Source organism: Lycium barbarum, chromosome 8 (assembly GCF_019175385.1).
Source record: "Lycium barbarum isolate Lr01 chromosome 8, ASM1917538v2, whole genome shotgun sequence".
In the NCBI taxonomy this organism is placed as follows: Eukaryota; Viridiplantae; Streptophyta; class Magnoliopsida; order Solanales; family Solanaceae; genus Lycium; species Lycium barbarum.
In genome coordinates this window covers 23,368,902-23,440,990 of record NC_083344.1, presented here as the reverse complement: position 1 = coordinate 23,440,990, position 72,089 = coordinate 23,368,902, and the positions used below count along the sequence as shown (strand labels likewise).

Genomic DNA, 72,089 nt, shown 5'->3' with positions numbered 1-72,089 from the left:
GTGACTACGAGCCTCTAAGAAGAGTAAAACATATCACATGAGCGGGACAGGACCCCGCTATGCCCATAATTATATACACAAAAGAATAAGTACCCAAAAGCTATGGCTCCGAAGGAAATGGAGCTCCGCTATGTAATCTCTAAATACGCAGCTATGGATCAAGTCTGTCTCCCTGTGCACCTGCGGGCATGACGCAACGTCCACAAATAAAAGGACGTCAGTACGAAGAATGTACTAAGTATGTAAAGCATGATCAACATCAATATAGAACAATCATAGACAATATATGAAGTGGCATAGGAGGGAAGACAATAATATCATCATCATGGCACTTACCTGCCTTTCATAGGGACGTTCCATTTCTCATGCGTATTTCATAATAGTGTTCATATTCGTATACATGCCCCTATTCGCATTCATATATATAGTCTTTTCACATTCATATTCATATTATATACATAGCCATATACTTACATAGCGTACCCGACCATAAGGTTCGGTGTTTCATACATACTTGGCCAACCAAGGCTCAATGTTATATCTACCTGGCCCTACCAAGGCTTTAGGGTTATCCGTACCATTTGCAGATGTGTGCGCGCGTTACGTAAAAATATACATGCATATATATACATCCTTATACATATATTCTACCTGGCATTATAAGCTCGGGGTTCATTATAGCCCTGTATAGGCACACATACGTATAATAGCCCATAGGCACCTTTAGCATCATCATTATTATTGTCATCATTACTATCCTCTTCATTATCATTACATCTAGATCATCGGCCTACTCGTCATACGAGGAGCGTAGTGCAATCGTAGTATGTATCAAGGATCGTGAGCTTACAAGCTCGAAAAATTTATCAATTGAAGGCAACATACGCGTATAGAGGATTTAGAGAATTGGCCAAAGAACCATGCCTTATGAAAGAAGGGTTAGCCTTACATACCTTTTCGTCGGACTATTCTACACTTGCACGTCCCCTTCCAATGTTAGCGTTTCTACCTTCATTAGTATCATAACAATGGCCATTGGTCATTCACATTATCTACATTATCTAGATTTCTCAATTTGTTTCTAATTCACCCATGTTCAAGGTCATAACACCCAACTTCGTCCATTCGCCTAAAGTTTCTAGTTCATGATATTAATACCATTTATAACATATTCATATCACAACACAACTACATTCATGATTCAATTCAAACTATTCCTCAAAATGTCACTATTCATCATTCATAACCCATCTTACCATATTTTCTACAATCCATGTATTTTAATTCTCCAATACCTTAAAAATCATGTAATAATCATGAATCTTACCTTAGAAGTTGTAGGAACAAGCTTTAGTTGATAATACCCCACTTTGAGCAAAACCCTAGTTTTTCTCCATTTGGATTTCTTGACTTGGATGACCTTTGATGATGTTCTTACTCTTGATTCACTTTGTCTTATGTTGTTGATGACTTATGATCCTTGAAAACTTGGATAATAAATGTAGAGAGAGGTTTTAGAGAGATGGTGTGTAATGTGGAAATGAAATAAAACAAGTGTTGGTCCCTTTATTTAATGAATTGCAAAATCTGTGCTGCGGTGAACAGTGGTCGTAAACTAAGTTTACGACCACGTATTCCTTTTTACGGTTCGTCCCTCGCGGTCGTCTTTAACCTTTTTAAAAACCAGAAACTTTGGCTGCTTGCATGGTGATTTACGACCATGATTTACGGGTCGTAAATCACTTTACGGTCCGTAAACCAGGTCGTATTTTACCATTTCCTCGACTGGCAGAAAGTTGAAGTCTTGCATACAAGTTTAAGACTGCAAGTTTACGGACCGTATACCAATTTACGGTCTGTATTTTCACTTTACGACCACTGGGCAGATTTCGAATCTGCAATTTTTCATATTTCTTAGACTTCTCCTTCTAATCGTCCATATCCATTTGCATGCATTACTAGTTCATTTACTTGCGTGATCCCACTAGGACTTATTCTCGGCTTGTAATGTAGGCTTAGGGATGGGTAGGATACTTATTTAGGAATTAGTGACTCACCCTCCTTAACCACTACACTTTTCTTTTACTTTGATTTGCCTCTTATTTGTTTTCACATGTTCGACCTCGATGTGGTTTGCTATTAATGAAACTACTTTATTTTTATGCCGCACTTTTTCTGATTTTCTTCTTCTTCTTTTTTCTTATTATTTTTTTAATTTTACTTACACTGTTTTTTTTTTCTAACAACCACATCGAATCATGAACAGATAACTCACTTCACCCCTAACTTTAGGCTTTTATCCTCTTCTTCACAATTCTGTCACCCCTAACTTAGGCGTTTCACCTCTTCTCTCTAATAGTGTCAAGGAGGGAATGGGTCCAAAGATGGATTTATTTAAAACGGGTACGGGTTTGTTAACGGCTAGTCAAGAAAAAGGTCAAAGGATCAAACGGGGAAACTAGGGATTAATTGCATCACAGGGTATGGCTTATATGGCAATAGTGATTGAATTCCAAAGAAATCCTACGATCACTTCACAACCAAACTATCCTAGGCATTTAAGCATGAAAAACCAGGCAAGTTCTAGATTGCAAAAGCTGAGTATGAACACAACTAATGCACTCACACGCACAATGACATAAGGATCAATTTAATTACCACCCAAGTAAAATTCGACATACATAATACCCCAATATTCCAACTGTCATAAACAGAAGAATGCATGTCAATACACAACATATCCCGAGTATCTACATCATTTTTCAGAGAGGGGTCATTTTTTTATCATACATTTTCAAAATCAACATGCATAGCTTTTAAGTTCATTAACCACTACCATCTAAGTCATAGCTATTCTATCTTATCTATACAACCTAAACATGCCAGTTTCAACAGAAATAAAACCCCTCGGGAAAAGAACTCTGGCAAAGAAAAGCCGAGAGGGTTCCTAAACACATATATACATTACAATGAAATCAAGTAGTCCCACCCCCAACTAAAAAATTATGCACTTTCCCCAGTGCATCAATTTAAGCATAAAAGACAAAGGGTTAGGACTACCTGAGACGCTTTAGGCACGGTGCTCATCCTGATGTGCACCCACCATATCAGTACCGGCGGGTGCTGGATCAATAGTGCTGCTAGGAGGATCTGATTGACTATATGGGAGTGGTCCTCTGTGAGGACAGTAGCCACGGCCTCCTCAGGTACCACAATGGGCACCGTTTGCTGAACAAGGGGAGCTATGCTGCTCGATGCCCCCGTGAAATGGTAGTCAACAAGGGACTATCATATGGCTCTCTTCAGGTAGTGCTTCTCTAATTCACTTAGGCCCAACCCTTCACTATCATCCCAGATCTCGGCCTATTGCCTCTATCTTGGGCTGAGGGCTCCTCTCTTGACAGTCGCACCACTAGCACCAAATACGCCAAATCTATTGGTATTGCTGGTTGAGGAGGGTCTGTAAACACTACCCCTTCCTTCACCTGAAGCGCAAGGACCTCATCCTTCCGTTGTGCAATATCCTTCTTCACCATTTTCATGTTAGTCACTCATGACACCTTCTCTAACTCAAGGACCCTCCTCTCAAGACTATCAATTCTGGAGTGAATCTGACTGTGTGATTGGGTGAGGGACTGCTGTAGTGGCTCCATCTCCTTCCAGACTACCCGCGCTATTACCCCTTCCAACTCCTCCAACAAGCTAGCAATCTGTCGATCAACTATGTCCGCTTTTACATAGGAGTCGTGGAAGTTTTGCCTGTTAAATGGAATAATGAAACCCCTAGAAATTTTTGTAGATGTGGGGGTGACCCTAGGAGAAGGCATCGCAGTCGTGGTAACAAACTCAATAGTAGTCTCCGGGGCTGCTGAAAAGGCGGGACCCGAAGAGGGTGCCGGGACATCTATAGGAGCCGGTGCTGCCATGGTGGCAATCTCAAGACCGTCATATGTCTCCTTAAGTGTAGTGCCCTTCTCCTCATTCTGGTTAGAATCATACTGCATATGTGCTGGTGTTGCCACACCGCCTCAAGCTGCCAACAATGTAGCCTTAACATCCTTATCCTTGCTCTTGGTGAAGCTATAGAAATGCTTTGCCTCAAGTATGTGGATCCATTAGGAGAAATTTGAACCCCTTCCTTCAAATAAAGACAAGTAATCAAGCATGAGAAAACCAAAGAAAGCCCAGGCTGGGTCACCTGTGTACGAATCTCATCTGCTCTGAACTTCCCTATATCCACTGCATAGCGGGATATGATGGAAGCCACTAGGATTTCCCGATCAATAGTGAGCTGATTATCTGGCTGAGTAGGGAAGATTCTGTTTATCAAGACGCTCCACCAGAACTTGGCTTCAACTGAGAGATCGTTTTTTTTAATCTGCACACTAGAGTTGGTACGCCACCCGGGGTTATCTCGTGCAATCACTGAAGCTACCCATGGCAACTCATTCAACATATCAGGTCTGTTTCCCCCCATTATGTAGTCCAACTCATCAGTGTTTGTTGGCGGCTCATAGTCGTCCCCAAAGTAAAACCGGTTGATAGCTTTACTGGGGAAATCAATCTTCAATCCCCTGACAGTCACTTTTGAAAGACGTATGACTATCCTAGCTTGTTGGACTGGCCTGTGCTGGTTGTTTAACTCTACGACATAATTGGCATAAAAATCTCAGACAATAGTCGGTATATATATGCTAGGTGGTTGGATAAGGAAACCTCATCCATGGTGATCAATGACAACCTGAATGTTGGGGGAAATGTTCCACCCCATCAAAACTGATCCGCCTCTCCTCATAGATGCTTCGATGGAAACTATGTCCTCTTTCCTTGGGCTCCAGCCCTTTCTCGTATATCTCCTTTGACCCCTGCACTAAGAACCGAACAGCATTCTCAGACCTCTCTTTCATTCTATTTTCTTTTTGTCTTGCCACTTCCTCAGCATCAGACTCCTCCAGCATGTTACTCGCCTCCTCCTGAGTGGCCAATTCTGGAGAGTTAGAGGATTGCTCTCTATCACTGTTCGAGCAGGTGTTCCTTGATGAGGACCCCTCTTCAGATGGGGGGTTTGCCGGGATTCGGGCTGTTCTACGCTGCCTCGCGAGTTGTGCTATAGGGGCCTGATCCTCTTCATTCGAAGGGTCAGAAGATTGATCACAGAGTCTTGTTTTGATTTGTGTCTGACCTCGTCCCCTGCCCTGTCCTGTGGCATGGGTACGACCGCTTCTAATAATATTCTTCGGAGCCATACCCGTGGAGTACACATTAGTATATACAATAATGAAGGTACAAACAAGGATATCATTGCACAAATACAAAAATAAAACTTTTTTTTCATTTTATTTTACGGAACGTAAAAGAAATACGGTCTATAAAAGCAACTGTAAACTAGCAATAGTGATGTATTGGTGTAGCCAGGGTATTTTACGATAGAGTTTTACGGTCTGTAAAAATTCTACGGTCCATAAAAACTACCGTAAATTGGTCACAGTAACTTGGGAACTGGGGAAACTATTTTACGATACAAGTTACGGTCTGTAAAGTTTTTACGGTCCATAAGTTGTATCGTAAAATAGGAACAATTAGCTTTGCTATATAGTAGAGCATTTTACGACACAAATTTACGGTCCGTAAATCCATCCGTAAAATGCCCTCTATATAATAGTTAAGCACAATTACCAAGTGACTTCCCTTTAGTGCCTAGCAGTCAACAATGAATTATTCTTCATTAAACCCCCATTTTTATGCTCGCATCATGTCGGGGTTACTCAGACTTCACCCCAATTCATACTTTTCTTCGTTCAAGAATTTTATCGAACAGTTGGTGGGCATAAGGAATTGTGATATCAACTTTGACATTGACAATCGAAATTCCCACCAACTCAATGGGGGTTTCAAACACTCGTTCCCCATGAGTCCAATGTTTATGCACAACTCAAACAAATCCCCGCCCCAACTAAATTCATGAATCTATCCCCCATAAGATGAAAACAAAAGAATTTGCAAGCATGGTCATTGAAAAACGAATAAGTGTTCATCCATCTCGCTATTATGCATTAATATGTCATATCTAGGGCATGAAAGAATCAACAAACCTTGAAGAGACGTTGTTGATCAGATAAACAAGAAAAGTACAATTCCAAATTTTTTTGCTTCCTTTGCTTCAACTCAAATGGGTAAGTGTAGTTGTTGTGGTGTGGTGATTGTGAGGGTGAGTAGTGGTGATTATATGTGGGAAAAGAATATGTATGTAATGGTGGGATTGTGGGGAGTGAAAAGTGAAGAGATTTAAGGGATGTGATTAAGAGGTCTTTTAGTTGGAAAAGGAGAGGGAGTTTTGAATTTGAGTTGGAAGGGGAATGGAAAAGTGAAGGGTTGGGTTCTTAAGTTACCCTAGCCGCCTTATGTTTAAGCAATTACCTGGGGTTATTTTATGCCAACAAATTTATGCGGGCCAGTTCTACGACATTTACCTGGGCATTTTAAATGACGTAGCTTTAGATAGGAATTCTTGATCTACGCTTTCATTTACGGTTCGTAAATTTTGTACGGACCATGAATTATGGCGTAAATCTTAGAACAGTGAAATCATCTAACGATCCTTGGTTTAAGCTTCCATCTATGGCCCGTAAAAATTGTACGGTTCATAAGTGTTGGCTTAAATCAAGAACGGAAAGATCCTTTCCCTTGCCCATAATTTACGCTTCTATCTAGGGTCCGTAAATGTTTTACGGGTCGTAGATTCTTGCGTAAATCACAAACAATGAATCCATCTTTTTGCTACCTCCATCTATGCTTCCATCTACAGACCGCAAAATTCTTACGGGTCATAGCTTATGGCGTAGATTAACTCCAATTTCTCCACTTTAGCTTTTCTGCACCATTCATCCTGCACCAAAACAAACGTTACCCTATACACACACCATCTAAGTTACAAAAATTTAAAAACAACAAAAATTAAACATGGGTTGCCTCCCAAGAAGGGCTTGATTTAACGTCGTAGCACAATGGTGTCACCAATTTACTCCTGGTCAGGATTTATCGGGTCAACATTTGTTCCCAGATGCTTCAACCGGTACCGATCAACAATTCTATCCCCATCAATGGAACTATGGTAGTGCTTCACCCTCTGCCTATTCACCTTAAATGTTCGAGTTCCATCTCCGAACTTTAATTCAATCGCCCCATAGGGTGAAACACTAATCACCTCAAAAGGACCGGACCACCTTGATTTTAGCTTGCTTGGTAGCAGCTTCAACCGAGAGTTAAACAGCAGGACAGAATCACCCTTATAGAATTCTCGCTTCAGGATCTTCTTATCATGATACTGCTTCATCCACTCTTTATACAGTGTTGCACTCTTGTAAACCTAGTATCGGAATTCATCTATCTCATTGAGTTGAAACAACCTGAATTTGGTTGCCTCTTCCTAATCCATGTTCAATTTCTTCAAGGCCCACATAGCCTAATGTTCAAGTTCAACTGGCAGGTGACAAGCTTTGCCAAACACTAGCTTGAAAGGCGAAGTCCCAATCGGAATCTTGAAAGCCGTCCGGTAAGCCCATAGAGCATCATCGAGATTGCGAGCCCAATCAGTTATGTTTGCATTCACCGTTTTAGCTAAAATAATCTTGATCTCCCGATTGGAGACTTCAACTTTCTCACTTGTCTGAGGATGATAAGGTGTAGCCATCCTATGTTTGACTCCATACTTCTCCATCAATCCTACGAAGGCTTTACTGCAGAAGTGAGAACCACCATCACTGATTATAGCCGTCGGGGTACCAAACTGAGTAAATATGTTTTTCTTTAGGAACCCCATGACACTCTTGGCGTCATTATTAGGTAAGGCCACCGCTTCTACCCATTTTGACACATAAGCCACAACCACCAAGATATACTTCATTCCACAAGAGCTCACAAAGGACCCCATAAAATCATTACCCCAGACATCGAACACCTCCACTTCCATTACAAAGTTCATAGGCATCTCTTGTCTCCTACCTGTAGTCCCTTGTCTTTGACACTGATCACAATAGCGCACCAACAGATTTGCATCATGAAAGAGAGTAAGCCAGTAATAACCGCATTCAAGAACTTTAGCAGCAGTTCAGTTAACACTATGATGACCCCCAACTGGAGAGTCATGGCATGCATTCAGAATCCCCATCACTTCACCTTCAGGAACACTACGCCGAATGATGTTATCAGCGCATGTTTTGAACAAGTATGGCTCGTCCCAATAGTATTGATGAGAATCCCGCAAGAACTTCTACTTTTGGTATGACTTGATTTCCTCTGGAATTATGCCTGTTAGCAAGTAGTTGGGAATATCTGCATACCAAGGTGCCACCTCCATTGACATCGCCAACACCCGTTCATCTGGAAATGTGTCATCTATATCTAGCTCATTGAAGGTCTCCTAGCTTTTTCAAACTGAGAGAAATGGTCAGCAACTTGATTCTCAGTTCCCTTGCGGTCTTTCATCTCGAAATCGATTTCTTGCAACAAAAGCACCCATCGGATCAATCGCGGCTTAGCTTCCTTCTTCGCCATCAGTTACCTCAATGCAGCATGATCAGTGTATACCACAATTTTGGACCCGGACAGATAGGCCCGAAATTTCTCAAAAGCAAAAACTATAGCAAACAACTCTTGCTCCGTCACTGTGTAATTCATCTGAGCCAAATTCAATGTTCTACTGGCATAATAGATAGGGTGCATGGTTTTATTATATCTCTAGCCAAGCACAACACTGATAGCAAAATCGCTCGCATCACACATCAACTCGAACGGCAGAGACCAGTTCGGAGAAACAATAATAGGAGTTGTGGTCAAACGCTCCTTCAAATCATCAAATGCCTTGCGACACTTCTCCTCAAATTTGAACTTAGCCTCTTTTTCAAGAAGCTTACACATCGGGTTAGCAATTTTTGAGAAATCCTTAATGAAACGCCTATAGAAACTAGCATGTCCCAAGAAGCTCCGGACACCCTTAACTGAGATAGGTGGAGGAAGCTTTGAAATTACATTAATCTTCACCTGATTGACCTAAATCCTTTTTTCAGAGATTTTATGCCCGAGGAAGATCCCTCCCTTCACCATGAAGTGGCACTTCTCCCAATTCAGCACCAGATTGGTCTTCTCATAGCGTATAAGCACTCGACTCAGATGGTCCAGACAGTCATTAAAGGAATCACCAAGAACCGAGAAGTCATCCATAAAGACCTCAAGAAAGTTTTCCACCAAATCAGAAAATGTCAACATCATGCACCGCTGGAATATAGCAAGTGCATTGTAAAGATCGAAGGGCATCCTGCTCAAAGCGAATGTCCCATAAGGACAAGTAAATGTCAACTTCTCCTGATCCTCAAGGTCGATATTGATCTGATTGTAGCCCGAATAACCATCAAGGAAGCAAAAGTAAAACCGCCCTGCTAGCCGATCAAGCATTTGATCAATAAAAGGCATAGGGAAGTGATCCTTGCAAGTAGCAGTGTTAAGCTTGTGATAGTCCAGGCAAACCCTCCAACCTGTCACAGTCCTCGTCGGAATCAGCTCATTCTTTGCATTGGGCACCACTGTGATGCCGCCCTTTTTCGAAACACATTGAACAGGGCTTACCCATTTACTGTTAGTAATAGGGTAAACTACTCCAGCGTCCAACCACTTGTTGATTTATTTCTTGACAACTTCTTGCATATTCTCATTCAGTCTCCTTTTATGTTCCACACTTGGCTTGTTGTCCTTCTCTAACTGGATTTTATGCTCACAGATCCCAAAAGGAATCCCCCGAATGTCTGCTATGGTCCAACTAATAGCACGCCTATACTCACGCAATATCTCCACAAGCCTCTCAATCTGCTCCTCAGTCAGCAATGCTTCAAATGGTGACGTGATAGGGTTAATAAGTTACCAGTGAAATAATCACTGGTAACGTATTATTTGGACCAAGGAACTTATACTTCAAATGTATTGAGAGCTACTTAAGCTCAAGCTTCTGGGGCTCAACGATAAAAGGCTTTGCTGGAGGAGTTGTTCTATTTTTCAGCTCAAGAATAAGCTTCTTTGGGTGGTAAGAATATGAGCCCAACCCAGCAAGAAAATTAAGCGTCTCCACATAACCCTCCATGTCTTCAGCATCAAAATTTACAAGAATCGCAGCAAGAGCTTCTTCTAAACTTTCCTCTTCCATCTTGAATTCCACAGCTTCATCAACAACATCAAAAGAATCAATCACCGAAATGCTCTCATAAGCACTTGGTAACTTCATCCCCTTACTCGCCTCAAAAGTAACTTCCTCATCATTGACTCGGAATTTTATTTCATTCTTTTCCTAATCCATCAGAGCTCTTCCTGTAGAAAGGAAAGGTCTCCCCAGAATAATAGGAATGTCCCGATCAATAGCAAAGTCAAGAATCACAAAATCAGCGGGCAATATAAATTTACCAACCTGCACAAGAACATCATCAACCATGCCAACCGGCCGCTTAATAGATATTAGGCATCGGTAATCTCATAGTAGTCAGCCTTGGCATCCCCAAACCTGATTGCTTGTACATAGCAAATGGCATCAAATTTATACTCACCCCATTATCACATAGAGCACGAGAAAAATCATGATACCCAACAAAACAAGGAATGGTGAGTGCCTCAGGATCTCCCTTGTTCTGGACAGTAGTTGTTGAAATAATGGAACTCACAGTGTGAGTTAAACTCACGGTTTCATGTTGCACTGTCTTCTTCTTGGTCTTTCGAGTACTTAGCAAAATCGGGCATCTCCTTGACAGCATTCAAGAATGGAAAGTTCAGAGATAACTGCTTCAGCTGATCATAATTTTTTTTGAACTTAGCATCTTCCTTTTTCTTCACCAACCTGTGAGGAAAGGGACGTTTAGAGTTGAAAAGCTGAGTCAAAGGGCGGAGAGCCCCTTTTACAGTCTGCTGGCTCTTGTCATCAGCCACCCTCGAACTTTCTGGAATATCAGCAACTTTCTTTTTACTAGGAAGCTCATCATCAATAATTTGTGTGTCAGACTGCACCTCTTCCTCGTCATTAATTGGCTCGAGATCAACAACCTTATTTTTAGTACTTTGGAGTATGTTACCACTCTGGGTACTAATAGCAATCACACGGCCAACACCACCTCCCCCATTCTTTGGATTCGGAATAGTGTCACTAGGGAGTCCTCCCTTTTTAGGAGGGTGCTGCTCTCTAGAAATATCATGCATCTGCGACTCAAGCTTTTGAATAGCAGCTATATGAGATCCAACTATCTCTGTTAACCCAGATAATGTCTTATCAGACTTGATATGATTTGCTAGAACCTTCTCAAGCATTGCCTAACCCTCGAACTACTTTGATTATTTGACTGCCCTTTTGGTGGGTTATATGGATTGTAACTCTTATTTCTAAAATTGTTGTTGTTGTTGTTGTTGTTGTTCCCTTGGTTCGCACTACCATAATTATTATTATTATAGTTCCCCCGCCTGTTGTTCTAAGTATCTTGGCCCTGCTGAGGTCTCCATTGATTTTGATTCTGGTAACCCTCTTGGAAATTTTTCCTTTGATAACCCCCTTGAGATTTGTTCACATAGTTAGCATCTTAAACATGCATAGGAGGTTCCTCGTGATATGGACCCTCTTGGACTTGGTACATCCCCTTCGGCATACCTGAAGCATCTTTGCAAATATTTACCTTCTTGATCTGGTGCTCATTAAACTTCTTGGTCAGTAAAGAGATATTTGTTGCAAGTTGAAGCAATGTCTGCTGAGTATCCTGATTCTCCTTCACCATATTTTGGATCATAGCCTTCCCGTAGGGTACACTATTAGCATTATTCGAGTGCCAAGCCTGATTGTGCGTAGTCAATTTGTTAAGTATTTTGGTAACTCGAGTATAAGGTTTATCCATAAAACAACCATCAACTGCATTGTTCGCAATTGACTGTGTTACAAGATCCAGCCCTCGGTAGAACTTCTCCATTAATATGTTATTCGAAAAACCATGAGTTGGAAACTTCTGCAGATATTCTTTAAAGCTCTCGTAAGCTCCATATAATTGTTCCCCCGATTTCTGTTGAATTCATAGATTTTGTCACGGATCTCAGCCTTCTTACTAGGAGGATACCTCTTCTTGAGAAAGACAGGTACCATCTCTGCCCATGAAGTAATAGAATTACAGGGCAGCTTCTCAAACCACGTTCTTGCTTCTCCAGCTAGGGAATATTTGAAGAGCCTTAGCTGAATAGCATCTTGTGACATATTATTTTGGATGGGATGAGCACATACATCCACAAGTTCTGCAAATGTTGTTGAGGATCATTCTCGGTAGAGTTCCGAAAGTTGCCGTCAAGCTTCAACAACTGGTAGAGAGAGGAGTCAATTTTCCAACTAGTAGCTCCAACCCGAGGATGAACAATAGCAGATGCATAGTCCTCCTCTGGTACAAGATCAGCGAAGACATTCTCGTTATCCGTTTCATTCGCGTGATCATTCAATTGAACACCCTGGTTTCCAACTGCTGCACGTTGGTTTCACTGATTCTGATTCTTGTTCACCTAATTCACAAGGAATTGCAAACAAGGTGTGATGGAATAAGAAACAGACTTCAATCAAAGTAAACACTATTTAGTAATTTCAAAACCGTATTCCCCGGCAACGGCGCCAAAATTTGATACGCTCGAATTACCCCTTTAATTAGTGTAAAGCGGACGATGTCAAATATCGTAACCCAATGAGGTTGGGATTGAATCCCCCAGGGAATATGGTGTTAAAAGGTTACTAAAATCGTAGAATTCTTAATTTAGGTCTAATGTCTTAATCCGATGATTTTTGTAGAAAGTTGATTGTTTATGACTAATTGTTAACTAATTTCTTTGGATTGTAATGTATGGTAAAGGAAAACAAGGTTGTGTCCCCATTAGAAAATATGTATGATCATGGGTATTGATCTTGTTATACTTCAAATGGATCGTTATATGAATGAACTTAACCTCTATGTGAATCTCTACTATTTCCAAATAAATAAAAATTAATTCTTTCTATGATTTTTCCAAATATAAGAAAGTTGATATGAAGAACGGTTAATTATGCCAAGTAAATTCTTCTTATTCCTAAGTGAATTTATTAAACAAAGTTTAAAGCTTTGAGTTCTTGTTATCTATTCTTACCCAACCCTAAGTGCTTTTCTAAGTCAAATAAAGTTGACGGCTTTAACTAAAGTTTGCAACTATTAATTATGAATGAAGAACAAAGAGTAGATAAACCCTAGCAATCCATTGTGCATATATAAATCCCAATTCCCAATCACATAACACCCATCTTTGGGTTCACAACCTCAGTCAAGAATTTAGCTACTCATAGAAGAAGAAGAATAATAATAGATAATTGAGATCATAATGCTTACGAATGATTGATTGGAATTGAAGAGAAAATAATTGCAATTGTTAGTAATCCCAAAAAGACTTCAAAAACTATGAGTATTTAATGCTTAAGGAAATTAAGACTGAAATATGGTGAATTGTAGTGTACAAAAACCCTACATAAGGTATTTATAATGGTCTAAGTTGTGAAAACTAAGTTGACAAAATTGCCCTCGTCGGATCAACATACGGACCGTAAATATTATACGGCCCGTAAAATCTTTAGTTCCTATCCGTAAAATCTCATCCTGCTGCCAATCTACACTCCCTTTTGACGGACCGTAAATATTTTACGGTCTGTAGAACTGGTCCGTAAATTTTTCCTTCAATGTGAAACTTCCTGTAATTGATCTATGGTGGGATTTACGGATCGTAAATAATATACAGTCCGTACTTTCTGCCGTGAATTTCCTCTCAATGTGAGACTTCTCTATCACTAATCTACAGTGGAATTGATGGCCCGTAAATATTATATGGTCCTTCTTTTTGCTCCGTAAAATCCCAGCTTCAGTTACTTCTCTTTCTTGAACATCTGTTTAAGCCATTTTCCAGACTTTCACCATAAACAAGATATATACCTGTAACATAACAAAAACACATCAAAAGACCCAAACTGTCCTGAAAAACAAGTAAAACTCGCTGCAAAAAAGAATCAAATGTGCCGGAATTTCCCAACACATCAAAGATTTTCTCTAGGTGTTAACTTTTTAGAAAGAACCCGCTCAGATACCAATTGTTGCAGGCTGTGTGCTCACCAAACAGTATATAAGGGACATGGTTCTGTACCAGTTCCCTTATGCAATGCAGTACGAGACTCAACACAACATTTTTATGTGCTCATGGGACTAAAAATCACGACCTACCCCGGTAGGATTTCAACTCCACCAACCGAGAAACTCTGGTTACAAATCTATCGTAAGCTAGGAATTAACTCCCATAATCTCTCACCCTTACAATAACGCTTATGCAACCCTCACCCTTGACTACCCCTAGCTAAGCACACTAATACACCTAGACTTGCCCCAGCCTAGTGTACTGCTTAAAGGAACCCCTTGAGAATTCACCACAGTGACTAACTCTAGCCACACACTAATACAACAAAGCTAACTCTAGCCTAGTGTACCACTCAAGAGCTTGTGGAAGCAACCTTGAGAATTTTGGACACCTACAAATAGGTTCTTTTCGCAGAAGAGTAGGTTTACAGTTTAAGCACAAAAGAACAAAGACTCAACAACCTAAGAACCTAAAACATCTTCAGTTCTGGACCTAGTCCTTCAGGTTGCTGTGGCTTTGTTCTTGAGGAACACCTTGAAAGATGGAGACTTGTACTTTGGATGGAGCAATAATTGGATTGTGCAAGAATGAGTCTTCTCGTGGAAGATGATGTCTTTATATGCGCGGAGAGAGACAGAGAGAGAGAGAGTAGAGATGACCACTAATTCAATTTGGTCCGTTAATCAATCGGCCTTGATGAGGTACTGTTGTACAGATGCATTGTACTTTTCAGCAGCTCACTTTATAGCTGTGGATTTAGACTTTCAGCTTCAGTGACCAGAACCTTTATATGGAGGAAATGGTTCCTCATTTGTTCTTCGAACACATTGTAAGTACTGGATAAACTGTCTGTGCTCTACAACTGCATTGTTGGCTTAGCAGGTTAGAGACCTGATCCCATGTGGTCCTTCTGAATCAACATATCTGGTCTCTCATATATGAGCAATTCCTGCAGATATCTGTTCCTTCAAGGAGCATGTTAAACAAGCAGCATATGAGATATTATAAGGTTAACTAAGTTCCGAAAGATGAACCTAATTATATCTGGTTCCTTAGGGTTTGTCATGTCATCAAAACATATCATTCCTTATCAATTTATCGCTTTTTAATGATGACAAAGCGACATCCTTTGTATTTCCCCTAAAGACCAGATCCTTACCCAGATACCTCATTTGTTCCCCCTGAGACTCAAGCCTCGAGATACATAGTAGTATTCTGGTTCTTTGAGTACGGTTTGTCAAATCATCAAAACATGTCATGACATATCAATTTTCCCCTTTTTGATGATGATAAACTCATAGAAAAAGTTCTGCCTGAGAACCAGATTCTCACTCGTTCCCCCTGCGGATCAGTCCTTCTCTTGCCTAGCTTGTTGTCCTCTTTCCCCTTTTCACGGTTCCCTTTATCTTTCGCATATGTCTCTCTAACATATATAAATTATATTCTTAAGACTGTGAGATGTATGGAGATGCCATATTAAGGACCAGGTTTCTCACTCTATCTGGTTTCACCATGTTTGACAATCATCTAAACATACATATAGTAATTTTCCCCTTTTTGATGATGACAGACTGTCTCTCTCACATCATTCTTCCTCTCTTTCCCACCCCTTTTGTTTTCTTCCCTCTTTTGGCGTTATTGAAAAGACTGACAAATGAAGAATAAGCCAAAAAGAAGTTTAGTAGCATTAACTCATGCCCACTAGGGAAACATAGCATAAGTAAGAATAGTAACAACAAATATTAAGGTCATTGCACAAATCAGAGTAATTGCCTTGATTAGATTAAGCATATCAAACATAGTAGTCTTAATCAGTAAAAAATATGATGCTTAAACTGCCATGAGTGCCATAGTCATCAAGTGATGGAATACAAAGGGTCAGATATTCAGGGGGACTAGGAGAGGCTCAAGAACTAAGGATTAGTGGGTCTAGACAAAGATGTTTAGTCTTTAGCTAAGAGTCAGCTTCCTTAGCAGCACCACTTAGCTGCACCACTAAGACCTAGTCCCTTTGCCTTCTTGAGAATTTTCATTTCTCCATGATTTCCACACCATCCTCAATGTAATATCGTGCACAACGAGCAACCAAATGTGCATAATAGGCTGGTGGATTCATGGAGACCGATTGTGTGCGCCTTGCATATGTAGCATAGCCAGTTTGTCCCTGCGCTGGATCCATTCTCATCAACCACTACATGGTAATGAGATGGATGGCTAGTACCTCGGATTTAACGTGGCTATACTAGTAAACATTAGGCTCCATAAGGTGGCACATCTTGGTATCCATCACATTACCTGGCAAAGTGTTTCCATCTTTGTCTGTCATGTTAGGATCTTTGTGATTCGCAGGGAGCAGATGTGCATGATGTCTCTTCTACACTACCACAAGGATTACTCGTGACAGATACCTTTCTTCCAATGGATTGCATGCCTTGTGGATTGCATCCATTTCTTCCCTAATAGATTTGTTATCCTTCATCCGTTTCGTCATCATATCCTTCTGAGTTCCTTCATCACTTTCTTTTGCTTTCAAGGACTTTTCAAAACCCTTAACAATTTCAGTTCCACTTTCCATGATATTAGATCTGTTTCGCTCCCCCATTTAGAGTCATCGAGGAGAAGGTCTACATATGTCACGACCTAACCCGAGGGGCCGTGACTAGTGCCCGAGTTAGACACTCGTATACAAACCTGTTAGAGATAATCAGACTGATAATAAGGACAATATGGAAATCTGTAAAAGCATGCAGTGGACTCAAATGACATATATCATAATGGACCTGTCTCTTGAGGAGTCACGGTTAACCATACATAACAAAATACGCAAGCCGACAAGGCTGCCACTATACATGGGAATATCCAAAACGAACTACATCTGTATAACTGACTAAACCATATATTTACAACCCACACATGTCTACAGACCTCTAAGAGTATGGCAAAGTTTATGTAAAATAGTTCAAGCTTCGGGACAATGGAGCTCTCCAAGCAGCTAGGCAGAAATCCTAAGTGGGAGGATAACCAAGCTGAGCGTCTGTACCTGCGGACGTGAAACGCAGCCCCCGAAGAAAGTGGGTTAGTACGAATAGTGTACTGAGTATGTAAGGCATGAAATCAACATATACATAAAATCCTGGAAAACATTTAAGACATGTCAATGAATGGGCAAAATAAATGCATCAGTACAACTATATCAAAGAAACACATATATCCATAGAAATATCACAACATAGGCCATAGCGTCACCCCCTGTCAACTGTGCCATACATATACGTTTCACAACAAAGGCCATAACGTCACCACTTGTCAACTGTGCCATACATATACAAATCACAACAAAGGCCACAGCGTCACTGTCACGACCCAACCCCGTAGGCCGTGACTAGTCTCCGTGCTGGACACCCAAACGTACTCAATACCCCAAACCAGCATATTAGCAGAAGATTTAAATGAAAGTTAGTTGGCGCTACTAAATATCACAGATGAACAGATTTTGTACGTGGAAGCCGATAAGGCCATCACAGATCATAAAAACCCAAAACATATACAGAACCCACATGTATGTCTACAGACCTCTACAAAACATAACAGAATCATAAGACGGGACAGGGCCCCGTCGTACCCCTGAATAGCGTACATAAATACAACAGCAGCAGACTGTACCAAGTATAGGCTCTGGACAAAAGAGCGCTCCTGAATAGCAGAATAGATGTACTAGGCAGGTGGGTCAGCAAATCTGTCGTTAGTACCTGCGCGGCATGAAAACTCAGCCCCCGAAGAAAGGGGGTCAGTACGGAATATGTACTGAGTATGTAAAGCACGGAACGTAGTAAACAAAGTCATAATCGAAGCAGAAGATACAGAAAATGAACGGAATATCCGGAATAGCAAAATGCTGATCATAAAGCATAAATAGTATTTGCAGAAAACGTATGTCATACCTGGTCCCATTACGCAACAAAATCATAACTGAAACAGAACATATAGAAAAGTGAGTGTGATATCCAGAGTATCATATGCATATTTTCAAAACATAAGGAGTGTGTACAGAAACATATGCCATACCATGACCGGCCCCTGCCAAGGGACTCGGCAGATAGAACGTGGTCACCCCCCGACACTGGTGCCACAACACATAAGGAATCAGAAAAGGGGAATAACCCCGTAACATAACATATCATATCAGATGGCCATATCAGATCATATCATATCATATCATATCAGAATAGTGTACATGGCACAACATACTCCACAACCCATGTACATGTATACCTGCCCCCTCACATCGAGGCACGGCGAACAATGCAGTGAAAGACGCTTGAGAACATATCCTGGCCCAGGCTCAGTGTGGGAAACATTGAGGCATCCACGAATGGAGTAGTGAGAAACTAAATGCAATAAAAATAACATATATATTTCCAGAGACTCAATGAAGCATATCGAGTGACAGATCAAATCAATGAAATCGGACGGAGTCATAGTAAGTGAAATTCGAATGTCAAAATGGGTTACGGAAGCATAATCTTTCTGAGATCGTTTCCAAGTTCCAAAACAATTCATAAGGCGTAATGAAATATTAAAACAATTTTTAATTAGTAGTTAAAAGAGTAGTTAGAATATTTCTTAAAAAAAATGCTCGAAGACAAGTCATAAATACGTAAAGGGTAAAATCGGAAATAGTGGGCCCACCTCGGGACAAGCAAAGCGGTGGGCTCAAATTACGCATATTAAGCTTATGGGGTCACCTACAAAGGTCCTAGGGCATTCCACAACTTCCTAATCAATTTGGGGAAATTTGCATAATTTTTCAACAAAGCATACTTAAAGGGTTCAATTCTATTGAACGAAAATGTGACAATTTCAGACGCGGATTCCGATGGACAGAATATTTTCCGAGGCTCAAATCCAATCCTAGTATATCTAGGTCATGCCAAGAGAAGAATCAGGATAGCTTTACATACCTTTTCCACGTCCTATTAGCTATGCTTATATGTCCGAGTTCGTAAATCTACATATAAGATGATTCACACTAATGTCAGTCTTTTCATCGTACAATTACACCACACTTCAAATTTTACTATTTTATGTTCTGCCGAAAATCGGGCAGCATCTCCCCTGTTTATATGCCTAGCCCGAATTCTCAATTCAACAACCAGCACAACAATAACAATACCAAAATCAATAGTATTATTTCCCACATCAAATTATTCCATAAAACATCCCATAGGGTGTTTGTAACATATTTCCACCAACCAAATTAATTTACAGCAATTAAAGAACTCCTTCTCCGTAAATCAACCAAGATTAATGTTAATAATGAAAGATTCATACCTATATCGCGATAATATTTCTGTATCTTCACTTCTTCACCCTGACCTTAAGACACAACACATTACTACACAATTTTGTAGTTGCAACTGTGCGCTGTCTGGACCGGAATTTGAAAATTATATTTTGATTTGCGTGAAAATTGATGGGTGGAAGTTGGTGGAAGTTTTCAGAGGTTTTGGGGAGGCTTAGAGGGTGTTTTGTTGCTGTTTGGGGGCTAAAGCCCCGTTATATAACATTTTAGAATCTGCCAGAACCATCTGGAAGAGTGTTCAGCGCGTTCGCGCTGTGTTGCTGATTTTCCTTCTGCGCGTTCGCGCCCCTCCCAGGCGCGTTCGCGCAGACTTTTTTTCTACCTGGACCTTCGTTCAGTAAAACAGTCATAACGCTTGATCCCGATATCGTGTGAGGGCCCACGACCTATGGTTGGAAAGATAATTCAATTATCTACAACTTCTATTTCTTGGTAGTTTTCCAAATTCCAAACTTATAATACCGTTTTGCCCCTAAAGGTCAGGCCACTCGAAAACGTTTTCTTAAAAATATTCGTTTGGAGGGCTTCCACTTTGATTTGGCCCAAGGGTACTTCATGAGTTGTGTTTAACTTTACATATGTGATTCATATGACTTTTCAGATATTCCAAAAAAAATCTCGGTGTGTGGGCCCTACCCCAGTAAATAATCCGACGTTCAAAAATACGGGATATAACAGTCACCCTCTGTCAACTGTGCCATACATATACACATCACAACAAAGGCCACAGCGTCACCCCCTGTCAATTGTGCCACACATATACACATTACAACAAAGGCCACAGCGTCACCACCTGTCAACTGTGCCATACATATACACATCAAAACAAAGGCCACAGCGTCACCTCCTGTCAACTGTGCCATACATATACACATTACAACAAAGTCCACAGCGTCACCCCCTATCAACTGTGCCATATATACACACAACAATGTTCACAGCGTCACCCCCTGTCAACTGTGCCTTATATATACATGAAGAATGAAAATGAGTGTAGTGCATAATCAAAATGAAATAATAGAACTCTGTAATGTCACAAAATAGCCCTATACATATATTATACTCATGGCGTGCATAGGAGTTCAAATAAAAACTATCGCACTATCCCACCTTGAAGGAACAATTTATAAGGTGAGATCAACAACAATGAAATAAATCGAGAAAATTATGAAATAGCTTAACATTTTCACATCAATGTTGAAATCATATTTGAGACCTTTAAGCATAAAGTCATCCTCAACGTAATCCTCATAAAAACATTCTCATTTTTAACATCATAAGAAGCTTTAAGATTCATAACTTCTAGCTTTTGAAATCAAGGAGGTTATGGAAATACTTATGGAATCATATCATAGGAATCATGCCTTTGAAAGAAAGGGACGAGCCTTAACATACCTTTCCGGTCGCCTTAACTCTAACTACTGCACGCTTGTCTTTCCAAGCTCGTCAATCTATATTTAAGAAAATTAATACTACTGTTAGGATCGTTATCATACGCTTACCTTAAGCCCTTAAATTAATCCCTTTTAAATTCTGCCAAAATTCGGGCAGCATCTCCTTTGTTTATATACCTAGCCCGAAATTCGGGCAGCATCTCCTTTTGGTTACTGAATTGTAATTTCGGGCTAGGTATATAAACAAAGGAGATTCATAATATTTATCTACATCTCCACCAATAGTATTATTATACAGCTATTTAACGGTTCTATCTCAATAAATAGGAGATTCATACCTTAATCCTGATAATATCACTATATCTTCACTTTTTTCTCCTTAAAATTGAACCACACGCATCGCTATACGATTCTATACTCGCAACTATAGGTTGCCTGGACCAGAATTCGGGAATTATAGCTGATTTAGGCTTGAAATTTGGGTTTGGGAGTTGGGGAGCTTTCTAGAGAAATTTGGAATAATTTGGAAGAGGTTGGGCTGAAAAAGAGGGGGCAAGCCCCTTTTATATTGGTTCAAATTCGGGTCGAGTACTGTAGCAGCACTGTTATTGTAGCAGTACTGTAGCACGCGTTTCTGTTCTGTCAGCCGAACTTGTAACATGCATAATTCTCTACTACAACGTTATATTAATGAGAGGTTTATTGCGTTGGAAACTAGACTCGACGAACTTCATTTTAGGCTTTTGAAACACCTTAAAAAACTTGATATGCTAAGAGATATTTTGTCCTCAAGTTGGACCAAAATTTTGACACGAAACTTTACCCATCCTTTCTCCAAGTTGTACTACTCCATTTCTTCCGCTCATTTCCTTATAAAACCTTCCGGTATACCTTATATACATCCTTTATGTTATATCCCGCATTTTCGTGCAATCGGATAATTCAAGACAATCGCGGGAGGACAAGAAGCAAGGCCATATTTTTATTTTGTTAAGCATATGAATGGCTCATGAAGAATTTAGAAGTAGAATTATTAAGAAAGGTCAAGGGCATAAAGGGAAATTCACAATATGCCTCGTGGAATTATGGAGGAAGACGAAGGGTAAATTTGAAATTTGAAAAAAATAATTTTTCATGACTTGCAAAAAAAAAAAAAAAAAAAAAGAAGAAAAAAAATATAGTGGGCTAGGGTGTTGGGCCAAGGGTGGCCGTCCAACACCCCTAAGGACCCAAGCCCATATGGAAATTAAATGGGTTGTATAAAAGATGACTTAGTAGTCATCTTTATCACAATTCTCTCTAGAAATTTCAAGAACATAAAAGCAAGAAAGGAAGGAGAACCTACTAGGGCCATTCAGCCAAGTAGAAAATTCCAAGGAAATTTACAAAAATTCTCCAAAAATCATTTTCTACCTATTAAAGGGGCCTTAGTAAGTTGGAGTGTTCGTTGAAGCAAGAAACCACATGTTCTTGTGAGTTGCAAGTGTTGCTCAAGAAAGAAGATTAGAAGAAAAGGTAAGAATTCACTTCTTTTTTTTTGTTATGGATGTTGTGCATGTTGTAGTGGGTAAAAAGTGGGTGAAATTCATAGAGGAATAAAACCATGGTGTGGCCGTGAATGCATGTGCATGTGCATGTGTAGGAATCATGCGTTGATTATTTTGTTTAGTATTTGGTTGTTATTGTTGTGAATGTTATGTGGATGATGGGAGTTGAATGATTTTGGAGAGGTTGTAGTTGTGTATGTAGGGTGGTGGCCGTGTAGTGTATATTATATGTATAGCCGTATATATGTGTTAAATGGTGAAAGAAGATGAGCCAATTTTATTTAGTGTTTTGGTTGTTGTTGTGTTGTGGATACTATGTTGTTAATGAATGAATAATAGTCTTGTGAAGTTGAAGAAGTTGGAGACTTGCGGTTGAAGTATTTAGAATTGAATACTATGTTCTCGCATGTATGGAAGATAATGTTGTTAGTACATGAATTATAATGTTGTTAATGTTCTTGTTGAAGTTGGAAGGTTTTGAAGGAAGTAGTATATTGATTGAATTGATATAATGTAACTTGGATTGAATATGGAAATTGTTAGTATGGTTGTTGATATTGTGTTGTTAGTTTGGCCGGGTTAAATTCCCGGATTGTTGTTGATAGAAATTGGCCAAGTTGAACTTGGTGGGATGGAGTATCTTACAGGGGAAGTGCTGCCGAAATTTCGGTAGCCAAGCATCATTTTAAGAATTCAATTCTAAAGGCACTAATCATGTTTGGTAAACCTGACCAATTTGTAGATTTTGGCGGATTTGCGAGTTGAATTCGGGATAGCCAAAGGAGCGGAAAGAGGTATGTAAGGCTTCACCCTTCTTTCTATGGCATGTCTTAGACGTAATAAGTCGGGTACGAGCCTCGGGGACAACCCTATTCTCCGGAATTTGCACTTAAAGTTTTCCCTTTTTCCTTCAGTGGAATTGAGCTAGAAATTGTGCAAAATGTTGAAAAACCTTCCTAACCCTCTAGAACTTGCATAAAGAGGACCCGATTACCTTAAAACCCCTACAAGTAACGCCATGACATATAACATATGAAATTTCGGGGATGATCCTATTCCTAGACACCCGAGATTGAAATTAACCCTTTTTCATTCAATAGAATTGAATTAAATTCCTCATACCTTGTTGAAACAATGGCTCCTACTTCTATAACTTGCCAAATGAAACCGAATTATGATAAAACCTTCATAAGTGACTCCATGAAGCTTATTATTATGAAATTTTGGTACGCCACCCCGGTTGACACGAGGTGGGCCCACTATTCCCAAATTCCCTCCTATTGTTCCATTTAGCCTATTTCCGTACTATAATTTAGGGAAACTTTTAGTTACTATTCAAATTATTAAACAATAGTTGTTTAACTAATTTATTGATCCCAAGGTATGATCTTCTCCCCAATAGCTCGTAAATGTTTTCCAAACGCCCGCATTTTCCTAAAACAAAGGTTATGGCAAAGTAAGTTTTTTTTTATGACGATGAGTATGTTCTACAATGACATGAATGATGTCAGGGAAGAGAATGTTTACATGATGAATATTACAATGATGATTCCATGATTAAAGATTCCAAAGTACATGAAACGATACCTTATGATCTGTTCTATGTTCTCTCATGATATTATTCTCTATTGATAGTCTCGCCTTATAATTATTGTTCCTTCAAGGTGAGGCCTGACGACCATGACGAATTCATAATGTAATCGGAGGCTACCGACCTTACGTCACTCTGATAACGTTATAGCTTCTCTTTGGGCTCCCTTACATGCTATGATATATATGCATATATGTATATGTATACGGGGAAGAAGGGAGCAGGGCAGAGCGTTATAGACGCTGCCGTATTTGACTTGATACCGTCCGGACGCGGGATGCCCGGACGCGGGATATTTACACACATTCATGGTTAAATGGATCGGCTGCCGACGCCTCGGCAATATATTATGTTTTATATTCATATATTAACACGAATGTTTTTCTTTAAGGACAATTTATCATGCATGGCATCTGCCCTGGGTGGCACATACATATACAGGTTACTCTATTATCGCTCCATATGTCCTATGATTTCATTATGTTATTGGTTGCAATTTATATTCCTCTCCTTGCTATTTTCATGCCTTACATACTCGGTACACTATTCGTACTGACGTCCCTTCTTGTGGACGCTGCGTTTCATGCCGCGCAGGTAAGCAGGTTGACGGACTTGATCCTTAGGAGCTCCACCAGTGGTATATTGAGAGTGCTCCAGTTCTTTCGGGGCTCCAGCTTATTGGTACTACTTTTGTGTACATGTCCGGACCTGGCAGTATCCGGTCCTTTTTGTGATGCTATGTATTATGCTTGGAGGCTCGTGGACAGATATGTACAGTCAGATGTTTTGTACTTTTGTGGTTTTCGTCACTGTATAAGGTGCTAGTAAAGTTTAGTAGCCCATGTTTATGATTATGCTGTCAATGTTAATATCGAGTAACTAAAAAAAAGTATGGTATAGTTCATATGGCCACCTAGTAGTAAGAATATGACACGAGGTAAGGGGTGCTCGGTACAAGTATCGGGTACTCGTCACGGCCCCTAGTCGGGTCGTGACAGAAGTGGTATCAGAGCAGTTTGGTCCTAGGGATTTGTCTACGAGCCGTGTCCAGTAGAGTCCTGTTTATGGGTGTGTAGCGCGCCACACTTATAAGCAGGAGGTTGCGGGGCATTTAGGAAATATGACCTTCTTTGTATTCTAGATCGTGCGATAGAGCTATAGTAAGGGTTTTTCCTTCTTCCTGATCCGGTGTTATATTTTCAGCGATACCTGCGAAGATGAAAGCGGCAGCCGCCGAGAAGGGAAGACGGTAGCGGAAAGGCGGACTGAATGGGAGTCACCGGTAAATATTGAAGAAGGCGAATCTCATAATAAGGCTCCCTCTCGTGTTGATCGCACTCCGCAGACATTAGGGGAGCAAGAAGGGATTTCCGTTCCAGTTTTAGCACTCCCCGCTCCCCCACCTGATGCTTCACTTCAGGAGATGAGACGGGCTATCCTTCTGCTAACTCAGATAGTAGCCACTCAAGCCCAACAACAAGGCATAGATCCTGGTGGTAGGGGTCACAGAAAAAGGGCCAGACCTTTCAGAGTTAGAAGTCAGTATAGAAGGAGGCAGGCACCGGAGCAGTCGGGGTATTCAGGACCAGATCAGAGCGCTCGAGTTTCGGGGCCCCGGCATAGAGCCAACGTTAGTAGCACGGGGCTACCCCCACCGTGGTGTGCGCGATGTGGCAGGCCACACTCTGGGCAGTGTTACTTAGATACAGGTGCTTGTTTTGTCTGTGGTCGGGTTGACCATTTGATGCGTGATTGCCCACGGAGGTACGACAGAGACCAAACTCAGCCCGCCGGATCAGGTCAGGGCTATGGAGTTTTGGGTTCCCAGTGTGGCGGTGAGCTTAATCAGCGGAGACCACCCGTATCACACTGTCCTCAGTGCCATAGATTCCATGTAGGGCCGTGTCGCTTAGGCTTGGGTGTTTGTTACATTTGTGCTAAGCCAGGTCATATTATGCGCGACTGCCCCTTTCGATATATCAGAGATAGAGTTCAGCCCATGGGAACAGCAGATGACTCTTCACCATTGGCACGTCTTCCGATGCAAAGGCCGCGGGTATCAGTAGACTATGAAAGAGACCGGGAAGAAATGCCTAGGTTGAGTGGACCCCAGCATCATGCCTATAAGCCAATTAGGCGACAGGATCCTGAAGCTTCCCCAGACGCGGCTACAGGTATACTATTGACATTCCCCTGTGATGTATATGTGTCGGGCGATTTAAATTTTACTTTACTATATATTGTTCGTCGTATTATTGATGGGAATTTGAAAATCTAGGATGAAGGGTAGTTGTACGCGGAGGCGAGAGGTGAATATTGGGGATTTCGAAGGCTAAAATAGTAATTAGAAGGGGAGAATGTGTTACGAGAGCGTTCAAAAATTGTCAAGACCCCAACTTACCTCATATTACGTGATATAAGCAGTGCGGGAGAATGGAGACAAAAATACTAGCATTACAACACCTAAATGCATGGAAGTTTCAAAGTTAAGCGTGCTAGGGTGAGAGAAATTTCATGATGGGTGACCCCCTGGGAAATATGCTGAAAATTTCATAAATGTGGGAACGAGAGACGAATGTGAGATTAGGTAGACTAAAGTAAATTAGAGTGTGTGGAGTGGTTAGAAACCCTATAGAAGTCGTGTAGGCTGAGACGGACTAGACTAGCAGAAGGGGAGAAAGCAGGACAGAGCTTCAGGACTAAAGAAAGTTTGATTAGCTTTTGGAAGTGTTTGTAAGTAAAATAGTGGTGGAAATGTATATATGTACATGACATCTTATCTGTGACTGTAGAACCCTAACAAACAGTGTCGCGATACATGGAATATGCAAGTTGAATGAAATTCAAAAGACGTGATGAAGGAGATAAGTACGGATGTCACAGGGTAAGACCAATGCCGAACCCATGCTAGTTAAGGTTAGAAAACCCTAATACGGTGATATACGGGAACATATCTGGCAAGGGAATAGACGCGACATACTCCGCAAAGAAGGAATTACAATTGTAAAAGACCGCGGAAGGCGACGATTATTTAAGGGGCATAGGCATGTGTAGACCCTCTGAATAAAGGAGGGGAGAGCATGTTAGGCCAAAAATGGGCCATGACGATTCAAGACCAAATAAAAGGGGACTTACTAACGCAGAGCCAACGTTTGGAGCTAAATCAATTGACCTACGACTTAAAGGCGACCTAAGCTCCTAAAATGTATACGTTAAGCGACACGCGAGATGACTACGAAGGAGACCTCTTCAAAGTATTATAATACACTATGAGGCCAGTTTAACATTCGAGGACGAATGTTCTAAAGGGGGGGGGGAGGATGTTATATCCCGCATTTTCGTGCAATCGGATAATTCAAGACAATCGCGGGACGACAAGAAGCAAGGCCATATTTTTATTTTGTTAAGCATATGAATGGCTCATGAAGAATTTAGAAGTAGAATTATTAAGAAAGGTCAAGGGCATAAAGGGAAATTCACAATATGCCTCGTGGAATTATGGAGGAAGACGAAGGGTAAATTTGAAATTTGAAAAAAATAATTTTTCATGACTTGCAAAAAAAAAAAAAAAAAAAAAAAGAAGAAAAAAAATATAGTGGGCTAGGGTGTTGGGCCAAGGGTGGCCGTCCAACACCCCTAAGGACCCAAGCCCATATGGAAATTAAATGGGTTGTATAAAAGATGACTTAGTAGTCATCTTTATCACAATTCTCTCTAGAAATTTCAAGAACATAAAAGCAAGAAAGGAAGGAGAACCTACTAGGGCCATTCGGCCAAGTAGAAAATTCCAAGGAAATTTACAAAAATTCTCCAAAAATCATTTTCTACCTATTAAAGGGGCCTTAGTAAGTTGGAGTGTTCGTTGAAGCAAGAAACCACATGTTCTTGTGAGTTGCAAGTGTTGCTCAAGAAAGAAGATTAGAAGAAAAGGTAAGAATTCACTTCTTTTTTTTTGTTATGGATGTTGTGCATGTTGTAGTGGGTAAAAAGTGGATGAAATTCATAGAGGAATAAAACCATGGTGTGGCCGTGAATGCATGTGCATGTGTAGGAATCATGTGTTGATTATTTTGTTTAGTATTTGGTTGTTATTATTGTGAATGTTATGTGGATGATTGGAGTTGAATGATTTTGGAGAGGTTGTAGTTGTGTATGTAGGGTGGTGGCCGTGTAGTGTATATTATATGTATAGCCGTATATATGTGTTAAATGGTGAAAGAAGATGAGCCAATTTTATTTAGTGTTTTGGTTGTTGTTGTGTTGTGGATACTATGTTGTTAATGAATGCATAATAGTCTTGTGAAGTTGAAGAAGTTGGAGACTTGCGGTTGAAGTATTTAGAATTGAATACTATGTTCTTGCATGTATGGAAGATAATGTTATTAGTACATGAATTATAATGTTGTTAATGTTCTTATTGGAGTTGGAAGGTTTTGAAGGAAGTAGTATATTGATTGAGTTGATATAATGTAACTTGGATTGAATATGGAAATTGTTAGTATGGTTGTTGATATTGTGTTGTTAGTTTGGCCGGGTTAAATTCCCGGATTGTTGTTGATTGAAATTGGCCAAGTTGAACTTGGTGGGATGGAGTATCTTACAGGGGAAATGCTGCCGAAATTTCGGTAGCCAAGCATCATTTTAAGAATTTAATTCTAAAGGCACTAATCATGTTTGGTAAACCTGACCAATTTGTAGATTTTGGCGGATTTGCGAGTTGAATTCGGGATAGCCAAAGGAGCGGAAAGAGGTATGTAAGGCTTCACCCTTCTTTCTATGGCATGTCTTAGACGTAATAAGTCGGGTACGAGCCTCGGGGACAACCCTATTCTCCGGAATTTGCACTTAAAGTTTTCCCTTTTTCCTTCAGTAGAATTGAGCTAGAAATTGTGCAAAATGTTGAAAAACCTTCCTAACCCTCTAGAACTTGCATAAAGAGGACCCGATTACCTTAAAACCCCTACAAGTAACGCCATGACATATAACATATGAAATTTCGGGGATGATCCTATTCCTAGACACCCGAGATTGAAATTAACCCTTTTTCATTCAATAGAATTGAATTAAATTCCTCATACCTTGTTGAAACAATGGCTCCTACTTCTATAACTTGCCAAATGAAACCGAATTATGATAAAACCTTCATAAGTGACTCCATGAAGCTTATTATTATGAAATTTGGGTACGCCACCCCGGTTGACCCGAGGTGGGCCCACTATTCCCAAATTCCCTCCTATTGTTCCATTTAGCCTATTTCCGTACTATAATTTAAGGAAACTTTTAGTTACTATTCTGATTATTAAACAATAGTTGTTTAACTAATTTATTGATCCCAAGGTATGATCTTCTCCCCAATAGCTCGTAAATGTTTTCCAAACGCCCGCATTTTCCCAAAACAAAGGTTATGGCAAAGTAAGTTTTTTTTTTATGACGATGAGTATGTTCTACAATGACATGGATGATGTGAGGGAAGAGAATGTTTACATGATGAATATGACAATGATGATTCCATGATTAAAGATTCCAAAGTACATGAAACGATACCTTATGACCTGTTCTATGTTCTCTCATGATGTTATTCTTTATTGATAGTCTCGCCTTATAATTATTGTTCCTTCAAGGTGAGGCCTGACGACCATGACGAATTCATAATGTAATCGGAGGCTACCGACCTTACGTCACTCCGATAATGTTATAGCTTCTCTTTGGGCTCCCTTGCATGCTATGATATATATGCATATATGTATATGTATACGGGGAAGAAGGGAGCAGGGCAGAGCGTTATAGACGCTGGGATATAAACACGGTACATGTAGCCGTATTTGACTTGATATCTACCCGAACGCGGGATGCCCGGACGCGGGACATTTACACACATTCATGGTTAAATGGATCGGCCGCCGACGCCTCGGCAATATATTATGTTTTATATTCATATATGAACACGAATGTTTTTCTTTAAGGACAGCTTAGCATGCATGGCATCTGCCCTGGGTGGCACATACATGTACAGGTTACTCTATTATCGCTCCATATGTCCTATGATTTCATTATGTTATTGGTTGCAATTTATATTCCTCTCCTTACTATTTTCATGCCTTACATACTCGGTACACTATTCGTACTGACGTCCCTTCTTGCGGACGCTGCGTTTCATGCCGTGCAGGTAAGCAGGTTGACGGACTTGATCCTTAGGAGCTCCACCAGTGGTATATTGAGAGTGCTCCAGTTCTTTCGGGGCTCCAGCTTATTGGTACTACTTTTGTGTACATGTCCGGACCCGGCAGTATCCGGTCCTTTTTGTGATGCTATGTATTATGCTTAGAGGCTCGTGGACAGATATGTACAGTCAGATGTTTTGTACTTTTGTGGTTTTCGTCACTGTATAAGGTGCTAGTAAAGTTTAGTAGCCCATGTTTATGATTATGCTGTCAATGTTAATATCGAGTAACAAAAAAAAAAGTATGGTATAGTTCATATGGCCACCTAGTAGTAAGAATATGACACGAGGTAAGGGGTGCTCGGTACAAGTATCGGGTACTCGTCACGGCCCCTAGTCGGGTCGTGACACTTTACTCCTTAAATATACTTAATAATGCTTGCTCCTTATATTCCAAAGTGGTTTTACTTAACTATAACTTAACGTACTTATGTTTCAAATTTGATAAGTGGTTCTTCGAAGATACGGGGTGTAACAACATAGGGTTGATAGAGTCCTTTATCTGTTCTTGAATAATCGGTGGAAGTGGGACTTACCAGAGTCAGACTATCTTTGGGATCTGGTAGTGATATGGTGGGGTTTAGATTCTGGCGAGTGAGAAAGGACGACTCAGATTTCAGATATGGTAATTTTGTTTGGCAAAATCTGAAGAGGATTGGTTTTCTTTTGAGGTACGAGAAGGTTCTGGATGGACAGGCATTTAAAGGGCTCAAACGGAATAGGAAGCGGAAGAGTCTTAATTACACGACACTTTAGTAGTTCTAGACATACTAACCACTGAAGAGACTACTAACCCGAGTCATGGAAACTAGGCCCCTTGACAATTTTGAAGACGAGGCAAGAGCTCTGTGATATGCAATGTCACTTATGCTTGCGCTGTCCTGACCCTGCCACGTGTGTGTACCTGTAACGGTACAAAAGTGAGTTTGATGCTTCTAAAAAACACCTTTAACCTTGTAGCTTTCCTCTTAACATAGCTAAGCCTGAAGAAGTTTGAGGAAGGGCAACACGTTGAGCTCGATCAGACCCATCTCCTATAGGTTACTCCCTGCTTAGTGCCTTGGTAAAGATGTCTGCTACCTGGTCCTCTATCATGCAGAATCAGCTTTCAGCAAGTAGAGTGATAGAAGGACCAGGTTCCTCTATGCCTTCTTGAGATTCTACTGCTTCTGTTATTGCAGGGACCAAGTTACTCTGTGCCACATTTTATGTTTATGGGAGGATATCTTACCAACTTTTCCCAAGGCCAAGAATGTGACCTTTCTTGCTATTTCCACAAGGAACAGTCTTTTCTTGGTAGGCCTTGAGTGAGGGAAAATCATCCAGTCTTTCAGTTATATGCCTTGAGTTGTCACTATCCAAGTAAGCATTATTAAAGTAATTTTGGACTGCCTCCTCTCACTTCAGCCTTCTTCCTTTTCCGGAAACTGGGTCAGTCAACTCTTAGCTTCTTCTCAGTCTTTTGACCAGTTCTAGATCTGCCCCTGCAACTTTTAATAAGAACATAAGGTACATCATAAATGATTTTCCATAGCTTAGACCCTCAGCCATGAGAATTTATTCCTTCTCCCCTTCCACCATCCATGATAGTCATTGTTGGATCTTGGTGGTATTGTGATAGATTCTCCTTTATCTAGGCTTGGTGAACTAGCCATGATGAAGATCTTCTCTAGGTGTTAACCTTTTAGAAATAACCTGCTCTAATACCAATTGTTGCAGGCTATGTGCTCACCAAACAGTATATGAGAGACCTGGTCGTGTACCAGTTCTCTTATGCAATTCAGTTCGAGAATCAACACAATATTTTTACGTGGAAAAATCCTTGCTCAAGGGATTAAAACCACGACCTACCCCTGTAGGATTTCAATTCCACTAATTGAGCAACTCAGGTTACAACTCTATCATAAGCTAGGAATTAACTCCCTTAATCCCTCGCCCTTACAATAACGCTTATGCAACCCTCACTCTTGACTACCCCTAGCCAAGCACACTAATACACCTAGACTTACCCCAGCCCAGTGTACCACTCAAAGGCACCCATTGAGAATCTACCACAGTGACTAACTCTAGCCACACACTAATACAACTAAGCTAACTCTAGCCTAGTGTACCACTCAAGAGCTTTTGGATGCAACCTTGAGAATTTTGGACACCTACAAATAGCTTCTTTTCACGGAAGAGTAGGTTTACAGTTTAAGCACAAAAGAACAAAGACTCAACAACCTAAGGACCTAAAACATCTTCAGTTCTGGATATGGTCCTTCGGGTTGCTGTGGCTCTGTTCTTGAGGAACACTTTGAAAGGTAGAGACTTAAACTTTGGATGGAGCAATTTTTGAATTGTGCAAGAATGAGTCATCTCTTGGAAGATGATGTATATATCTGCACAAAGAGGGAGAGAGAGAGAGAGTAGAGATGACCACTCATGCAATCTGGACCATTAATCACTCCGCCTTGATGAGGTACTGTTGTACAACTGTATTGTACTTTTCAGCCGCTCACTCTATAGCTGTGGATTTGTACTTTTAGCTTTAGTGACCAGAACCTTTATCTGGAGGAACCTGGTTCCTCATCTGCTCTTTGAACAAGTTTTAAGTGCTGGATACATTTTTAGTAGCTCTACAACTGCATTGTTGGCTGAGCAGGCAGAAGACTTGATCCCATCTGGTCCTTCTGAATAAACATATATGGTCTCTCATATATGAGCAATTCATGCAGGCATCTATTCCTTCAGAAAGATAAGCCTAATTGTATCTGGTTCCTTAGGATTTGTCATGTCATCAAAACATATCATTCCTTATCAATTTCCCCTTTTTTGATGATGACAAAGCAACATCCTTTGTATTCCCCCTAATGGCCAGATCCCATACCCAGATACCTCATTTGTTCACCCCTGAGACTCCGACCTCGAGATACTTAGTAGTATTCTGGTTCTTTGAGTAAGGTTTGTCGAATCATCAAAACATGTCATGACATATCAAATACATTCATCCTTTCCATCATCACAGTAAACCTACAGAAGATAATAAGAAGTCAACTCTCAGATTATGTAGGATCAAGAATTATAAAAAGAGCCCCTGAAAAAGAAAGAAAGAAAAGAGTCAAAGCCAAGAACCTTAATTTCGAGATACTCTAACTATAGAAAACTTCTTATCAAGCAAAGAGCATATGAGTGCACATATGATGATTCAACCAGCAGAATATCGGACAAGTAAAATCGTTTGACACTATTAAGATCAAATGGAAGTCTTGTTTGTACTTCATATCCTTCTTCAGTAAAGAACTAGGAAAAAATCACCAAAATTCAAGACTAAGACAGCAGAAAATAAATTCCATCCGCTAAAGTGCATAACAATGAAGTCGTAAAGCAATACTTAGCCCGTAATTAAAGAAGTTAAAGATGAGGTGCACAAGAGCAGGACGAGACTCGAAAAGCTTGGCAAAATCAAGATCCCTTGCAATCATATTGTCACACCTCGACAAGGGTTATGACGGGCACCTGACTCTAACAGCTGGGTACCACCTACCGTGACATAATATAACCTTAAAACAACTATTCTAATCGTAATTATCATCATATGCATATAAGCGCACCTGCATAAAGAAAAGCCCAACACAAAGTTAACATAACATCTTTGTGAATGACGGTATGCATAGGCTGGCCGACAAGGTTGTCCAAAAGCATACTTCGACTATCCAAGACTGACCAGATCAACAGACAATGCATACACATGCTACAATGTCTATGAGCCTCTAGGAGTATGCGTACAAGCATAAGCGTCGGGACAGGGCCCCGACATACCCATAACATAAGGACAAGTATCATAGTAGCATAGATATACCAAAAAAAGCAAACCCAGAGTAGTGGTGCTTGCTGACCCTTGCTGAAGTTGTAGCCCTACTGTAGTGGTCCTCCTGTAACTCTGTCCGGACCTGCAGCACGAAATGCAGCGTTTCGTAGGATGGAACATCATTACGGAAGAGAGTACTGAGTATGTAAGGCAGGAAATAACAGTATAAACATGATATAAGCAGAGAAGTAATGGTAGCATGAATCAACGGGAAACATACAACATGCAATGCATGAGTTTTGAAAATCATATGAAGTATATATGTGTATGTGTGTGTGTGTGTGTATATATATATATAATAATAATAATAATAATAATAATAATAATAATAATAATAATAATAATAATAATAATAATAATAATTCCATCATAACGTACCCGACCTTTTCAGGATTCGGTGTGAAACGTACCCGGCCCTTACGCGACTCGGTGTGATAACGTACCCGGCCCTTTCGGGACTCAGTGTGAAATACCCAACTAATCAATGGTTACACATCTACGTGCCGTACCCGGCCGACTACAGCGCGGCTCGGTGTAGTAAAATAAATAAATACATGCATTATATATATATATATATATATATATATATATATATATATATTTAAATGCATGAATGGAGATCAATGGAATGACATGTGGGCCTTTCAAGATAACACTAATAGCGTCAATAGAAGAGAGCAATGAAAGTGACTATTTTAACATAACATCTTATTTTGTAAATATGGCATCCCGGAGAAATTCAACTATGTACTGATGGAGTTGATACGTTTCTATTCATTTTGGAGTTATGGAGTGGAACGTGTGTTATGAAGGACAATTTGTAGTACGGTTATCGGATTCGTGAAAAAGAAGTGAAGGTAACAAAAACCTTACATACCTTTTCCTTCCAAGAATGTGATCTGGAGGAATTCCCCATTCCAACGCTAGTCCTTTCCCCGCACCAAAATACAAATATAAGATCTGGGTTAACATTTGTTTTGCTTGCATGCAAAATCTCAAATGTTATATCCCAACTAGTTTGGAGTTACGGAAAATCGGGCAGCATTTCCTCTGTTTCTGTGACATCCCAAGTGTCGAAAATAGCCTCAACAACAATAATACAACAATACCCATATCGATTTCCCTGGAAATTTACCAATAATTTCCATCAAGGGATTAATTCCGTTAATTTTGCCAAAACGCCATAATTCACGAATTTATCTTCGAATTTAACAAAACCCAATGCCAACAACGATATCAACAACAACCCAACATCATCTGCCATAATATAACTCAATTTTCATGCTAATTCTGTCCAAAATGTCCATTTTAATCCATCCATGACAACTACCATAGACCCATTACGTAGTTTCGGCAATTTAACGTAATAGTAGCTAAATTTAACAATATTTACTTCGGATTTGTGCGATCTATGTAAAGATAGGAAAAGGTTTACCATGATTCTACTCTTCCCACGATGACCTGTTGGCGGAACTTGAAATCTATGAGCTTATGCGCACTTTCCGAGCCTAACTCGAGGTTGAACCTTCCTAAATTAAGCTTAAAGTATTATTTGGATAGTGAATGGTGTATCTAGGAGCTTCCAAAGGTTTGTAGTGGTTAAAATGAAGCATAAATGAGGTTAGTGGGGTATATATAGTGGTCCAAGTCGGGTTGGGCTCCATTGGGCCGAATTAGTGGGCCTTAATTTAATTTCTAGAAAATTCGCAGGCTTTTGGCAGTCCGTCTTAAAATGCCCATAACTCCATATTCCGATGTCATATGAATGAACGGTTTGTTGCATTGGAAACTAGACTCGATGAACTTCAATTTGGATAGATTATGCATTTTACAAATCCTTATATGCTAGAAGATATATCTCACTCAATTTGGACGTCCAAAATTCTGCCAAGGTGTAACCTCATTTCATTATTATTATTATTATTATTATTATTATTATTATTATTATTATTATTATTATTATTATTATTATTATTATTATTATTATTTTCATCCATTTGACGTCCAATCCTCCCCATATATGGTTTTAACTACTAAATATACTTAAGAGAGGTCTTATTCCTTGATTAAAAGGTCGACTTTCTTGACCACAACTTAACGTACTGGTGTCCAGATTTGATGAACGCTCTTCCAGAAGTACGAGGTGTAACATCCTTCCGTCCTTAAGAACATTCATCCTCGAATGCTAAAAGTTACTCCAAGATTATCAATGTGTTTATGCATTAACATTATGTGGTATAATATGATCGTATAGTAACTTGAACCCTTCCAACTCCTTAATCATATACGGCAACTTCACTTTCTTGTTGCTTTCCAGAACATTTCAGCACGTTGATAATAATAATTCCTAAATATTCCTGATGGAGGTATAAATTAGAGCATGGCCTTCCCAAGTCGTCTCTTCCTTGTCTTCCCTTCTCTACAAAACTTTTTATTAAAGCTATACCTTGATGCTAGGTCCCTAGTTTGTCTCTCGAAGATGAAAATTAATTCTTCTTAGTGGAGTTGACTCTCTGTGACATATACATCATCAGCGGACATGATTCTCAGAGGGTCTTCGGTATATCTCCTTAGTATCGACACATAAAGGACAGAATGGACTGCTTTTGGCTCTAGTGAAAATTCCAGTTTGAAAGTCACCTTCACCGATTCCTGGAAGGGCCTTATGAGAGTTACTGATTTTCTCCTCTTCATCCAACCTTATAATATTCCTTATAGACAATTTTCCTAAGTCTTTCTGTCATATGTTTGACTAGGGTTTCCAAGGACTTTGAACCGTACATCACCGATCTTGAATAGTCTTACTTATAACTTTAAGCAAAATTATTTTCTCTTCTAGCCCTTTCCAACTGACTATGAAGGGGGCGACTTGTGCGAATGGTGCGAGATATGACATCCTTCCCCCCTTAAGAATATTCATCCTAGAATGTAGGGGAGGTCTTGTTAACAAGAATAATGCGCTCTAATGTAAGTTAGTAATATCAGTTTCTCCATTTATAACATGATTGCCCTTCCTCTCGAGTTTAATTTCCTACGTCTGAACCTTAGCCATCTCTTCACTTTTCCGACCCAGTCTTTGGATGTCACTCTTATATTTAGTATTTGGCTCGCTTTAAATCATAGGTAATTACTCCTATCGGCTTTGCAGTATTCTGCCCCCAGCATTTTCTTTTCTTTCCTGTCCTATCCTTAGTACAGGGTGCGCAATGCCTGTACTCGGTGGTTAGTAGGGCCCTTCCTTGGTTACTAAGTCTTAGAGGCCACTAAGATGTGCACTACCTTCGTAACTGCTTTTTCTTGCTTTTTGGATACTACCTTAATTCTTTCCTCCTTCGTTAATATTCGATTTCGAGGTAATGGTTCTATTTACAACTCCTTGTCATCCCTTCAACTCTAAGCCTATGGTGTCCTGATACTGTATCTCTTTACTCTAACCTTCGTACCTAATTCTGCCTTCACTGATTAACATTGACATTTCTTTTACAACATGGTCATGGTTTGTACTCAGATACGTCATGTCTTGTCTGCGGGTCTCTTTTGTTAAACATCGAGCTATAGGGGCTAATTATCTTTCCGGGATTCCTTAGATTCAGCATACAACTTGTTGAAATGATTCAGGCCTTCGTCGTGTTACTTTGTATGCTTTCCCTTAACTGGCTATCATACCCTAGCCAATTTTTACTTGCAAACTTCCACGTATCCATCTCCCTTTTCCTAACTCATCCTTTACTCTTTTCAGGTGAAGTCATTGTATCTTAGATGCTCGTTGCGTCTCGTGGTCTAGTCCTTGTCACTGCTTCTTCATCGTTCTTCTTTTTGCCTAAATTTTTTTGTCCCACAGTCTCGTCGATCTTATTTCGGAAGAATTCAAATGGGTTGCTACTTTTAGTTTGCATCATTCTGATGGCTACATGGGTTGTCTTGCTGTCATGCTGTACATGTCTCTATTGCCAAGCTTATCGAACTTTTAGTTAGCGTATACCCATGTGCCATTTAGACATATGCTCCTCATCGCCCACTAAACTAGTTGACTTCCAGGTCTAAAGCTATTCTTGTTAACCACTTATTACCCTCATTGACACGCCCTTTTTAATTTTACCCAATGCTTTAACCCTCCTATTGCTCTACTCCTCCTTCTTCTTCTAAAGTTTTCATCATTTTTCCCCTTATAGGGATACGATCGCCTGAAAGCTCTTTTTTTTATTTTATTCCTCACTGCGGTCGTTCTGTTTGCTAGTGATTTCCCTCTCCCACTGAGTGGTTGGGCTTCCCTCTTCCGTCATCTCTTACACCAGTTCATATACCTTCCAAGGATAATGTTAAGGTTCCGTCTTCATCCACCGCTTCCGGAAAGGCTTACTTAGTTTTCTCTTGATGAGACTTTGCCACGTTGCCTCTCTTGTATTAGCAGTCTTGAGATCCATCATTATGCGATTACCTTTTTCCTTGTAACGGCTACCCTAGATATTGGGGCATAGTTATCTATGTATATGTAATTACCGTTCAAGTCCTCACTAGCCTCCTTGGTTTCCCAAACTGTTTCTTTTGCCCTATGAGCTGGTTGTTTTCTCCCACACATCACTTGATCCATTACTTATTTGACATCATCTATACTTGTAGTTCCCGTTGTGTCTTCCTCCCATATATTTACACCTTTCTAGCTATCCTTGCTTTCATGACCTCTGGTCCCCGAGTATTTAGTTGTTAACTGTTGTTCTCTTTCCACCCTTCCTTTATTATAGTTTTGTCGTGAGTCTTCGTATCTTCTCCTTTCCAAACTTTCCGGTAGTCCTATCCTGCCTTGTTTCCAACCCCTTTCCTGTAGTCCTATCCTGCTTGTGGCCTATCGGGTGAAAATCCAATTGTTAATATACCACCTACCATTCACTATGGAGTTCCTACACCTCTCAAGTATTTAGTGAGACACATGCACTGTTACTTGTTCCCTTTCATCGTACTCATATTGCCTACATGATGAGGCGTGCTTATAATTTTGACTATTGCAAACAGTGTATATGACTCCTTTCTTCATTAACTATCAATATGCTTCCTTGTGTCTCATCGTTATCTCTTTTGTCCTTATATACTCATCTTTTTATGAAGAATCTTTAGTAGTCGCATTTTGATGTCAATGCGAACTTAACATTTTACATACAAGAACTAACATTACTTGTTCTTACCTTCGGAGGTGGTCATTTCATTACGATGCCTATAACATTTAATGGTTCGCCTTGCTGTGTATCATGCAACTCATTTTAAGTCAATGTTCCGTTCACATTGTTACCTTCACATAATATCCATAGGATTCCTATGTTCGTATAATTCATTTGTTAGCTCCTATCTGCCCAGACTTCTTTGTCGTTGTTGCATTCCTGTTTCTCCTTCAACATTCCTTCATACTTATTTGCCTTATATGCTATACAACATGCTCATTAGCGTCCGATCACATAATCGTTCAAGAGACTTTCTCAAGATATTCTTAGTGCCAACATTTCTCCTTCCCATTCACCCCTACTTGTCTAGTAGTACTAATTCCATACCTGACTTGTATCAAAATTCTCATTGCATACTTGGGATGTTATGCTACCGTTCCCCTTTGTTTTACTTACTCTCGATGAGTTCTTACTCACTTACGTACCACGCGTATCATACCACAAGCAACTCAGCATTACTTCCGAGTCTCTTTTGACCGGGTAGTTTAGCATAACATAAATCCGAGTCCCTAAGCCCGGCATCATCAAATTAAAGGAAAAGGTAAAACAACACATCATGTTGCCCCTTTAGGAGCATTCCGTATTTTAGTTGTTGGTTGACGGTATCAAAACTTCGCAATAATTGCCTCAGCCCTCTTTTCAACTTTAAGGTCCCAGACCTTTCTTCTAACAAATAACATTGGCATTATAGGTCCCAATATATATACATGCATATAATATAAATAATTTCAATATAGTAATTTAGTGTAACATGTAAGCAGCCTGCATGGTGCTGCATGCAAGAGCTTCGATCGGATGCACTACGAAGCGGCACCCTCCTATCTTCCTTAGCTACCCTCCTACTCTCAGCCTGAATATCCTCTTCAGCCTGCACATACCTTATAATGTACACTGGCGACTCCTGATTAACTGATGCCCAAGATTAAGGACTATCTGGTACCTCTGTAATGCTGATGTCCGTAGCGCGCCTAACGTAGTGCTGGACCATAGGAGAAACTCGACGTGCTAACGCCTGTACAACCCCTCTCTCACCCTGCTCAACAAGACCTGAAGGTGAGACTAAAACCTGTGGTGGGGCCGTACCTGAAAGTGCTCAGTCAGGCGTCTCATAGGAGCCCTCAGACGGATCTTCCACAATAGAATTCATATGCTCTGAAGGATCTGACTCAAAACTAAGCTCCGAAGGGTCCGTCTCAATGATCATTTCTGAGGGGTCTGACTCAATCGTGTAACTCATACTTCTTCTTTCTTCCACTATCCTCAGACCTGTATCGGTGGGTAGCACTGGTACAGTATCAACCCTTGGGGCCTTCCCCATACTCTTACTAACTGAAGCTTTTCTATTCATCAACACTACTGCAAAATGGAACAATGGAATTAGGAATGAACTTTCCTACATTTTTGGCTCTATCACATGATCGAGATCATGCAGAAAGGATACATTCCTAAATGTCCTGTAGCTTCCTATTTATAAGTATGGCAGGCTTCATACCTATAAACAAGACTCTACTAGACACGGCTCATAGACATCCCTAGGATTGACCTGCTCTGATACCACTTTGTCACACCCCGACGAGGGACATGACGGGCACTCGACCCTAACAGTCGGGTACCACCTGACGTGACATAATATAACCTTAATACAACTATTCTAATCGTAATTATCATCACATGCATATAAGAGCACCTGCATACAGAAATGCCCAACACAAAGTTAACATACCATCTTTTAGAATGATAGTACACATAAGCTGGCCGACAATGCTCTCCAAAAGCATACTTCGACTATCCAAGACTGACCAGATCAACAGACAATGCATACAGATGCTACAATGTCTATGAGCCTCTAGGAGTATACGTACAAACATAAGCGTTGGGATAGGGTCCTGACGTACCTATAACATAAGGACAAGTATCATAGTAGCATAGATATACCAAAATATAGCAAGCTCGGAGTAGTGGTGCTTGCTGAAGCTGTAGCCCTACTGTAGTGGTCCTCCTGTAACTCTGTCCGGACCTGCAGCACAAAATATAGCATCCTGTAGGATGGGACGTCAGTACGGAAGAGAGTAATGAGTATGTAAGGCAGGATATAACAGTATAAAAATGATATAAGCATAGGAATTAAGTGTAGCATGAATCAACGGGAAACATACAATATGCAATGCATGAGTTTTGAAAATCATATGCATTATACATATATATATATCTATATAATAATACCATCATAATGTATCCAACCTTTTAGGAATTCAGCGTGAAACGTAACCCGCCCTTATGGGCTTGGTGTGATACGTGCTCGGCCCTTTCAAGACTTAGTCTGAAATACCCAACTGATCAGTGGTTGCACATCTATGTGCCGTACCCGACAGACGATAGTGCGGCTCGGTGTAGAAAAATAGTGCAATATATATATATGCAGGAATGGAGATCAATGGAATGACATGTGGGTCTTTTCAAGATAACAATAATAGCGTCAATAGAAGAGAGCAATGAAAGTGACTATTTTAACATAACATCTTATTTTGTAAATATGGCATCCCGGAGAAAGTCAACTATGTTCTGAAGGAGTTGATACGTTTTTTTTCATTTTGGAGTTATGGAGTGGAACATGTGTTATGAAGGACAATTTGTAGTACGATTATCATATTCATGCCAAAGAAGTGAAGGCAACGAAAACCTTACATACCTTTGCCTTCCAAGAACGTGATCTGGAGGAATTCCCTATTCCAACGCTGGTTCTTTCCCCGCACCTAAATACAGATATAAGATCTGGGTTAACCCTTGTTTTTTTTGCATGCAAAATCTTAAGTGTTATGTCCCAACTAATTCGGAGTTACGAAAAATCGGACAGCATTTCCACTGTTTTTGTGACATCCCAAGTGTCGACAATAGCCCCAACAACAACAATACAACAATACATATTAACCCATATCGATTTCCATGGAATTTTACTAATAATTTCCATAAGGGATTAATTCCGTTAATTTTTCCAAAATGCCATAATTCACAAATTTATCTTCGAATTTAACAAAACCCAATGCCAACATTGATATCAACAAGACCCCAACATCATCCGCCATAATCTACCTCAAATTTTCATGCTAATTCTGTCTAAAATGTCTATTTTAATCCATCCATGACAACTACCATAGACCCATTACGCAGTTCCACCAATTTAACGTAATAGTGACTAAATTTAACAGTATTTACTTCGGATTTGTGTGATCTATGTAAAGATAGGAAAAGGGTTATCATAACTGAGTTTGCATGCATGAAGTTCCACCCTAGCTTGACGATTCCACTCTTCCCAGGATGACCTGTTGGCCGAACTTGCGTTCTACGAGCTTATTCGCAGTTTCCGAGCCTAACTCGAGGTTGAACCTTCCTAAATTAATCTTAAAGTATTATTTGGATAGTGATTGGTGTATGTAGGATCTTCCAAAGGTTTGTAGTGTTACACCTCGGAAATTTCCCCGCAAACGTACAATGAAAAGTTGCAGGTTTGCACTTTGACCCAGTTGGTCGTAAAGTGGAATACGGCCCGTAAAGTGATTTATGAACCGTAAAATGCTATCGTCCTCCAACCTTTCAAAAATTTCAACTTTCTGTCAAATGCTTCAAATGGTTAAAAATGACTTGGAATATGGACTGTAAATCGAAATACGACCCGTAAACTGAGCCGTAAGTTGCCATGATCTCCAGCATTCCTTTCTGGTTTTGATATGCTTAAATACGGTCGCGAAGGACGGACTGTAAACCAGAATACGACCCGTAAAGTGGGTTTACGACCACTGTACACCTCAGTCACTGTTCATTCCGGAATAGATTTTAAGTCATTAAAAAAGAGACCCAAGCTCATTCAAATCATTCCGTATTCACGATATTTCTCTCTAGAAACTCCTAGAATACTCTCTGATCTTCAATTACAAGAACTCAAGGGAGATTGGTGATCAATTACATGAGACCCACGAAATCAAGTGTGAGAATCACACTAAGGTTCATCCTTCTCAAGAAAACCCAGAAGGAGTGAAGTAGGGTTTTGGTGCTAGAGGAGTAAATCCATTCAAAGCTTGTTCAACCATTATCTAAGGTAAGTTTCATGACCATTTCATGTTGTTTAAGGTATTGGAAGGTTAAGATACCCGAATTGTAGAAAAGCATAGCAAATGGGTCATAAATGAGTGAATAGTGCCATGAGTGAATGGTAGTTGAATTGAATCATGAATGATAGTGTGTTGTGAGTATGAATACATTATAAATGACATGTAGACCATGAGATAAGTGTGATACATGAGAAAATACGATACCGAACCCAAAACCATAAATGTGGGAAAAATGAAGAGAAATGGTGGATCATGGTCATTGTATATGAATGATGATTGTTGATTGCTATATTGTAATTGTTGTTGTGGGTGTTGGAAGTTGATATGAAATATGGGAAAAGTAGTATAAACAAAGGAAGTGCTGCCCAATTGTCTCTAGAAATAGTAGTGCGTTCTTATAGTTGATTAACGAACGTTAGTACGAATCCTCTTTTGAAGGTAGAGGCGTGACATTGAAGGAGAATAAACGAACGCTAGATTATTTAAACGAGAAAGGTATGTGAGGCTAGTCCCTTCTTTCTAATGGCATGAATCCTATAATGTAACTACTTTCTTATCCACGAGCCTATGTCTATAGTTAGCTAAACAAGGTAATGAGTTAAAGTATAGAAAGTCTAATGACGTTATTTATCGCTTACACTCACCTCATATGCTAATTCCTTCGAGGTGATGCAGGATGTCAATGATTGTTCCATAATGCAATCGGGGGATCACGACCTTACGTCACCCCGATAGAGTGTGGTTGATCTTGAGCCTTATGTATGTATGATGATAATCTAAGCATATTGTGATGAGCATATGATGATACTACTATTACACCGCGCCTAATTGGTCGGGCAGTCACCGCCAAGGCGGGCAGCTATATGATACACCATGGCCAAATGGCAGGGGCAGACACCACTAGTGGGCGGCATGAGATGTTACCCCGGACGCGGGAGGCCTGGACGCAGGTTCATGTTATGATTATCACACTGATCCGATATGGACGGGCAGTTTATAAATGATGCATATATGGTAAGATGATGAGCATGAGTATGACAGCATGACTTGTTTTCTTTATACTTGACAGTCAGATTCAGATGTCCTATACTGATATCTTCTTTAAAGCATTGTTTTATTTCATTGTTTATGCCTCTTATACTCAGTACAATAATCGTACTGACGTCCGTTTTTCTTTGGACGCTGTGTTCATGCCCACAGGTAGACAGGGAGGAGAGCTCAATCCAGATCCGTAGTAGCTGTCAGCTGATTGGAAGCCCTCCATTGTCCCGGAGGTGCTTATGATTATTCTTTTGTGTATATATAGCCATGTATATGTATTTGTTTGGGCACGACGGAGTCTTGTCCTGTCCCGCTGTTCAGCACTCCAGTAGAGGCTCGTAGATACGTAGTGCGGGTTAGATGGTCTCACGAGATCACTACTGTATACATATCTATATTATTTTGATAGCCTAAGGGCACATGTACATGAAAGTATTTTATGTTTTCATACGAAATATGATTTTCCTCCGCTATGAGTATAAAGGTGATAAAAAGAGCATTAAATGAGTAAAATGAGCGATAGAGCGAGCGGTGCTTGGTGGTTAGCCCCAGGTACCCGTCGCGGCCCCTAGCTGGGTCGTGACAAAAGTGGTATCAGAGCAGTTCGGTCCTAGCAAGTGTCTACGAGCCGTGTCTAGTAGAGTCTTGTTTATGGTGTGTTGCATGCCACATCAATAAACAAGAGGTTACAGGGCATTTAGGAAATATATTTACCCTCTTTATTCTATTGGATCGTGCGATAGAGCCATGTATAAGATTTTATCCTCCCTAATAGTGCGTTATGAATTCAGAATGCCGCCAAAGGGAAAGGTTACAGCCGCCCAGAAGGGCAAGAGTACGGAGAAGAGGTGGGTAGAAAGAGACCCTCCGGTGAATATGGATAAAGGCGAATCGCATAACGAGGCCCCAACTAATACTTCCTATACCCCACCCAATGTGGGAGAACAAGCAGGAGCCCCAGCTCCAATTCCTCCGCCGGCTATTTCGGGTCATCAAATGACCGAGGCCATCCAGCTATTCAAATGTGGGTTCAAGTGACCGGGCAGCAAGTGCCAAGGCCCGTGATTTTATGAGTTTAAATCGTCCGGAATTCTTCGGGTCAAAGCCGGATGAGGATCCGCAAAGTTTCGTAGAGGGGATGTTAAGGACATTGAAGATTGTCCATGCCTCCGAGACCGAATCCGTGGAGTTATAGACTCCGGGATGTGGCGGTGTTATGGTACAACAATTGGATATTATCAAGAGGAGAGAACGCGTCTCCTCCGGTTTGGCAAGAGTTTGTGGATGCTTTTATTCGTCACTATTTGCCACCCGAGGTCCGCCGAGCTAGAGCGGATAGATTTCTTAATTTGAAGTAAGGAAACATGAGTGCCCGGGAGTATAGCCTGCAATTTAATTCTTTGGCTAGATATGCCCCGGCTATTGTGGTCGACATGGGGGATCGGGTACATAGATTTGTAAGTGGCCTAGGGCCACATTTATTCAGAGATTGTTTGACAGCTTCCTTGCAAGATGGGATGGATATTTCTCGAATACAGGCCCATGCACAGAATTTGGAGGGGCGACAACAACAACAAAGAGGCGATCGTGATGTCGATAGAAGACAAAGCAAGAGGGCCAGATCCATGGGAGCTAGCAGTGAACATAGAGGGGGATAAAGGCAGACATATTCTGGGTACTCAGGCCAGTCAGTGACAATTGTACCTCCTCGATTCACAGGTAGGAGATTTGATCACTCTTTCCGTTCAGGACAGGGCCAGAGTTCGAGGGCTTCAAATTCCCAACTCAAGGAAGATTATAGTCAGAGAAGACCCCCAGTGTCGCGATGCAACTAATGCGGCAGATTACATTCCGGATAGTGTCGTCAGGGTTTGGATGCCTGTTATACTTGTGGTCAGGTGGGGCATATAATGAGGGATTGCCCGACGATGAGTGGCAGAGTTGGAGTTTAGCCTACAGGTTCAGCAGCTGGCTCTTCATCAGTACGCCCGGCAGGGCAGACTCCCCAGATGACAGTAGGCCGAGAGGCAGCATCTACTTCAGGTGCCACTCAGCCCGTGTATATGCTTTAGCCGGACGGCAGGATCTCGAGTCCTCTCCGGATGTAGTTACAGGTATATTGTCTATATTCTCCCGTGATGTGTATGCATTGATAGATCCGGGTTCTACATTCTCATATATTACTCCATATGTTGCTGGTTGTATTGGGGTGAAACCCGAGTCAATTAGACCCTTTGAGGTACTCACTCCGGTTGGTGATCCCGTGATAGCAAGATAAGTGTACAAAAATTGTGTCGTGATGGTATGTCATCGTCAGACCAAAGCTGACTTGATTGAGCTAAAAATGGTAGATTTCGATGTAATAATGGGTATGGATTGGTTGGCGTCGTGTTATGCAAACGTTGATTGCCGCACAAAAGTGGTCCGATTCCAATTTCTGGGAGAGCCCGTGCTTGAATGGAAGGGTAATACAACATCTCCAAAGGGCAGGTTTATTTCTTACCTCAAGGCAAGAAAGATGATAGCCAAGGGTTATGTTTATCACTTAGTCCGGGTTCATGATACCGAGGCAAAGCCGCCAACTTTCCAGTCATTTCCGGTAGTGAATGAATTCCCAGATGTGTTTCCGGATGAACTTCCAGGCCTTACACCAGAAAGAGAGATTGACTTCGCCATTGATGTGTTGCCGGACACCAAGCCTATTTCTATTCCTCCTTATCGAATGGCCCCTGCAGAATTAAAGGAGCTAAAGGCTCAGTTGAAGGACTTGCTTGAGAAGGGATTTATTAGACCCAGTTCATCACCGTGGGGAGCACCGGTCTTGTTTGTGAGAAAGAGAGACGGTTCCCTACGAATGTGCATCGATTATAGGCAACTGAACAAAGTGACGATAAATAACAAATATCCTCTTCCAAGGATTGATGACTTGTTTGACCAGTTGCAAAGTGCCAAGTGGTTTTACAAAATAGATTTGAGGTCGGGTTATCATCAAGTGAGAGTTAGAGAAGCAAATATTCCTAAAACAGCTTTCAGAACGAGATATGGCCACTATGAATTCTGAGTAATGTCATTCATCTTGACTAATCCTCCGGCTGTATTTATGAACTTGATGAACGATGTATTTAGGCCACTCTTTTATTCCTTCGTGATAGTGTTTATCGATGATATTCTAGTGTACTCTCGCACAGAATCAGAACATGTAGATTATTTGCGAATTGTTCTTAGCATTCTTCGAGACCGGAAATTTTATGCGAAGTTTTCGAAGTGCGAGTTCTGGCTAAATTCTGTGACATTTCTGGGCCATGTTATTTTAGATGATGGCATTCAAGTCGACACTCAGAAAATTGAAGCGGTGAAGACTTGGCCAAGGCCTACGGCGCCTACAGAGGTTCGTAGTTTTCTGGGTTTGGCAGGTTATTATCGAAGATTCGTAGAGGGCTTTTCGTCTATTTCGGCCCCATTGACGAAGCTAACCCAGACGTTAGCTAAATTTCAATGGGACGATGCTTGTGAGCGCAGCTTCCAATAGTTTAAGGACAGATTGACCTCAGCTCCAGTTTTAATGCTTCCGGAAGGGTCAGATGGTTATGTTGTGTATTGTGACGCTTCCGGTGGGATGCATATTGATGCATCGTGGTAAGCTCATTGCATATTCTTCGAGGCAATTGCGGAGACATGAAAAGAATAACCCAACTCATGACCTCGAACTAGCTGCGATCATTCATGCCTTAAAAATGTGGAGACATTATTTGTACGGTGTGCACGTTGATATCTATACAGATCACAAAAGTCTTCAGTACATCTTCAAGCAAAAGGAGTTGAACCTGCGACAGAGGCGGTGGTTAGAATTATTAAAAGATTATGATGTTAACATTTTATACCACCCCGGGATGGAGAATGTAGTAGCCGATGCGCCTAGCCACCGATCAATGGGCAGTTTATGTGAAGTCCCTCGGGAAAGGAAAGAGATGGTTCAACAACTTCACCGATTAGCTAATCTGGGAGTGCGTGTAATTGATTCGGGTGATGCAGGGATTAGTATCAATTATTCCACAACCTTGTCCTTGGATACGGAAGTGAAGGAACGGCAGTATGAAGATCCTCAGTTGTGTCGTTATATAGACGCATCTCAGGGGAAAGAAAAGTCTCCGTTTGAAGTTTCCATGGATGGGATTCTCAGGTACCGAGGCAGGTTATGTGTGCCGAATATGACAGAATTGCGCCGACGAATTTTAGAAGAAGCACATTGCTCTCAATATTCTATTCACCCAGGTGCAACCAAAATGTATCATGATCTCAAGATGATGTACTGGTGGGATGGCATGAAGAGAGACATAGCAGAATTTGTAGCACAATGTCCAAATTGCCAACATGTAAAAGTTGAACATCAGAAGCCAGGAGGCTTATTACAAGCAATAGAGATACCCACCTGGAAATGGGAAGTGATAAACATGGATTTCATCGTGGGATTTCCTCGTTCCCGTGGCAGGCATGACTCTATATGGGTGATCGTGGATAGGCTGACGAAAGCAGCCCATTTTCTTCCAGTTAGGACCACGTACTCAGCGGAAGACTATGCAAGGTTGTATCTCAAAGAAATTGTGCGACTCCATGGAATCCCATTATCTATTATCATAGATAGAGGAGCACAGTTTACAGCTAAGTTCTGGAAATATTTTCAAGAAGGTTTGGGCACGCAAGTGAAGTTTACCACGACATTTTATCCGCAAACTGATGGGCAGGCCGAGTGTCACAACCCAACCCCGTAGGCCGCGACTAGTGTCCGTGCTGGACACCCGTACGTACCCAATAACCCAAACCAGTATATAAGCAGATTATGCAGATATAGAAGTCGAATATCGTTACTAATTATCACAGATAAACAGATATAGCGCGTGGAAGCCGATAAGGATATCACAAAACATATCAACCCAAAACATATACACAACCCACATATATGTCTATTGACCTCTACGAACAATAACAGAATCATATGACGGGACAGCGCCCCGTCGTACCCCTGAATAAACATGTACATACACAACAGAAAAGTCTATACCAAAACGTAGGCTCCGGACAAAGGAGCACTCCAAAAACCGCAGGGTAGATGTCCTAAGCGGGCGAATCTCCAAAGCTGGTATCTGTACCTGCGCGGCATGAAACGCAGCCCCCGAAGAAAGGGGGTCAGTACGGAATATGTACTGAGTATGTAAAGCATGAAGTACAATAAACGGAATCATAACCAGAACAGGAAGTACAAAAAATGAATGCAATAACCAGAATATCAAAAATGCTTACTCATAAAACATAGATAATGAATATCAAACATATGCCATATCCGGCCCCATTATGGGACTCAGTGAACAGAACGTGGTCGCCACCCCGTCACTGGCGCCACAACACAGCATAACTCCAGAGTAGGGAATAGCTCCGTAACATATCATAACATATCAGATGGCCATATCACATCATATCATATCATATCATATCATATCATCAAATATCATAATATATGTACACGACACAACATAACTCCAGAACCCATGTACGTGTCATACATACCCCCTCACATCGAGGCACGGCGAACAATGCAGTAGAATACGCGTGATAACATATCGTGGCCCGGGCTCAGTGAAGGAAGCATTGAGGCATCTACGAGTAGAGTAGTGAGAAACTGTATGTATCACAAAACATTTACAAAGACTCGATAGAATAGTCCGAACGATAGGTCATTTAGAAAAGAATCAGACGATAGTTGTAGTACGTACCTTTCGTATGTTACGATGGATTATGTTAAAACAAAACTTCTAAGATCGTTTGTACATATCAAAACTCATCATGAGACTCAATGGAATAGTTAAAACAACTATCATTTAGTAGCCGGGACAATAGCCAAAAGTTTCCTTTAATACCGTATGGAAATAAGTCAAATAGAGCAATACAAAAGGGTCTCGGAAATTATGGGCCCACCTCAGGTCGAGTCGAGGTGGTATGCATAAATTATGAACATTAGACTTTATGGAGTCATCTACAAAAAAATCTTAGGGCAATCCGGTTCTATTTGAGAAAGTTACGAATGTTTAAACTATTTTTCTATCAAAGCATAAAGTACCTAATTCAATTACATTGAATGAATAAAGGTCAAAATTAGGCTCGGATTTCTAAGAATAGAGCTTCCCCCGAGGCTCGTATCATAACCTATTATGTCTAGGCCATGCCAAAAGAAGGAAAGGTAAATCTTTACATACCTTACTTGCTCCTTACGCCAATCCATACTCAAGTTCCGCGCTTCACAAAATCTACAATTGGTCATAAATACCAAACATTAACTATAAGCCCTTAGGAGTTTAATCTTAAAGTAACACTTGTCTACAGAAATTTTGGCAGCATCTCCCCTGTAAATTCAACGTCCCCGAGAATTTGACTCGGCCAAAACAACAACAACCATACCAACAACAATACCAACAACATCAACAATCAATTTATAGCGCATTCTAACATATGTAATCTTCTTTTCTACATAATACAACAACTTCTACTCCAACTTCACACCTTCAAACCAATATCAACATTTTCATATTCATTTACTAATTCAAGATCATTCAAATACAATTCGGAAGCATTTCATATCATTCTACAAATATACAAAAATTCCACCAAAACCATAATTCACCCGAAACCTCCAACCTTCGACATAAATATTCACAACATATTTTTATCTCCCAATTTCATTAACAACAATCATAATTTGCACCCTAACAATTCCATTTCCATAATTATATAAATTTACAATAAAATCACAAAACTTCCTACAACAACTTAACAGCCAATTTTCAATGCCAATTTTGGCTAGTATTCTTCCACTTACACCACAAGGCCACAACAACACAATTAACATCATACATAAAATTGGTTCATCCTTCTACACACACATATGCATTCGGCCACACACATATAACCCTATTATCATGATTTTTATTCTTTTCCACACACTACAACATAGACAAAGCCTTCATAACATACAAAAAGGGTTTAAATCTTACCTTTTCTTCCTAAGTTCTTCACTTGACTAAGGTGCGAAATCGATGAAACGAGCGACATATCCTCCGAAACAACTACACCACGTTGTAGAGGATCCTTGAATTAGTAGGAATACCACAAGAAAATAATTTTTGGGACAAGAATCAAGGGGGTGTTCTTGCCCCTCACTTGGCCGAATGGCCATGGTTGTTGTTCTTCTTCTTTCTTTGCTTTCTTTTTCTTGAAAGTTCTTGAAAATGTAATGAATAAAATGGCCCTCTTCTCTTTTTAATTGCACATTTTGGCCCCTCCATGGGCCTTGGCCCAACCGGCCACCCTTGGCCAAATGTTCAATCCCAATTTTTTTTTTCCTTCTTTTTATTCCAAGCCCAATTTTGTTGTAATTCATGAAACAAATTTCCAAAATTCCAATATTGCCCTTAGCCTTCCTCGATATTTCTGCATCAATATTTTTTTCATGAACAACATATATATTAAATTAGATCAAATATGGCCTTACCTCTTACTAGTCACAATTATTTCAAATTTTTTCGAATACGCAAAATACGGGATATAACACCGAGCATACCATTCAAACTTTAGAAGATATGCTACGGGCGTGTGTGTTGGATTTCGGTGGTAGCTGGGATGACCACTTACCCCTTATTGAGTTCGCATACAACAATAGCTACCATTCAAGTACACAAATGGCTCCATATGAAGCTTTATATGGAAGGAAATGTAGATCTCCAATCGGATGGTTCGAAATAGGAGAAACACAATTATTAGGCCCTGAATTGATCCAACAAGCAATAGAAAAAGTTAAGGTGATCCAAGATCAGTTGTCGACAGCTCAAAGTCGCCAAAAGTCCTATGCAGACAACCGCCGATGAGACTTGGAATTTCAAATTAATGATTGGGTATTTTTGAAAGTGTCACCCATGAAAGGGGTGATGAGATTTAGTAAGAAAGGGAAGCTAAGTCCCAGATACATTGGACCCTACAAAAACTCATTCGCAAGGTTGGTCAGGCAGCCTATGAATTGGATCTACCTTCGGAGCTTGAATCAGTCCACCTAGTTTTCTATGTTTCGATGCTCCGCAAGTGCATTGGAGATCCCACCAATATTGTCCCGATAGCCGATGTGCAAATAACGGAAAAGCTAACCTATGAAGAAGTGCCTATTGCCATCCTAGATAGGCAAGTGCGAAACCTTCGAAATAAAGAGTTAGTGTCAGTCAAAGTATTGTGGCGAAACAACAATCGGGAAGAAATGACTTGGGAAGCGGAAGAGAGTATGAAGTCCAAGTACTTACATTTATTCCGACCCCCAGAGGAGGTTCAAGATGAAACGCCAATGATGAGGTATATATGCTTATTTGTTTCATGCTTTCGGTAGCGTGTGGCCACGGATATGTCGATGTTGTGATGTAGCCCTTTGAGGCGATGATATTGTGGGTTGTTGTGACAGGTTGGTAGTGTCAAATTATAGGGGAAACTCTGGCGAAATTTTCGTAGAATCCCGAGTGTTTAACATTCGAGGACGAATGTTCAAAAAAGGGGGGAATAGTGTTACACCTCGGAAATTTCCCCACGAACGTACAATGAAAAGTTGCAGGTTTGCACTTTGACCCAGTTGGTCGTAAAGTGGAATACGGCCCGTAAAGTGATTTACGGACCGTAAACTGCTATGGTCCTCCAACCTTTAAAAAATTTCAACTTTCTGTCAAATGCTTCAAATGGTTAAAAATGACTTGGAATACGGATCATAAATCGAAATACGGCCCGTAAACTGAGTCGTAAGTTGCCATGATCGCCAGCATGCCTTTCTGGTTTTGATATTCTTAAATACGGTCCCGAAGGACGAACCGTAAACCAGAATACGGTCCGTAAAGTAGGTTTACGACCACTGTACACCTCAGTCACTGTTCATTCCGGAATAGATTTTAAGTCATTAAAAAAGAGACCCAAGCTCATTCAAATCATTCCGTATTCACGATATTTCTCTCTAGATACTCCTAGAATACTCCCTGGTCTTTAATTATAAGAACTCAAGGGAGATTGGTGATCAATTACATGAGACCCACGAAATCAAGTGTGAGAATCACACTAAGGTTCATCCTTCTCAAGAAAACCCAAAAGGAGTGAAGTAGGGTTTTGGTGCTAGAGGAGTAAATCCATTCAAAGCTTGTTCAACCATTATCTAAGGTAAGTTTCATGACCATTTCATGTTGTTTAAGGTATTGGAAGGTTAAGATACCCGAATTGTAGAAAAGCATAGCAAATGGGTCATAAATGAGTGAATAGTGCCATGAGTGAATGGTAGTTGAATTGAATCATGAATGATAGTGTGTTGTGAGTATGAATACATTATAAATGACATGTAGACCATGAGATAAGTGTGATACATGAGAAAATACGATACCGAACCCAAAACCATAAATGTGGGAAAAATGAAGAGAAATGGTGGATCATGGTCATTGTATATGAATGATGATTGTTGATTGCTATATTGTAATTGTTGTTGTGGGTGTTGGAAGTTGATATGAAATATGGGAAAAGTAGTATAAACAAAGGAAGTGCTGGCCAATTGTCTCTAGAAATAGTAGTGCGTTCTTATAGTTGATTAACGAACGTTAGTACGAATCCTCTTTTGAAGGTAGAGGCGTGACATTGAAGGTGAATAAACGAACGCTAGATTATTTAAACGAGAAAGGTATGTGAGGCTAGTCCCTTCTTTCTAATGGCATGAATCCTATAATGTAACTACTTTCTTATCCACGAGCCTATGTCTATAGTTAGCTAAACAAGGTAATGAGTTAAAGTATAGAAAGTCTAATGACGTTGTTTATCGCTTACACTCACCTCATATGCTAATTCCTTCGAGGTGAGGAAGGATGTCAATGATTGTTCCATAATGCAATTGGGGGATCATGACCTTACGTCACCCTGATAGAATGTGGTTGATCTTGAGCCTTATGTATGTATGATGATAAGCTAAGCATATTGTGATGAGCATATGATGATACTACTATTACGCCGCGCCTAATTGTCCGGGCAGTCACCGCCAAGGCGGGCAGCTATATGATACACCATGGCCAAATGGCAAGGGCAGCCACCACTAGTGGGCGGCATGAGATGTTACCCCGGATGCGGGAGGCCTGGACGCAAGCTCATGTTATGATTATCACACCGATCCGATATGGATGGGCAGTTTATACATGATGCATATATGGTAAGATGATGAGCATGAGTATGACAGCATGACTTGTTTTCTTTATACTTGACAGTCAGATTCAGATGTCCTATACTGATATCTTCTTTACAGCATTGTTTTATTTCATTGTTTATGCCTCTCATACTCAGTACAATATTCGTACTGACGTCCGTTTTCTTTGGACACTATGTTCATGCCCACATGTAGACAGGGAGGAGAGCTCGATCCAGATCCGTAGTAGCTGTCAGCTGATTGGAAGCCCTCCATTGTCCCGGAAGTGCTTATGATTATTCTTTTGTGTATATATAGCCATGTATATGTATTATTTTGGGCACGACGGGGTCTTGTCCGGTCCCGCTGTTCAGCACTCCAGTAGAGGCTCGTAGATATGTAGTGCGAGTTAGATGGTCTCACGAGATCACTACTGTATACATATCTATATTATTTTGATAGCCTAAGGGCACATGTACATGAAAGTATTTTATGTTTTCATATGAAATATGATTTTCCTCCGCTATGAGTATAAAGATGATAAAAAGAGCATTAAGTGAGTAAAATGAGCGACAGAGCGAGCGGTGCTCGGTGTTTAGCCCCGGGTACCCGTCGCGGCCCCTTGCTGGGTCGTGACATGTAGTGGTTAAAATGAAGCAGACATGAGGTTGGACGGGGTATATATAGTGGTCCAAGTCGGGTTGGGCTCCATTGGGCCGAATTAGTAGGCCTTAAGTGAGTTTCTAGAAAATTCACGTAGATTCGCAACCTTCTGGCAGTCCGTCTTAAAATGCCCATAACTCAGTACTCCTATGTCATATTTACGAACGGTTTGTTGCATTAGAAACTAGACTCGATGAAATTCAATTTGAATAGATTATGCACTTCACAACTCCTTATATTCTGGGAGATATATCTCGCTCAGGTTGGACGTCCGAAATTCTGCTAGGGTGTAACGTCATTTCGTTATTATAAATTCTTTTCAGCCATTTGACCTCCAATCTTCCCGATACTCTCCATATATGGTCTTAACTAGTCAATATACTTAAGAGAGGTCTTATTCCTTGATTCAAAGGTCGACTTTCTTGACCACAACTTAACGTACTGGTGTCCAGATTTGACGAATGCTCTTCTACAGTACGGGGTATAGAACATATAGTCACTTTGCAAAGATGCTTGTACTGGACGGGGGACATTCTTTAGGCAGATAGAACTTATATAGCATGTGAAATCGAACAATATCAACATGAGGGCATTAATTTTAATTGTGTCTAAAATTTTTGAGATATCCAAGACCACCTTCTCCAGCAACGGGCAGTGAGATATTAAACTTTCCAGTAATTCATAAGAAATTGTGACTTCACATAGTTCTGGGCTAATTAACTTATCAAATCCTTGAAAGGCCGACAAAGGATGTATTAAGAAGTTATGAAGAGTTAGATCCCTCAGTTGTGAACATGTGAAAAGGGAAGAAGACAATTTTTATAGCTTTTCAATAGAAGGCGAAGAACAGGATGTTGAATATTATTTCTAGAGAGGAAATATCTGATGTCAATCTTAGGACATGATTCTAAAAAAGAAATGTTGAGGGTAAACTTTGTAATGGGTCCTTCATGAAGGGTTAAAAGCTGGTAAATAATCTTCGTAAATTTAATTGTAGGGTTTAGTAAATCCTTTTTTGTTTCCCAAAGAGATCTATCAAGCGTCAACTCTGTAAGTCTACACCAGTTATACCTCCATTTCTTTGATAAGATGCTTGTCCTTAATAAATATTTACAAGGCAAACACATCAGAATGACATCGATTACATTATCAGGAAGGTTACTAAGGACGTCAGGAGGTAAACTTTGACAATGCTTTCTTCCGTTAGAAGGCATCAGAAAGAACCAGGAACCTATAGAAAATAAGCAACAACACGAGGTAAGGAATCTCTAAACTATATGGGCGAAACTACTATTCATATTGTCAAATCAACATAAGAATAGATTGGACACTTAAAACAATAATCACTAAGTACCGGCAGAAAATTAATAATAATATGATGCATGGAATCCTCAAAATATCTAGACAAAACGTCTATTCGCATTGTAACTAAATCATCAACTATGTTCTATTGATATCTATGTTATACGGATATTTAATTTGACTTGAGATACCAAGATGTGTACACAGAAGTTTCAATGAGTAGTGACGATATTTAAAGAAGTGAATAAATGAAACAAATTATTTTAACACATCATGAAAGAAAACATAATTCTAATCATACTCAAGAAACTACCAAGGATCAAAATGACGCAATTGACCATAAAAATTAGATAAACCCCAAATTATTTCATAGAATAGGTTGTCTACATCATACCCCTTGGGATGTGACCCTTCCCCGAACTCAGCTAATGCGGGATGCTTTGTTTCATAGAACTCAACTCACAAATAAAAAATTGGATGTTTTCAAGCTGTTCCAGTTTGCGTCTACTAAGATTATCAATTCATGTAATCTTCTCATTTTAAGTAATAAAATAAACAAGAAGCTGTGTTTTTGCTAGATATAGAATATCAAATCAGGATCTTTTCTAGTATTTAAATTTGCAACACCTAAAGAACCTATATAACAACAACATACATTGAACCCAAATGGGAAAATAATGTTTTTCTTTTCTGAAATGGTAGTAAATTTCAAATATCTTTTATGAGTGCTTCAGCTATAGGGAACTATTTAGACACTTCAAGTCTTCAATCTTAATCTATGTTAATTATTTTGGCTTTCAACTCATTAGAGACAGAGGGGAGTTCGGAAAGTACCTTATGTTCCCAGAGAAAGCGGTTTTATACCTTTATTGAAAAGCAGGAGAAAGAGTAAAGGCAACGAAGATTGTAACAAGAAACAACTAGATCACATCATTTTATAGACTGACTCAAAGATGATGTAGGGAATACTTACAGAAGGGCGGAAACCACCATGGAATATTGCTACATGAGTTGATGAAATAAAAAAACTCAATAGAAATATGCAGATCAACTACACACATATACTGAGAGAAGAAAATGTATTGGCGAATGCTCTGGAAAATCAAGCAATTGACAAAGGAGCTGTACAGTGCCACAATTTTATGGAACTAGACAACGACAAGAGGAGAATAATCAACAGTGATAAATCTCAAATTTCCTACCTGAGAACAAGAACTAAAAATTGAAGATGTGAATAGATCTTACAAGCACAATAAAAAATCATGAAGATAAGGACAAGAAGGAACAATTCAGCTCAGTGATAATTTAAAAGCGAGGAAACAAGGAATAGAGATTACCCAGAAGTTCAATCAATGTACATCAGCGACGCACAACAAAGTTCATCTTTTTATCTTCGCACCTGGAAGAGACCATTCAACACACGAGGATGCACAACAATGAAAAGTAGGAGTAGATTTCACTTTCGTTTTCCACAAACAAGAGGAGGTCGAACCCGATTTGCATAGAGAGAGGAAGTTTCTTGAGCGCCGACAACAATGAGGGATTTTCGGGGAAATGAAATTAGGAATAACAACTATAATTTGTTGTTGGATATTTTCTTTCCTTTTCCGCTTTTTTGCTTTATTTTTAAACCTTTATTGATTAATTTATAAAATTGCCCTTGTGGCTTAATTTATATAAAAAGGGGAAAGAGTAAAGAGAGAAACAACACACTTTATTCGCACGTCTCGGGTTCAAGCCGAAGGTATGAGTGAAAACGAAATGAGTGAAATACAAATACTGAATACCAAGTGGGGAAAAGAAGGAAAGAAACAAAGGTAGAGTGAAAAAAAAAATGGTAAAAATGAGCGAAAAAGTATCACATTATACTATTTGATATTAATAATTGTTGAATTATTTACCTAGTATGTATAAATAATGAGATAAGATTATCTCTGGAAGGGTAACTTTGATAATTCTATATGATATTAAATAATATAATTTTAGAATTGTTATCTCACATTGAATGTCAGTATCATATTAAATAATACTAGTAAGATTCATGTATAAAGTAATATTGGGTATTAACTATACAAAAATTTAAATGTTCACTGCTTAGTCCTTAAAATAAAAAAAACTCATACTAAAAATTTTTAACAACCTGAATTTGATGGAAGAGAGAGAAAAAAAATTAAATTTGCTTGTTGAAAAGAACAACACAATAGAATAAGATCATAATAGTAAACTTACATCGACCACAAATGCGAATTGAAACTATTTGGATTTGCGTATATGCAGGAAATTCATAAAGTCAATATTCTATTTGCTTTGGCAGCGGCCCAAAAACCCTAATCAAAAGTCGGACACTGAATATATGGTGCGAAAAGGGAGAAATAAAACTTTTATGTCACTAATGAGCTGCTGGAAAAACTATTTAGATGGATATAATTTTCGCAGTAAAGTCGACAATTGGATAGATGGATATAATCTTCCCACTAAAGTCAACAATGCACACCATATAGATAATGTCTCCAAATCTTCAAAGCAAAGACCACCGCTGCCAACTCTAAGTCATGAGTGGGATAATTCTTCTCGTGCACCTTCAACTGCCTCAAAGCATAGGCTATGACTTTTCCTTTTTGCATCAATATGCAACCAAGTCCAATCTGAGAAGCATCATAGTATATAGTAAAACCCCCTTCTTCTACTGGTAAAGTAAAAATCGGGGCTGAAGTCAACAAAGTCTTGAGCTTTTGAAAGCTTGCCTTACACTCATCCGAACATTGGAACACTACATTCTTCTGACTCAACCTAGTCAAAGGAGATGCAATTGAAGAGAAGCCTTCCACAAAACGACACTAGTAACTAGCGAGGCCAATGAAACTCTGAATCTCAGTGACCCAAGTAGGTCTAACTCAATCACGAACCGCATTGATCTTCTTAGGATCCATCATGATACCATCCTTGGACACCACATGTCCCAAAAACACCACCTAACTAATACATAACTTATACTTCGAAAACTTGGCATAAAATTGCTTCTCCTTCAAAATACCAAGCACAATTCGCAAATGCTGCTCATGCTCCTCTCTACTCCGGGAGTAAATCAGAATAACATCGATGAAAACAATCACAAAGGAATCCAAGTACGGTCTGAAAACACCGTTCATCAAATCCATAAAGGCTGCTGACGGATTAGTCAGCCTAAAGGACATAACCAAAAACTCATAATGACCATAGCGAGTCCTGAAAGCTGTCTTAGGGATGTCCTCGGTCCTAATCTTCAATTGGTGATAGCCAGAGCTCAAATCAACCTTAGAAAAGAATGAAGAACCCTGAAGCTGATCAAACAAGTAATCAATGTGAGGAATGGGTACTTGTTCTTAATGGTAACCTTTCTTAACATATCTTGCAATTGCTCCTTCAATTCCTTTAACTCTGCAGGCGCCATCTGATATGGAGGGATAGAAATTGGCTTGGAGCCCGGATCCAAATCAATGTAGAAATCAATATCACGATCAGGCGGAACACCTGGTAAATCTGTCGGAAACACATCGGGAAACTCCCTCACTACTGGCACTGACTCATGGGGAGGAGTGTTAGTGTCCTAAACATAAGCTAAGTAAGCCAATCACCCCTTCTCAACCATCCATCTGGCCCTAATGTAGGATATAACCTTCTTTGGCGCACGACATAGCTAGCATGACTTTCTTGGCATGACAGTCCAAGATCGCATGATAAGGGGACAACTGATCCATGCCTAAGATGATGTCGAAATCCACCATTTCTAAAATCTTCAAATCTGTCCAAGTGTCGTATCCCATCAAAGTAACTACAAAAGATCAATACACTCGATCCACCATAGCAGAATCCCTAATAGGAGTAGAAACAGTAATAGGAAAACCAAGTGACTCACAAAGCATGTCCAGTCTAGAAGCAAAGTAAGTAGACATATTAGAGTAGGTAGAGCCTGGGTCAAATAATGTCCCCGCCAACCGGTGACAAATCGAAATAGTTACTTGTGATGACTGCATTAGAAGCCTCGGCCTCTGGTATACAAAGAAAAGCATAAAAGTGACCACGACCGCCCTTGAACTGCGTACCCCCGTGACCACCACAGCCTGGCTGAACTCCACCTGTAGTTGATTGAGAACTGCCCCTACATGACTGATGACCTCTTCTGCCAGGCTACGAACCACCTATACCAGAATATCCCCCTCTTCTAATTGGCGGTGCTAGAGGCCTAGGTGCCTTAATCCGAGAATCCTGTTGGGCTCCACCCTATCTAAGTCTAGGGAACTCCCTCTTGAAAATCCTAGGGTCACGACACTCGAAACAAATACGGAAGAAACTGAATAACCTCCTCGATCTGAATGCCTTAGATAGGAACCTCGAGAAGTCTGCCCAAAACTGAACTCACTGTACCCATAAGATCCATCTGCTGAAGTCTGAAGTGCTGACTTATGCATATGCCTGTATCCGAGCAATATCCATACCTGGCTGAAGAGCCACTGCCATACAGCCATCAATCAAGTAACGATCCAATCCCCTCACAAAGCAATGCACTCTATCTGCCATATCCTTCACAATAGTAGGCGCATATCTAGCCAACGAGTCAAACTCAAGGCTATACTATCGAACACTCCTGCCCCTCTGCATCAATTGTAGGAACCTATCAACTCTAGCTCGCCGCATCTCTGGGGGCTCGAAGTGGCTAAGAAAGGGCTCCGTAAACTCATCCCATACTGCTGGAGGAGCACCCTCGCCCCTAGATAAACCCCACGATTCATACCAATTAACAGCTATATCATGCAACCGATACGAAGCCAACTCAAAAGACTCAGTCTCAGAAGCCTTGATTATCCTCCACGTACGCTGCATCTGCCGAATAAACTCCTGTGGATCATCCTAGGGCTTTGACCCGAAAAACTCTGGAGGATTACAACTTAAGAAGTCGCGGGCTCTCAAACTATCATGTCTATCCGCATGGTCAACCCCTAGTCCATGCGTGCGAGCCTGTCCTGCCACTAATCTGGTCAGCAACTGAACTGCATCTCTCATGGCTCTATCCTCCGCCACTGGCTGAGGAGCTGGAGGCTCGGTTACTGGAACCTCGAGAGCTGGCGGTGGAGTCTCCCCTTGATCTGGAGCTACCGCTGTCCTAGGTTCCCCTGGAAGTGGCGGTGTAGCAGAACTCGCCGATAGGAACACAATCTCAGGCATAAGCTGGGCACGGGCCCTAGTAACCCTCCGAGTCTGGCTAGTGTCCCCCGCTACCGATTTGCCCTTCTGGGCAGTTGTCGCTTTCTTTAGAGGCATAGCTGTAAACATAATAATCTGTTAGGGAGGGATTATCCTGATAATACAGCTCTATCGCACGATCTAGAGTAGGAAAGAAAGACAACATCCTAAATGTCCTGTAGCTTCCTGTTTATAGATGTGGTGCACAACACACCGATAAACAAGACTCTACTAGACACGGTCTGTAACAATCCGAGGATGAACTGCTCTGATACCACTTCTGTCACGACCCAGCCCCGGGGCCATGACTAGTGCCCGAGCTGGATACTCGTATACGTACCTGTTATACATAGTCAAGCTGACACTATAGACAATATGGGAATTGACAAAGACCCAAAAGTTCACAATGTCACATATCATGATAATTTGTCTCCTGAGGAGTCACAACCAATCACAACGTAATAATATACGCAAGAAGACAAGACTGCCACTATATATCAGTATAATACGCAAGCCGACAAGGCTGCCACTACATGTAAATATACTACACAAACCGACAAGGCTGCCACCACATATCGATACCATATGAAAGCCGGCAAGGCTGCCACAATAAACAGAAATATCCACAACAAACCATATAGGCACAGCTAATCATAATCTATATACAACCCACACATATGTCTACAGACCTCTAAGAGTATCAACAGTGAAATATGACGGGACAGGGCCCCGCCGTACCCCTGGACAAACATATATATACATCAAAAGATCTCTACCAAAAGTCTAGGCTCCGGAACAATGGAGCTCTCCAAGATAGCTGACTGGAAATCCTAAGCTGGGGGATCAGCGAATCGAGTGTCTGTACCTGCGGGCATGAAACGCAGCCCCCCGAAGAAAGGGGGTCAGTACGAGATATGTACTGAGTATGTAAAGCATGAAATACAATAAAGAGGATCATGACTGAATAGGGATTACAGGAGACAAGTATAATATCAAGAATACCAAAACACTTGCCTTATGAAACATAAATCATGCATGTCAATATCATCTATCATACCCGGCCCATTACGGGACTCGGTGAATAAAGTCACCATATGCCATCCTTGGCGCCATAATCACATCATCATATCATCATATATATATATATATGCTAACGTAGGTTAAGGTGTATATTATGTCCCCACTAGTAAGAAGGGATACTTAATGATTCTAATTAAGATTCCAAAGACATTTGGGGAAAAAGAGAAGAAAGTTGTTACACCTCGAAAAAAATTTCTGTTAATGCACAGTGAATTGACTAACGAAGGGCACAAAGTATACGGTATTACAATAAGTGAGAAATTACATTTGATGACCCTAATTGAGATTTGCAAAGACATTCGGAGTAAGAGGAGAAAGTTTGCCAAGAGAGGGCAAGGCATACGATATGTATCGAAAAGGATTTACGAGTAACAAGTTAATGATGATTTAATGATGTTTTGAAGAAGTATAACGTTCCATAGATTGTTAATAAGGTGCTAAAGGTCAAGAAGGTTCTATAAGGATTGGAGATCGAACGAAACAACGGAAACCATTTTAGGGAAGTGGAGTTATACGACCAATTATACGGTCCGTATAACTTTATACGGTCTATATAAAGGGTCCGTATAACTCCCAGCAGGGAGATGATTTTCTTGTTGGTGAAGCACGACCACTTATACGGGCCGTACAATACTATACGGACCGTATAAGTGTCCGTGGAAGTCCCGACGGGCTGATTTTTAGTTTTTGTATAAATAGATGCCTTGGGTTCTTTTACTTCATTTTTCATCTTCTACAAGTATTGAGAACTCAAAACCCTTCTCTAAGCATATTCCATTCAAGTCCAAGAGAACACAAAGATCAAAGACTAGAATCAAGTGTTCATGTGTTAGAAAGCTTCCAAGGGTTAGAGGACTACAAAAGATTCCATTGGAAGTGAACTAGGGTTTTGGTTCAAGTAAAGTATTTCCACTCAAGGTTAATTCCTACACCATCTAAGGTAAGTTTTATGGTATTCCCATGTTGTTTAAGGTATTGAGAAGTTGAAACACTTCGATTGTAGAAGAATATAGAAAATGGGTCATGAATGTGAGAATAACGTCATTTTTGAGTAATAGCTTGGATTGGGTCATGATTTTTGATATGTTGTGATTATGGTGATGTTATAAATGATGTTAAGAACATGGGATAGACATTGTATATGAATGAATGTAATCGTGTGCTATGACTATGGGTATGGGTGATTGGAAATGAATTGAGAAGTAAGGATAATGTAGGTGAATAAAGACAATTGTTATGGTGTTGTGAATGTTATTATTGATGTTTGGGAGTTGATATATGATATGGAGGAAGTCATATAAATAAAGGAGATGCTGTCTTATTTTCTCAAGATTTAGTCATGTATGCTAAGCTATCGATTTTCTAATGATAGTATAACTCTAATGAATGTAGAAACGTGAGCATTGAAGGAGAACGTGCAAGTGATAGAATATTTGAACGGAAAGTTATGTAAGGCTAACCCTTCTTTCATAAGGCATGGTTCCTTGGCCAAATAACTAATCTTCTATGAGCCTATGATGTCCTCCAAATGATTCTATCTTTAAGAGCTACTAAGCTTATGATTCTCGATATGATACGATTGTCCTAAATTCCTCCTATGATGAGTAATCCTCTAAGTATAGATGTAATGAACGACGATACTAATGATGCTACGGATGCTTATGAGCCTTTATGTATATGTATCTTTTTATGGCTAGTATGAAACCCCAAGCTTATATGGCCGGGTAGAATATATATATTGCGCGTGCACCACTGCAGTTGGGTATGGATAACCCTGAGCCTTGGTAGGGCCAGGTATGTATAATCACCGAGCCTAGCCATGGTCGGGTACGCGAAACACCGAACCTTCGTGGTCGGGTATGCTATGTAAATGCTATGTATATGATATGGATGTGTATACGATATGAATATACGAATATGCTATGGATACGAAAATGGATATGACTACGGATACGGGTATGGATGTATGTACACGGTTACGCATTGGAAATGGAATGTCCCTATGAAAAGCAAGTAAGTGTTTATGACGTTGGATCTACTACCTCCCATCTTATGTTATTTCTTATGTTGTTTATTATCCTTCTATAATGATGTTGATCATGATTTACATACTCAGTACATTCTTCGTACCGATGTCCTTTTGTTTGTGGACGTTGCGTCATGCCCGCAGGTGGCCAGGGAGACAAACTTGATCCATAGCTTTATTACTCAGGGACTACATAGCGGAGCTCCATTTCATTCGGAGCTATAACTTTTGGTATTTATTCCTTTGTGTATATATTTATGGGCACGGCGGGGTCCTATCCCGCCTATATGATATGACATACTCTCCTTAGAGGCTCGTAGAAATGTGTATAGGGTTAGATGTATTTGGCCTTTTCGGCCTATATATTGGATATCATTTTGTTAGCATCGTCGGCTTATGTACATTGTTGTGGGCATACTTGTTAACGATGATATAAATGTATTGTTGCCCAATGGAAATAGTATGAATGAGGGATAAAAGTATGATATAGCTATGTGGCTCACCTAGATATAAATGTGAAAGTGTGATAAGAGGTGTCCAGGTGGGTTAGCATCGGGTGCCCATCACGGCCCTTCGGTTAGGTCGTGACAAAAGCTTGATGGAGGAAGTAAAGGTAGAGAATATTGAACACAGTGTACCAGCAAGTATTCCTTGTAATTTACAGGGTTAGAAGTTGAACGGATTGAACCTATGCAGGCTGAGCAGATTCAAGGAAGTCTGCAGACACCAGACATTCTCGACGGACCATCGATCATGTCGACGGATCGTCAATATTCACCGTCATTATGTTCTGAGAATTCTGATCTGCAGGAACAGATCGATGGGATACGTCGACGGACCATCAACACGTTGACGGGCCGTCCATCTCCGCCGTCAATAGGACCTTGCAACATCTGGTCTGCAGAAGCAGGTCGACGAAGCAAGTACCGTCGACACGTCGACGTGACCGTCGAACCCCTTATCTGGAACTTTCAAGTTCCAGCTATAAATAGACGAGTTACACCCCAAATTTTCATATTTCATTCTCTCTCCAAGTCTTGAAGGTTCTAGAAAACTTCCCTCCTTATATTATCATATATACAAGGGAAATCAAGGAGTAAACACCAATAAATTGTGGAATCAAGTGCAAGGATACTCTCTAGGGTTTGTGGAAATCACGAATCTCTTTGGTGTTGAAGTAGGGTTTTCTCCAATTGAAGTAATTCCATTCAAAGTCCATTCCTACATTATCAAAGGTAAGTTTTATGTTCAACTCATGTTATTAAGAATATTGAGAGATTAAAAGACTTGGATTATGGAAGGGGGGGAGGGGGAGAATATGGAGTCCAATAAGGAGATAGTGGTATTCTTGAATGATGTCTTAACTTGAACAATAGTTCTTGACATGTTATTAGTACAAACTTGCGGTGAATGGTATGAATGATATTAAGGAGTATTTTATGAGAATGAATATGATGTTGTAATATAGGTACGGTTATGGATGATCTTGAAGGTGGATTTAAGAAGTAAACAATGTTTAACTTAAGGAACCTATTGATTATGTTATCATGAGTGTTCTTATGGATGTTTGAGGGTTATCTTATTCTATGGAAGAAGTTGTCGAAACAAAGGAAGTGTCACCGAATTTCCATATTCTTTTAGTTGCTTTAGCTTAAACTTAAGTATGTTTCCAGTTGTTTAATCTTAGTACAAACTCTCTTGAAGGTAGAATCGCGAGCTTGAAAGGCAAACAATTAGATGATAAAGTTGAGGAGACCTAAAAGTATGTGAGGCTATTCCCCTTCTTTCAAAGGCATGATTCTTACATTGTAAATTCTTCCCCCTATATTCCCATGACCTTCTTACATCTCTAAAGACGAAAGTTAAAGATCCTTAAGAGCTTCTTATGTGATGTGTTATATGATAGCGATGATAATAATGATGCCTTCATGAGCTTGAGAATCCTATGTTTACAATTCATTGATGTTATTCCATGTTGTTACCTCACCTCCTTATACTAGTTCTTTCAAGGCGAGGCATAGCGATGATGCTGCTCCATAATGTAATCAAAGGTCCCCGAAGTTACGTCACTCCGATAGAGTACAACTTCTATTTGAGCTCTTATGCATGCTTCATGATAAGTACGTGTATGATTACACCGTGCCTAGATGGCCGGGCATGACACCACTAAGGCGGGCGGCTTATGATTACACCGCGCCTAGATGGCTGGGCATGACACCGCTAAGGCGGGCGGCTTATGATAGCATCGTGCCTATTTGGCCAGGCATGACCCCACTAAGGCGGGCGTCTTATGATAACACCGTGCCTATTTGGCCGGACATGACACCGCTAGTGGGCGGCATGGGATGATTACCCCGGACGTGGGAGGCCCGGACGCGAGCTAATAATATTATCGATTCAGCCAGATTATGTGTGTATGTGTGACATCTTTGAAAGGCAAAAGTGAGCATGCATGATTCCGCCTCAAGGAGCAAGCAGCTACAATTATCTTTTCCTTCTTATGCTTTCTATGTTTCCTTATTATGTTATCGTATATGCCTTACATACTCAATACATTGTTCATACTGACGTCCTTTTCTTTTATGGACACTGTGTTCATGCCCACAGGTAGGCAGAGAGGCGGCCCAGATTCTTAGGATCTACTTAGTCAATTCAAAGGAGCCCTCCACTACTCCAGAGGTGTCATTTGTTGATACATTCGTTTTGTGTACAGATTTGGGCACGACGGGGTCCTGTCCTGTCCTTATGTCTCAGTATTCTAGTAGAGGCTCGTAGATACGCATGCGTGGGTAGTAGATGCCTCATGGATACATCATGGTAAATTTTAGTATATCATTTTTGCAGCCATGAAGGCTTAGGTATATATGTATGTGTTGCCTTAGAGATTGTGCATGTTCAGGTTGGGTATGATGATTAGCCTAATGAGTGGTGCTCGGTAGCCAGCTCCGGGTACCCGTCATTGCCCCTAGTCGGGTCGTTACACGTTGTTTGTACTGACCTTCGCTTGCTGCATTCTTTTATGGATGAAGAGTATTAGCCAGGTTCCACTCTTTCCCTTTGTGGCTGATTGGCAAGGCTGATGTAGAGTCATTCCAGGGTGAGCACGATGACCGCCGTTGCCCGGATGTTCTCTCCTTTACTTACTTGTCTTACTCTTATTTCGAGATAGTTGTATTATGAAACTTTATCATCTTGTAGATTTGTAGTATGTAGTTAGTGCTCTTGTATGACAAGACTAGATCTATGGGGTTGTATTTAGTATTTTCGCACTTTATCTTATGTGGATGATTTGATACTTATTCCATATTATTTGTTCCACTTTTACTTGAATTGGTTATGTTGGGATAAGGGTTCGCCTATCGCGGTGGGAATGATAGGTGTCTGCATGGTCTAGTAAAATGGGTCGTGACAAGTTGGTTTCAGAGCCCTAGGTTACCCGATCTATAATACAAGAGGGTGTTTATTAGAGTCTTGTGGATCGGTATGAGGAGCTCTATACTTATCCGTGAGAGGCTATAAGACATTTAAGAAATTTTGAATTCTTTTATTCTTTCGTACGACTTTATTCAAATTGGTATCTGAACTTTATTTTCTCAATCACCCATGGAAGGTGGAAACTCGTCCTTAATTCGTATGCATACGGTCGATCTATGACGTATTGTGGAATAGTATGAGATGTGTTATCTTGATTCGAATGTGTGATTCAGTTCAGTCCCTAGCTATGGCCTGAGGTTTCGATTGTATGGAGTCACGACTTGACTCGATTGCTGGGTGGTGTCGCGATTAGACTCGTTTATTATGGAAGTTCGTGAGAAAGTGGAAGATAGTTCAGAGGGTTACAGGGTCTCCATGTTTCAGCATTGGGTTGCTCAGAAGTGGCAAAGTGCATTTATGGCATAACAATAGTGGGTTGCTCGATGACATGATCGGTTTGACTTTAGCTTCGTCAGGGCTTTATGACGGTGTGCGTGATACTGGTGAACCAACGGTCGGTCAACGATTCAGCAATGGTAGAATATTAGACTTTGGTACGTGAGAACAAGTATAAGTTTGGTGATGACCATCGAATGTGGGCAGACGTATTGTGATCGCGGGTAATAAAGAAAAGAAGTTGACAAGAAAGACATGAAGGAAGCTTTTGTGCAAATGTGCAGCGAAGTAAGACTTCTTGTAATATCTTGGATATGAGTACTTTTCGAGAGATTGGGAAGGGACAAATTGGTATCTGGCATGGTCATCAGGATAAAGTTGCAACTAGTGCTAAGGGTTATTCTTGATATAAGCTAGTTGATGTTAAAAGACTACTCGGTTATTAAGTGAATGCTACGGGCACATGTTACACCTCGGAAAATCTTCCGTTGGTACGCAAGTGAATGATCTAGTGAGGAGTACGAGTATGCGATATTTCCATAAGTAAGAAATAACGTTCGACGACCCTAAGTAAGATTCTGAAGACAATTGCAATAAGAGATAGGTTACGCTCCACAAAGGCTAATTATAGGTTTTGGAAATGTGAAAAGTTGCAGGTTTGCATTCTGGCCAGTTGCACGTAAAATGAAATACAGACCGTAAAGTGGTATACAGTAAACTTCCATGTCGTATTTTGGCTTCCAAAACTTCAACTTTCTGCCAAATGAGCAAATGGTTAAATACGACCCAAAAATACGGACCGTAAAGTGGTTTACGACCCGTAAACTTTGTCCGTAAATCACCACGTCTCAGCCTGAGTTTTTGGTTCTGATATGATTAAACACGACCACGAAGGACGGCACGTAAACTGGAATACGGACTGTAAACCAAGTTTACGACCACTGTGCTGTTCAATTAAGATTAGATTTTGGGTTATTAAATAAGGGACCAAGTTTATTATTTCATTTCCACATTTCATCCCTTCTCTCTAAAACATCTCTCTACATTTATTCCACAATGTTTCAAGGATTATTAGTCATCAACAACACAAATCAAGTGAATCAAGTGTAAGGAAACCCATTAAGATCATTCAAGTCAAGAAAATCTTATTGAAGGAAAACTAGGGTTTTTGCTCAAGTGGAGTATTTCGACCAAGGCTCGTTCCTACAACATCTAAGGTAAGATTTATGGTATATATATGTTGTTTAAGGTCTTTGAGAGTTAAAATGCTTGGACATTAGATGAGTATAGAAAAATGGGTCATGAATGATGAATAGTGACATTTTGAGAGATAGTTTGTGTCACGACCCAACCCCGTAGGCCGTGACTGGTGCCCGAACTGGACACCCATACATGAACCTGTTAAATATAATCAAACTGAAACTACGACAATATGGAAACTTATAAAGGAACTCCAAAGCTCGTAACATCGTCATATATATATATATATATTTCCAGATCTACTGTCTCCTGAGGAGGCACAACTAGTCATATCATGAAATAATACGCAAGCCGACAAGGCTGTCATCACATATCAACATCATATGCAAGCCGACAAGGCTGCCATTATAGGCGAACATCATACCACAGCACATCGTATAGACACAGCTGAACAGAACCCATACACAACCCACACATATGTCTACAGACCTCTAAGAGTACGAATAGTGAAATATGACGGGACAGGGCCCCGTCGTATCCCTGGATAACATATACATATTTATATCATAAGATCTGCATTAAAAGTCTAAACCCCGGAACAACGGAGCTCTCCAAGATAGCTGAGTAGAAGTCCTATGCTGAAGGGTCACCAAACCGACTATCTGTACCTGCGGGCATGAAACGCAGTCCCCCGAAGAAAGGGGGTCAGTACGGAATATGTACTGAGTATATAAAGCATGAAGTACAGTAAAAAGAATCATAACTGAAATAAGGAGTACAGAAAATAAGTACAATGTCCAGAATACCAAAACACTTGCCTTTGAAACATAAATCATGCATGTCAATAGCATATATCATATACATATATACCGTACCCGGCCCTCTAGTGAGGGACTCGATGAATGAAGTCATCATATGCCCTCCTGGCCGCCATAACATATCATCATATCATCATATATATATATATATATATATATATATATATATATATATATATATATATATATATATATATATATATATACCATACCCGGCCCTCTAGTGAGGGACTCGATGAACAATGCAGTGAAACTGTGCACAATAACATACCCGGCCCGGGACTCGGTGAAAGACATATTGAGGCATGCACGAGCAGAGTAGTGAGAAACCATATGCAATTTAAATCATTATCAAGACTCAAACAGAATAAGAAGAAAAGGTTAACACTCGAGTATTAATAGCGACAATCGTAGCAAGTATCCCTCGAATGTCATTATAGAATATCTCAAGAGACTTGGAAGTCATAAACATGTATCAAGATCATATGAAACAGTTTATAGAAGTCTAGACATTAGTTATTACAGAGTTCCTGAGAATAGGAGCTTATGTATCGACAACTATCCAACGTACAGAAAACCGGAGAGGAAGGCTCAATCACTTGAGAATTGTAATATCAAGAAGTGAATAAGAATCATAAATATCACTCAAAGCTTATAAATGGAATTACCCCAAAGTTCATATCATTCATCACTTAAATCTAAGACATGCCAAAAGAAAGAAGGGACAGCTTCACATACCTGTTGACGACTAATCGCAAAACCACTCGCTTTGTCATCTTTTAGCCTAGTTAACATAAAGGTAACATTATCGTCAGTAACTATACTTTCTAGTTCGTAAACCCGTAGGCCATCACTTTATAGAACTCGTTCTTTAACCTATACATTCTCGTTTAGGGTTTTTCATTAGTTAAGTTCTTAACGAAAATCGGCCAGCATTTCCCCTATATATTCGCCTAACCCAAATTTCCAATTATTCTCCTGTTAACACAGAAATACCAACAACAGAGATATACACATAAAATTCTCACAATTCAGCCCATAATAATTCTAACAACCCAACAACTTCTCTTAATCCATTTCAACCCACAATTTCCTATAACATCGATTTCCTGCATTTTCTTAATTCCAATTTCGTCCAATCCAATTCTAATAAATCCATTAT

The 72,089-nt window shown here is 40.2% G+C and overlaps 1 protein-coding gene and 1 pseudogene across 2 annotated transcripts; both read right to left on the bottom strand.

Moving 5' to 3' along the window:
- Nucleotides 1-33,286: 33,286 nt before the first annotated feature.
- On the bottom strand, nt 33,287-56,707 carry LOC132607760 (F-box/FBD/LRR-repeat protein At1g13570-like; annotated as a pseudogene).
- Nucleotides 33,757-58,328, bottom strand: LOC132606046 (uncharacterized). 2 transcript variants are annotated; one of them, XM_060319355.1, is made up of 6 exons: nt 58,051-58,328; nt 50,769-50,819; nt 49,580-49,667; nt 42,063-42,126; nt 41,269-41,412; nt 33,757-34,242 (listed from the first exon to the last, which is right to left on the bottom strand). In XM_060319355.1, the coding sequence occupies exons 2-6, from the start codon at nt 50,792-50,794 to the stop codon at nt 34,208-34,210; spliced, it is 357 nt and encodes a 118-aa protein (XP_060175338.1). In that variant the 5' UTR covers nt 50,795-50,819; nt 58,051-58,328; the 3' UTR covers nt 33,757-34,207. The 2 variants fall into 2 exon arrangements, with proteins under 2 accessions (XP_060175338.1, XP_060175337.1); XM_060319354.1 differs by having other exon boundaries at nt 41,309-41,412.
- Nucleotides 58,329-72,089: the final 13,761 nt, after the last annotated feature.

Excerpts from the sequence above, each read along its gene's own strand:
- LOC132606046 (XM_060319354.1), bottom strand. The coding sequence starts at position 50,794 with ATGGATTGGCGTAAGGAGCAAGTAAG. Across the intron at positions 49,668-50,768 it reads TGGCGTAAGGAGCAAGTAAG|GTACAGATACCAGCTTTGGA; the intron begins GTATGTAAAGAT and ends CATGCCGCGCAG. Across the intron at positions 41,413-42,062 it reads CACGTTCTTGGAAGGCAAAG|GATGCTATATTTTGTGCTGC; the intron begins GTATGTAAGGTT and ends CCCATCCTACAG.